The 69,389-nt window shown below is 54.1% G+C and overlaps 2 protein-coding genes and 2 long non-coding RNA genes across 6 annotated transcripts in view; 2 read left to right on the top strand and 2 right to left on the bottom strand.

The window, feature by feature from the left end:
• Nucleotides 1–2,271: 2,271 nt before the first annotated feature.
• FADS2 (fatty acid desaturase 2) lies at nt 2,272–34,778 on the bottom strand. Of its 2 annotated transcripts, XM_040494920.1 has the most exons (12): nt 34,521–34,742; nt 25,908–26,018; nt 23,997–24,194; nt 23,770–23,871; nt 18,364–18,489; nt 10,541–10,601; nt 10,071–10,147; nt 4,477–4,574; nt 4,097–4,193; nt 3,797–3,876; nt 3,286–3,411; nt 2,272–2,957 (listed from the first exon to the last, which is right to left on the bottom strand). In XM_040494920.1, the coding sequence occupies exons 1-12, from the start codon at nt 34,725–34,727 to the stop codon at nt 2,906–2,908; spliced, it is 1,335 nt and encodes a 444-aa protein (XP_040350854.1). In that variant the 5' UTR covers nt 34,728–34,742; the 3' UTR covers nt 2,272–2,905. The 2 variants fall into 2 exon arrangements, with proteins under 2 accessions (XP_040350854.1, XP_040350856.1); XM_040494922.1 differs by lacking the exons at nt 10,071–10,147; nt 10,541–10,601 and having other exon boundaries at nt 34,521–34,778.
• On the top strand, nt 4,574–8,101 carry LOC121043318 (uncharacterized). The gene is made up of 2 exons (XR_005796786.1): nt 4,574–5,608; nt 7,270–8,101. It is a non-coding gene; the product is annotated as an uncharacterized LOC121043318 (long non-coding RNA).
• A 15,361-nt stretch (nt 34,779–50,139) lies between the features above and the next one.
• LOC121043317 (uncharacterized) lies at nt 50,140–59,458 on the bottom strand. 2 transcript variants are annotated; one of them, XR_005796784.1, is made up of 4 exons: nt 56,726–59,458; nt 55,931–56,627; nt 51,636–51,853; nt 50,978–51,273 (listed from the first exon to the last, which is right to left on the bottom strand). It is a non-coding gene; the product is annotated as an uncharacterized LOC121043317 (long non-coding RNA). The 2 variants fall into 2 exon arrangements; XR_005796785.1 differs by lacking the exons at nt 55,931–56,627; nt 56,726–59,458 and adding an exon at nt 50,140–50,659 and having other exon boundaries at nt 50,936–51,273; nt 51,636–52,406.
• A 3,403-nt stretch (nt 59,459–62,861) lies between these two features.
• The window catches only part of FADS1 (fatty acid desaturase 1), a 69,386-nt gene continuing 62,858 nt past the window's right edge, over nt 62,862–69,389 (top strand). The window contains exon 1 of the mRNA XM_040495883.1: nt 62,862–62,891. Coding sequence (XP_040351817.1) covers nt 62,862–62,891 — 30 coding nt within the window. The remainder of the gene's footprint in view (nt 62,892–69,389) is intronic.

Consider the following 69,389-nt stretch of genomic DNA (forward strand, 5'->3'; position numbering starts at 1 on the left):
GGTCTTTCAGCCTCAAGAGCCTCTAAAGGGTCTCCCAGAAGGGCCAGGGCAAGGGCTCGCAGGTCAGATCACTGTAGCCCGGTGCCTTCAATAGACAAATGTGGCCCAGAGAATAGGGGCAAAGGACTCCCCCCAAGGCCACTCGGTGGGTCTCTGCCTCCTGGCTCAGGCCTCCTTCTGCAATCCTGGGTCCTACTGCAGGGTCCCTGCACCCACTGGGGACATACACACACCCCACTCGGGACACCTGGCTGTCACTGCTGGCTATACTGAAGTCATGGGGAAAGCAAGAGGGGGACGAGGGTCTACTCTGGACCCCTCCCCAGCCCTGCTAGGAGATGCAAGGCTAAATGGGGAGCCCCCTGAGGTGCTGGCTGTGCTGAACTTCCTGGCCCTCTCCTGGCACACCTGGCTTGACCTGCCAACTGAGCCTACCCAGAAGCGGGGGAGCAGAGCAGCATGGGAGGCAAACTGAGCAAGGGCCCCTGGCACATCCCTTTGGACTTTTCCCAGGCGTGGGACTCAGTCTCTGCCATTGCCTCTGAGCCGGTGGCCCTGGACTGAGATGGCATGGCTGTCTCCCCAGGTTGTGGGGACCCAATGAGCCACGGCACGGGCCACAAGACGGAAGCGTAGGTCTCCAGGACTTTCCAAAGCCCCTTCTGAGAGTTTCTTTGCCCCCGGGGCTCTGTGCACCGACCAGGAAATGGGGAGAAGGGAGTCTGGCAGAAGCCAGTTGACTGGTGAGGTTGTGGGCAGACAGCTGGTCTGAGGATAAACTGGGGACAGAGATGGGGATGGCAGGAAGGTGGCCTCGGGCAGCTCCTCCTTGCTGCCCTCCAGAGACCTTCCAGAAAGCCTCCTGTGGCTCCCGTGGCCACGTCTGGAGTTGGGTTTGTGTGAATGCACTTAAGGGGAGGGGAGAGAAGTTCTCTCCAGAACAGAGGCGGCAGGGGGCGGAGGTGGGGTGACTGCAGTTGGGGAGGGGACAGGGAAAAGGCCGCCTGTGTCAGCAGGAGCCTCCTCCCTGGTGCCCCGGGCCCTGATTGCAAAGCCCCTTCCTCCAATCCCGACACCCTGCCCAGCATTAACACTCATAAAGTCATCCGCTGATCAAGGAAGTGAGAATAAAATTACTTTTATTTCCAAAAAACGTAGGGGGAGCAGGGGAACAACATGGTAAAAATTAAGATCAGTTCCCTATGGGTCCATTCTGTCTCTGGGGGAGGGACAGCTCCTTGGGCCTCGCGTTCTCAGTGGGGGGGGGGGGGGGGGCCCGCCGCGGGCCGACGCTGCCATGGCAAGCCGGAGGTTTGTCACACTAGAGGCTGGTCCCCCCCTGGCTGGCCAGAGCTGGGGGACTACAGCCTTCCCCCAAAGGCCCCCACTTTGAGCTTGCTTCTGCTCCCCTCCCCTGATGCTAAATATTGGTTAGTGGGTTAGATTTCCGAATGCCCCAGGCCGGAGGCCTCCTCCCTTTCACTTCCCATCCCCTCGGCCACCTGGCCTCCAGCCCCAAACGCCTAGTTGCAGTGTTTACTTGGCCCTCATTAGACCTCCCTCCCAGTCCCCCCCCCCTGCACCACCCCCCCGCCCCCGCCCAGCTGCTCAGGGTCACCTCCTCCGGGACTGCCTCCCTCTGTGCCCCCACTGCCCCCTCGACGACAGCAGCGGCCCCAGCAGCCCCCCGCAGTCAGGGCCACCGTGGGCTGAGTGAGGGAGCCCGGCTCAGCCGACTGCGGGGCCTGGGGAGGCGGTGAGGGGCAGGTGGTAAAAGTTGTCACAAGGCCCAGCCCTGCTGCCACCTGCCTGTCGGAATGTACCGTATAACAAAAGGTTAAAAACACCAGAAGATGGGAGAGTGGAAGACAGTGTGAACATGTCCACACTGGCAGCCCCAACTCGGGGGAGGGGCTGCGTGAGGCCTCCCTCGGGCGCCCTCCTGCAGCTGGAAAGGCCCCAGGCCACTTGGCCAAGCGGAGAGACCGGCTGGAGCTGCCTGGCGGGTGAGGGAGCACTTTGGAGAAGGGGTCCATAGCTCCAGAATCTTAGGTCTCCCAGCCCGAAGAGGGTGGGCGGGGCACAAGGCTGAAGCTCCTGGGACCTGACAGGACCTGCCTGACCTGGCCACGGGCCTCCGCTGAACCCACCTTCAGGACTGCCCCCTCGGACCCGAGGTCACAGGCCGTGCGGCTGGGAAGACGTGGGGTGGAACAGCACAAGCCCTGGGTCAGAGGGCACTGGAGGGGCAAGGACACTTCCTGAGGCCCCGGGGGGTCTGAGCTGGCTGCGCTGCTCAGGCAAAGGCAGTCGGGAGGCGGGCCAGGACCCTGGACATCCGGAGAGAGGTGGCACCGGCAGGGAGGCCCCGAGCACCGGTGGTCCCAGCGTGGGCTGGGCGGGAGACGGGAACGAGGAGGACACAGGCTCCCTGACACCGGCTGACACAGGCGGCGGGGCCTGCAGGGCCGGGGAGAGCATCGCGCCCAGCGAGGACCCCGCCCCACGGACCCCAAGAGCATCTGAGGCAGAAAAGGAGGCGTGAGGCCCAGAGGCCAGGCAGCAAGGCTGGGGAGGCGGGTGTGTCGCGGGCCGCATCTGTGGACCTCTGGCCCGACAGAAGTTTAGGGGCAGGAGGTGGGGGCTGGGACGGAGCACCTCTCTCTGCTCCTGGGGTTGGGGGCGGGGAGGAGAGGGGGAGGGGCCGCCTGACAAGAGGGCAGCCCCATGAGGGCGAGAAGTGAAGGGAAAGAGGAGACGGAAAACGAGAGAAAGACCAAAAATGGGGTCTGTGGGCCAGCGTGTACCCCGGCCTCGCGGACACCCCTCGGAACAAAAGCCCACCCCCCACCCCGTGGCCAGCACTGCCACCTGCTCCCCCTTCCCCGTGGGCGCCCCAAAGGCTTCATTTGTGGAGGTACGCGTCCAGCCACAGCTGCCCGGACTTCTTCAGGGACCTGGGAGGAGGAGGGGACAGTCAGGGCCCAGGAGGGGCGGGGTGGCCCCCCCGGGCCCCCCCCCCCCCCCGCCGGCGCGGGGGGGGGGGGGGGGGGGGCGGCGCCCGGGGGGGGGGGGGCCCCCCCCCCCCCCCCCCCCCCACCTAGGAAGGACAAAGGGAAGGTCCTCAGCCAGCCCAGAGAGAAGCCAGGCCATCCCTAGTAAGGGAGGTGGCCTGGTGGGGACGCCTGCTCTGGCAGGGCGCAGCCCCCTTGCTGTGGTCAGTCCCCAGCTGTCAATAGCTGGTCTTGGCCCTGGGCCCCAGCACCCGTGGCCTCCCCCCCTTACCTGATGATGTCCTGCAGGGCCCTCAGCAGTGGCTTCTCCTGGTACTTGATGCCGTGCTTGGCACACAGAGACTTCACCAGCGGGGCCACCTTGTGGAAGTTGTGCCGGGGCATGGTGGGGAAGAGGCTGGGGGGAGCAGGGCCAGGGTGAGGGCTCTCCCGCTGTGCCCCCAGAGGAGCCGGCACTCGGGCGGTGGGGCCCAGCTGGGCCTCGGCTCCCCTGTCAGCAAAGGGATCGATCCCCCTGCCCTGTGGGCTTACAGGATGGAGGGAGGCTGCCGGTACAAGCTCTCGAATCACAAAGCTTGGGCCACACGTGAGGGGTGGCCGTCCCCGGTGCAGAGCGAGCCCCTCCCTGACCTCAGCTGCGGAGCTCGGTGCTCTGGAGGGAGCCTGGCCAGGGTGAGGGAGAGAGGTCGCCCCGAGGTGCTGCCCGAGCCCGAATGGGGCTGGTGGCCTCCTCCCTGTGCCACCCACCTTCCCCGCCGGCCCGCCTGCCCGCCCGCGCTCACTGGTGCTCGATCTGGAAGTTGAGGTGCCCGCTGAACCAGTCATTGAACAAGGACTGTTCCACGTTGCAGGTGGCAGCCAGCTGCAGAGGGGAGGGGGCGAGAGGCCAGGAGCGGAAGGGAGAGTGAGGCCCACCCCTCCCTCTCGCACGGCCCTGCCTAGAGACCTCAGCCCTCCCAGTGGGAGGCCACAGGCAGCCCCAGGGAGGTCCCACCGGGCGCACGGGGCAGCCAAGTTCTGGAGGCCGGGAAATGGACCCGCACACGCCGTGGGGCCCCGGTGACCAGCTCCGCTGCCCTCACCTGGCTGCTGAACCAGTCACGGTAAGGCTCGCAGTCGATCTCCATGACGATGTGGTTCATCTGCGTGACCCACACAAACCAGTGGCTCTCCAGGAACCTGGAAGACAGTCCGGCTCAGCGCAGGAGCCACGGAGTCTTGCTGCCCATGGGGCCCAGCCATGGCAGGAAGAGAGCCTCTCCCCTAGCCACAGACGGCCCGGGGCAGGGGCGGGGGCGGGGGGGGGGGGGGGGGGGCCCCGGGGGGGGGGGGGGGGGGGGGTGAGCCACGGCCCTTGCCGAGGCGCCACGTCGTGGGGCCCAGGGCAGGAAGTGGGGAGCTCTGAGCCCTTCCGCACGGAGCCCCCCCGTGTCGAAGCCCTGTCAAGGCCAAGCTCAGGTACCTGATGAAGTTGAGGAAAAGGACAGCCCCCAGGATGCCATAGAAAGGGCTGTAGGTGAGCAAGAAGCGAGCATAATAGCTGACGGCCCAGGCCAGGTCCTGCACAGAGAACGAGATGAGATGTGGGACAGCCGTCCTCCCAGGGGCCGCATCCTGATCACACGTGTGCCCACAGCCCCTGACGCGCCGCACTAGGCAAAGGTGGCCTCGGGACGTGGGGCACCAGGCCCGCGGAGGATGCGATGCTTGCTCGCACAGGGCTGGTGGCCGTCTTTGTTTCCGGGGAAATGCTGAATGTGTGTGTAGCAGGAGGGGCCTGGGTGCTTTGCTTCAGGGAAAGAAACAGGGCGGGGAGCAGGAGACGCCAGCCAAGGAACAGCCCCTTTCTGGTCCCGGGGATTCTGAAGGTGCATATACTGGCCCCCACAGCTGCCCTGCAGCCGTGTCCTCCCATTGGGACCCGGGATCTCCTTCCCTGCAGGACAAAGGCCAGCGATACCGTCCGTCCTCCACGTAAAGGCCCTCCCAGCAGCCTCTGACTCTGCTGGTCCTCTCCACACACTTGATTCTCCTCCTGTCCCCTCTCCCGGCCTGCCCCTCGCCAAGGTGACAACAGCATCGCAAGCTTGCTTGTCTTCTCTCACTGGGCAAGTGCCTCCCTCGGCTGTCCCCACTGCTCTACACTCCACGGCAGCCCCACGGGTAGGCGCTCTGTGGAACGGGTCCCTCTCTCTCCACTGCCTCGCTGCAACCCGACCCGAGTCCGCATGCCTCCCATCGGTCTCCTGCTTCTCCTCGTGCACCATGGCAACCAGAGCCACCTTCTCAGCCCCGAGCAGAACCTGTTTCTCCCGCAGAGCTCTGCAGGATCAGGGACCACTCTCTCTCCAGCCACCCTGACCCAGCTTATTCCCACCCCAGGGCCTTTGCACGGTTTGCTCTCCCCCATCACTTTTCCTCTCCAGAGACTCAGCGCGGCCTCTAAGTGGGGCTGCCTGTGTGAGTCCCATCTCCACCATTGGCTCTGTATAGCTGTGGGTGACTCATCCAGTTGTGCCTCTGTGTCCTCATCTGCAGGACAGGGAGAGAACCTCCCACCGAGGTTGGACGTGGGTTGACCACGTATTACAACAGTAAGTGAAGCGTGCAAGTATAAGCTCTGAACGACTCCAATCCAGTCCCTGCACACTGTCACCATGGAGATCTTCCTAACACGCAACTTGGATCATGACACTGCCACCCCCAAAGCCACCACTCGCCCCGTCCCCCACTAGATAAACCCTAGCCTCTGGGTAGGGCGCATGGGCCCTTCACATGCCTGCCCACCGACCTGGCCTCCTCATGCAGCCAGTCTCTTGACCTGGCCCAGGGTCTGCGTCCAGGCTGCACCCACCTGGAGGCTCCTTCTCCCCGTCTGCTTGGCCAACTCATCCTATGTCTGACTATTGTTGTCGTTGTAATGTTTATTTTTGAGAGAGACAGAGTTCAAGCGGGGCAGGGGCAGAGAGAGAGGGAGACACAGAATCTGAAGCAGGCTCCGGGCTCTGAGCTGTCAGCCCAGAGCCCGACGCGGGACTCGAACTCACGAACCGCCAGATCATGACCTGAGCTGAGGCCAAATGCTCAACCGACTGAGCCACCCAGTCCGGCTAGGCTCCTCCTTGAATGCCTCCTCTCTATCAGAGGCTGAGTTGGGTGCTAGGAGCAAAAGGAGGTCCTTCACGAGCCCCGCGTCTGGATGGAAGGTGACAGAAGCAATGGGGAGCACTGGGTGGGGTCCTGACACAATCCTCAGATTTAGGAAAGGTCTTCCTTAGGAGGCAGGGGCCTGAGCTGGGCTGGGACAAACCAGAGGGCAGCCAAGCAAAGAACTGTAGGAGACATTTGCAGAAAGACAATACGAAAAAAAGCCCAGACAGGAGAGATGGTGGGGTGCGCGGGGGTGGGGAGGTGAGCGGGGGGCAGGGGCTGGGTTTATATGCAGATCTTACGTCCCATGTGCTACAGCCCAAGTGCTCGCCGTGGGGGCAGGAGACAACACCAGGTCCCGTCTGCCTTGGGACACTGACTTCTACCTCTCGGGCAACAGAAAACTCCTGAGAGGTTTACACATCGGAAGAACACAGTCCCATTTGAATCTTAAAATAGATCCCTGCCAACTGGAGATGGAGGGGTTAGGTTATTTCGGTAGCTGAGACAGGAAGTGATGGAGACTCGAAGCAGGGCCCCCAGTCCCAAGGAGGAGATACAGATTCCAGAAGGATTTAGGAGGTGGAGGCAGGCACATCTGAGGACTGGTTGGTCGTGAGGAATCCCAGCTGGTCCCTGCACTGGTGCCATCGGCTGAGCAGGAAAGTCAGAGGGGAGCAGCTGGGAGGCCAGGAGGGCACGACCTTGGGATCCAGCGAGGGGTCTTGAAGGCGGTGGGAGAAGCGAGCATTCCGGGTTCTGCTCCAACTTTTCCATCACGTTCATTTTCATCTCTTGTGTGTGTTCGTGGTACAGTAGAAAGTACGTGTATATTGGGGCTGCCTGGGCAGCTCAGTCTGTTAAGCGTCCGACTTCGGCTCAGGTCATGATCTCGCGGTTTGTGGGTCCAAGCCCCGTGTGGGGCTCTGTGCTGACAGCTCGGAGCCTGGGGCCTGCTTCGGAGTCTGCGTCTCCCTCTCCCTCGGCCCCTCCCCGACTAGCGCGTTGTCTGTCTCTCAAAAATGAATAAACACTTTTTAAAAATTAAAAAAAAAAAAAAGTACATGTATATGAATGAGGTGCGTGCTTCTTTCTTTTTGTGCAGAGGGACACATGACCACAGGACCACTGGTGTCAGGGGCAGGGAAGCACGGGGAGGAGAACCAGCAGTGGTAGGACGCGGACGCGGACGGAGAGAATCTCAGGAGTGGCTCGTGGCGTCGGACCCAGAACCTCCAGGATATGGTGATGGGCAACATTGCTGGAGAGTAAACACCTCTCTCCTTGAAGCTCTGACAGTGTCTCAAGCCCTCCCCTCCAAGCCAGGATTTCTCATCCTCTACACGACCGACCGCCTTTGGGGCTAACTCTCTACCGCGGGGGCCTGACCCGTGCGTGACAGGACGTTTAGCAGCGTCCCTGGCTAGGTGCCCACCAGATGCCAGTCGCACTGTCTCCCCCGAGTTGTGACCACCAAAAATGTCTCCAGATATTGCCAGTTGGCCCAGCAGAACCGCTCCTGCGGCGGACCACTGCCCCAAGCCACTGCCCCAAGCCCCTGCAGGACACAAGTCTGTCCCATGCCCTGTGCAGTCATGGACCCCAGGCGTGGCCCTGGATCTTAACTGCCCTGAATCCCCAGCACCGGACCTGACCGCAGTCAGCTCCTGTTTTGTAGAAGGAGCCCGAGGCTGGAGGCCGGTCCCTCTCACCCAGCTTGAACCCGACTCCCCAGCAGGGTCAAGGGCAGGGCCCTGAGGGGTCCTATCATATTCCCCTGGTTCTGCCACCTGATCCCATTGAGGTACGTAGCCTCATTTCCTTTCCTGCTGTCCTTATCAAGTACTTTGTCCCTTGGGGAACAAGGACGGTAAAAAAAAAAAAAAAAAGGAAATATTCAGGCAGGAGTCATCTGCCATGAAAGCTGGTTAAAATACCCCCAGCAGCTGGGGTGCCTGGGTGGCTCAGTTGGTTAAGTGTCCGACTCTTGATTTCAGCTCAGGTCATGATCTCATGGTTGGTGAGTTCAGGCCCCGCATCGGGCTCTGTGCTGACAGCACGGAGCCTGCTTGGGATTCTTTCTCTCTCTCTCTCTCTCTCTCTCTCTCTGCCCCTCCCCTGCCCCTCTCTCAAAATAAACAAATAGACTTAAAAAAAAAAAATACCTCCAGCAGCACCGCGAAACCCCACACGGCAGGGCTCAAGTTCCTTTTCAGCTGTGTGATCCCTTCCAGAGCCCGGGGTCCCCAAGGGAAACAGCAGTTTCCGCAGGCGGGAGGTGTGGGTTCAAATTCCCACGGTTTAACTGACCCAGAAACTCCAATCCTACAGCCTGTGCCATTTAACTCATAAACCAGGGTAAAACAACATAATGTAGGTGGCCACGCTGAACTGTTCCTGGAACACGGTAAGTACTGATGAGACGCTCGCTTCCGGAAAAATCTCATGTCCCAGAAGCGGGCGGTACAGGTTCTGCCAACACAGGGCTGGCAGAGACTTCCAGAATCTACTGCCTCCCGGACCACCCCAACGCCTCCTGGGTCCCAGCCCTGGACCTTAGCAGAATCAACAGGCGTGGCCCCTGTCTCACAATTTCAACGAGAGAGGTTAAGGCAAAGTACTCGGAAGCCGTTCAAATGCCATAGAAACAAGAGGTAGTATTTGAGAGAGACTGGGGGCTGATGTAAGGGGAGAACACAGGGCCTGGGTTCTAGTGCCAGACCCTCCCCCGGGGGGCCCCCCCCGCTTGGTGTCACCCTGGGCAAGTCCCAAACTCTCAAGGGTCTAATATTCTCAATTTTTGAAACTGGGTTAAAAAAAAAAAAAAAAGACCAGCAATACCTACGTGCGCCTCCACTTGGCCTCCAGGGCAGGGGCCCCCTCCCAGTCCCAGGGAGCCATACTCTGCCACAGTCAAGGCTCTGCCAGTGGGGATGGCTCCATCTGGGTCATTCTATCAACCTTGTACATAGAATCACGCCTGCACGTCTACGTAAAGCCAACGGCCGGGGCGTGGGCCGCGCTGGACGGCTCTCTCTGGACGCAGAATCTGGAGATTCTGCCAAGCCCGATGTGACAGGCTGGATTGTGTCCCCCTAAAATGCGTACGTTGAAACCCTGCTCCCAGGGCCTCCCGTGAGCTTGTCTGGAGCTAGGGTCGCTGCAAATGCCATCAGCTAAGCTGGGGTCCACAGGGTGGGCCCTCATTCACTGTGACCGGCATTCTTCGCCAAGGGGAATCTGGACACAGATACAGGTGCATACAGGGAAGACGATGAGAGACACCCACAGGGGACCCGGCTGTCCACAGGCCAAGGAGACTGGCCGGGACCAGGTCCTCCCTAACAGCCCTCGGAAGGATCTACATCCCCAACACGCCACCTCTGGCTGCTAGCCCCCAGAACTGCGAAAGCGACCCCTCTGTGGTGGGACACAGCTGCCACTCAGTCTGTGCTCCTTTCTTGCACGGCCGTAGCAACCGGATGCACCTGTCATCTGAGCCAGCGCCCGGCGGCTCTCTGTTCACCACGCGGAGCATGGTGTGCCCTGGCTCACGGGGTCTCGGGGCTGCACGGGAGGCAGTGGCTGGAGCGGTGGACAGGTGGCCCGAGTCTGGCTCTCATCACATCACCTTTGGGAACTTTCCGAGGGAGCTCTGCAAAAGCGGTGGCCTCCCACTGCCCCCGCTGTGTGTGTGTGTGTGTGTGTGTGTGTGTGTGTGTGTAGGGGGGAAATGTGTGAGGCTGGGGCGCTGTGGTCTCCTCGGTTCCTGGGAGCCTCAAAGGAGGTCCTTTCCTGAGAGTGACAAGACAGCCCCCCCTCCCGAGGGGGGACAGGGCAGGCCCCTGGGCCCACCTGCCCCTGTGTGCCCCCCACACCCTTGGCCAGCTGTACCCCTTGACTCACCACCCAGTCTCTGCGTGCGATCATGGTCATGATGATCTGGTACTGGAAGTACACAGGGATGAGCAGTGGTGGCCCGACTGCGGGGAGAACAGAGGTGCTCAGAGCCTGGACCGTCCGGGGGCGGGAGTCGGGCCGAGCCCTGAATGGGGGGCCCAGCCCTGCAGCTCACAGGCAGAGGTGGCGACTTGTGCCCGAGGAGCAGAGGTGGAGCAGACGCTCCCCACCCCCACCCCGCCCTCCCCTCCGTCTGGGACCCCCCCTTCCCCCCCCCCCCGCCGAGTGCGGGACCCTGGGTCTGTGCCCCATCCGTATCACGGGCCAGGTGCCATCTGCTGGGGATGCCGTTTACTGCCGGGGCCCCTCCTGCTCTAACAGGCTTGGGGGCAATTTCTGGGTCCGAAGGGGTGTCGGGTGAGAGCGGATAGATGGCCCTTGTGGGGTGTGGTTGTGGGGTGCGCCCCGGCACTCACTCAGGAAGAAGTACTCGTGCTGGTGATTGTAAGGTAGGTATTTCAGCTTCTTCTTGCCGTACTGAGGGGAGCGGAGAGAGCATGAGCATCCATCACCCCCAGGCTCCGGCCGCCCGTGCCCCCCCCCCCCCACCGCTCGGCGGCCACCGCCCCTCTCCTGTCAGTCTGCACCCTGGGCCCCCAAAGCTGAGCCCCTCTGGCCCTCGGGGCTCCTGGCTGCCCCGGCGAACAGTGGCCACCGTTTCCTCGGGTTCGCCTGGGCTGAGGGTGCCTACCCCAAGCTTCACCCCCTGCAGGCCTGAGCTCACCCACGCCTCTGCCAGCCCAGGAGGCTGGTGCTTCTGAGCACCTGGGTCAAATCATTGCCGAAGGCCACACGGAAAATGGGCCCAGCTGGGATCTGGCCCAAGAAAGCTGACTCGGAGCCCACATGGCAAGCCCTAAACAAATGTTTGTGGAGTGAGTGTGCCACTGAATGACTCACATGGGGACCCACAGAGGGAGCTCCTTGGACAGCCTCCACCCCTTTGAGGGTGAGAAAAGCTCTCGGGGCATCCCGGGGAGCTCCCCAGAGCCCGCCGCAGCCGGGAGAACCCAGGTAAGGGCCAGGGGAATTGTTAACAGTCACTGGGGTGGGAGCAGCTCCCTCCCTGGAGCCTCCTGCAATTTTCAAAAGCGAATCACTTTCCCCAGGAGGATGCTTTTCTGTTCAGGGTGCCGGCAGGCCAAGGAGGCCACGTCTAGCCACCTGGTCCCAGCCAGGGCACCCTGACGCCCAGACACTCCGAACGAGGAGGGCCACGCTGGGGCCTGGGCACATAGCTGCTTCGGCCGTGCTGAGCACGAGCCGGTAGGCGAGCCACTGCCCCACGGGGTCCCTGGAGCCCTTAAATTCTAGGGTCCAGTCCTCTGGAGACCAGCCCACCTCGCTCCTTGGGGACTGAGACCATAAGGTGATGCTCAGAGAGTGGCCTGGTGCCGATGCTGCAGGGCCACACAGGGAGGCTGGGCTTAGACCTGCACAGATCACTTAGTCCCTCTGAGCCCTGTTCGGCACCCAAATCACTGTTCGTTAAGAGGAGCCAATGAGAACATGGGCGTAAATGCCAGGTGCTGGCCCCTGGGACACTGCCCCTCACCCACCCTTCCCTGGATCCATCCACCTTCAGAGGAAGGCGATCATTCCTATTTACTGCAGTCAGGAGAGGAGAGCACATTACAGATGGTGAGACCCTAGATATTGGCCATCCAATGCCCCCATCTCCAGGTGAGAGAGAGGAAAGTGACCGTCAAACTCACAGGCAGGGCCCATGACTCTTGAAAGAAGGGGCCCTGGTGGGAAGGAAGCCCAGACTGTCCCCAGGACTGGCGTCTTGGCACCAGGGGCCCTGGTCATGACACATCTGGCTGAAGCACCACTAGAAGTGACCCCTTTGTTCTGTGTGGCCTCCTGTGCCTTGGCAAGGGTCTCGCTCATCCCCAGAAAGTGTGGCCATTTACACGAGGACAGTCACTAAGGCCAGGGCTGCGGCTGGCCTCGGAGAGGTCCCAGCCAAGGAAGCTTCAGAGGCAGGCTTCGAAGGTTCCTCAGTGGCCAGTTGACGGGTGGGGGGAGAATGCTGTGGTCCAGGGTTCCGGAGAGCCTACAGAAGGGGCCGCTGGATCCTGCTCTAACCTCCTCCTAGAAGCCAGGAAATGGGCCCACAGGCCCAGCCTGAGTCTGTAGGCTTCTCGGCCCGGGACAGGGGCCCTTCCGATCACATCTCGGCCCCACAGGTCATCCCAGGAGGTGGCCCCAGGCCCGGAGGACCCTCTCGGGTTAGTTAGACTCCACTCGGGAAGTGACCCTTAAGGCAGGCCAGCCAGGTGGGTAGACCAGAAGGTCCCCGTAGAAGGACTTAGGGGTGGCACCAGCGAATTCAGCTGATGTTGCGTTTCTGTAGCAAGCCACTGTTTTCATCGCTTTCTGGTGACCTCTGGGGAGTGACAGAGATCACATGGGCTGCCGCTCCCCCAGCTCCCACTGGCTGCTGGGTCCCTGGCCCCCGGCCCGGCTGTCTGACCCTGTCCGACCCTGGGTCCCCAGGCTTAGGGAGGCAGGGGCTCGGGATTCGGAAACAATTCGGTATTTGAGCAAATTGCTTCACACACACCCTCCCCTGCCCTGTCATGAGCTTTGGGCTCCTCACTCATCGAGGGGGGGGGGTCTGATGGGCACATCCCAGGGCTGTTGAGGGACCGGCACACGAAGCGGATATAATGGGACTTCGGGACCGCGAATGGAACCATGAGCTGTCGTCACAGCTACACGTGTGGCGTGCGGTGGCACAACAAAACGTCACCGCACATCACTGCACGTTCCCATCTCGGTGACCTCAGCTGGAGCAGGGGCAGGACCGTCTGGCAGGGTAAGGCTGGCCCTCTGACGACCAGAGTGCACGCCCGGTCTGGCGATGTGTGCCTGACTTGCGGGCTCCGCTCATTGCCAGCATCTAGCCGTGTAGGGCACCAGGCTCAGGGGAGGCAGGCAGAGGGTGTCAGAACGTACGAAGCTGGGAGGAGGTGCCTGCTCCCTGCATCTCAACTCATCAGAGAGCTGGGGTGGCCCCACAAGCTCATTTCCTAATGTCCAGCAGGTGGTGGTACCTTGGGCAGGTTCTGGTAGGACCCAGGAGCACTGGCCTGGGGGCAGGACAGCCTGGGTTTGGATGCTGCTGCCTTTTCTAGCTACACCCTCGAGCGAGTTATTTCAGGTCTCTTGGCCTTAGCTCTTCCATCCGTGAAATGGGCACGATGAGGGCTCCTGCCTCGTGGTTAAGCAAAGATTAAGCGATATGTCGCATGCCGTGTTCGGCCGATGCTAGGCGCACGACTCAGTCAGAGTCTGCTCTCCGCAACCCCCCCCCCCATAGTGGGTGCGGGGCCTGGGGGACCTCCACACCTCCTCTCCTCCAGGAGAGTCCTTGTCACACGGAGGGAGAAAGCTCAGGTGGCAGGGCTGTCATAAGTGAGACGCAGAGAAGACAGAGGGTGCTTTCACTCAGAGGTCTAGAGGACAAAACGGTGGCACACACAGGGCTCCCTTTGACGCATTCCCGAGCTGAGGCTCCTAGGGGACAAAAGCAGGGGCAGGGGGAGCCCTGCCAGCTCTGGTGGCCTGGCTTCCCGGAGGTCCCTACCGCTTTGCCCAGGCTGGGCTGACCGTCCTGTGCCCAGCCCCTCCGCAGACCACGGGCCAGGCTTGGTTTACAGGCCGAGTGCATGCCAGGGGCGTGTGCGGGGGACTTTTCAGCTTTGGAACAAAATGTCTGAGGAACAACAAGGGCCTTCCTTGTCCGTTCGGGGTTGGGGGAGGGGAGCTGTCGCCAAGCCCAGTCCCCGCCTCTGGGAACCTGCAAACTCACAGAGAGAAATGAGCTACGTGGCCACGCCGGGCATGCACAGCAGGGCAAGACCCCGGTCCGTGGGCCCCGAGACGAGGGCCGTGGTTGTTCCAAGGGAGGGCTGGTCACTCGGCCCGTTCACAAAGGTCTCCCTGGAGGGGCAGGTGCAGACGGGTGGCAGGGCAGGGAGAGCATCCCCGTCCCAGATGGGCGGAAAAGGAGGATGTCGGGTGGGGAGGCACACTCATGGCTTCTGAAAGCCCTCTTACAGCTGGGATAATGGCCTCACCGTTCCCCTCGGGATGCGACAGATAGATAAATGGCTGAGCGAAGGCTGCCCCTGACATCACCGCTATTTAACTCTGTTCTGGAAGTTCCAGTAATGTCAGAAAACCCAAACCAGAGACAAGAGTGTGGAGCTATTAGAAAGAGTAAATCTTCATTATTTTCAAGGATAGAATTGTCTACCCAGGAAACTCAGAACAATCAGCTGAGATAACTCAAATCACAAAGAGGCCTGAGGGGGGGCGCCACGGTGGCTCAGTCAGTGATGCGTCCGACATTTGATTTCGGCTCAGGTCATGATCTCACGGTTTGTGGGATCCAACCCCCCCACCCCCCGACGCCGCGTTGGGGTCTGCGGACGACGGCGCAGAGTCCGCTCGGGATTCTCTCTCCCTCTCTCTCTGCCCTTCCCCTGTTCTCTCTCTCAAAATAAAGAAATAAACATTTTTTTAAAAGCCAAAAAAACAAAAAAACAAAAAACACCAAAAACCCCAAAGATGACTGAGTGGACAACCAGCTGGACTTAAGATGACAATCAAATATCAACAGCTTCCCTGAACCCTGGCAAACCCCCAATAACAAAAATGGAAAATATCCAGCATGAAATTGAACAAGAGCCACCCATGAGACGTATAAAGAAAAGTCTACGAGAAATAAAAAGAGGCTTGAGCAGTTGGAGAAAGACGGCTTACTGCTGGATGGAAAGATCGAGTACGAGGACGTCAATTCTTCCCAGGAACGGAACGTCAGTCCGCTAACGAGCTTACGGTAAGTTATTAAGGGCCTAGGGTGGATGGAAGGCCGCCCAAGTCGTGCAGACGGTGTCCTGCCTGAGGCCAGACAGCCCAGCCCAGGCGCAGGGCTTGGGGGAGCCCCCCTTACCCCGCTCTGTCGTCGCCACATGGGAAGGGCCTTGCGCGCTGACAGGGGTGGTGCTAGAAAAAACTGGCTGACTCCAGACAACTGCGGAGGGGGGACGTCAGCCATACCCACAGCCTCTTCGGCCAAAGTTAAATAATTCAAAGTGAAGCCCTAAGACGCTGAAAATAATATGTACGAAGAACTTTCTTGGGGTGCCTGCCCGGCTCAGTCGGTAAAGTGTGCAACTCTTGATTTTGAGGTTGTGGGTTCAAACCCCACATAGGGTGTAGAGATTATTTAAAATCTTTTTTTTTTTTTTTTTTTTTAAGAACTTTCTAAGCATAAAAGAAATGAAAGGAATCTGCAGAAGGGGAAGAAATGAATACATCTTGGTACATAAAACGAACAAAATCCTCCTGAAAGTCATAAAGAAGAGCAGAAGGCAGATAACTAAGAGGCCCACCCTGCTCACCTTTCTGCGCGCCGGGCAGCCCTTTGGAGCCGGTCTGTTTATCGGGGCCTGGAGATAAGAGCCCCAGCCTCCTTGCTCTGGAGGCCAGAGGCTTTCTCAAGATCCCAAGGCCTGGGGGCGTCGAGTCGAGCTTCTGACTCGATTTTTGGCTCAGGTCATGATCTCACGGTTTGTGAGGTCGTGAGTTCTCAGAGCCTGCTTGGGATTCTCTCTCTGCCCCTCCCCCACTTCCTCTCTCTCAAAATAAAGGAATAAACGTTAAAAAAAAAAGAGAGAGAGAGAGAGACCTTGAGACCTGGCCATCTGGGGCCAGGTGGCTGGCCCTGGGGTGAGTGGGGTGTGTGGTATGTGGGCCCGGCCTGAGACAATGTCATCAGACCCATGGTCACCAGGGTCCCTTCCAGGGCAGCAGGGTCCTGTGGACACCGGGGCACGGCTGGGTCAGGAACCCAGCAGACATCTGGCCTTTTCCTCGACACGTGGGTCAAAGCAGAGGATTTCCACAGAGCCCCCGTGGCCCCGGCTGTGGTCTCTCAAATGCTACCGGCCATCCGATAACCAGATCCCCGAACCTTCCCTCCCCAGCACCTGCCCCAAAGCTGGTGTTCCAGAAGTGTCTACGGAGACGAGATGTTGAAAGAGGTTTCCCTGGCCACCACACGGAGAGGAAAAAAGGCTTCCTGCCAGCAGAGCTGGTGAGACTGGATTTGTGTTGTTAGGGACACAGAGAGCATCTGGCAGGACAGCCGAGGACTCTACAACATGAAGCCTCAGGGAGAAAGGGAAGCCTTTGTCTTCACTCATCGAGGCCCCAAGTTCGTCGGCCCCGCTATCCGGACACCTCACATCAAAGCTAGCAAACTGTTTCCTAGAAGAAACAGGGCAAGCTTGTGCTTCGGCAGAGAATATAGTCCCTGCCTGGCCAGAGAGGCTCCTCGCTTCCAAAGCACTGAACTTGGGCTAATTTCCTCTGCATTGACCATGCCACGGAAAACCCATGTTTCTGCTCAGATGTTCTCTTGGGTGGAACTGAAATGGGAAAGACAGGGTGAGAGCCAGAACTGGAGGAACAGGCTCTCTCCCTTCCTTGCTCCGAGGCTTGGATGCCAATATCGTCGGGAACACCACAGCACCGCTGGGAATCCCAGGCCCCTCTCCTTCCTTGATGCGCGTCTCTTGACAAATGCTTACGGAGTCCCTACTCTGTGCACGGCAGCGTGACGCTTATGAGCTGTACAAGAACAACGAAAAAATCTCCTAAACTCATCTCACCACCATATTTACAAACAGCAAAGCATATGTAGATTTTTTTTTTTTTTTTTTGTAAATTAAACCCTAGAGAAGAGAAGTTGAGAATTAGTAATGTATTTTCCTGTCTTATAAAATAGCATGGGTTGTGTTATGGTATAGAAATACACCAGAGCACTGGCCAGACCCCGGCGAAGGCTGATGCACTTGGGACTCCCAGAAAGGGGTCCATGTTTGGTAAGGTGGCAAGGGGCAGGATAGAATGTCTAAGGTTGTTTACTTTGTCGTTTGTTTTTTTTTTAAGTTTCTTTCTTTCTTTCTTTCTTTCTTTCTTTCTTTCTTATTTTAAACATTTATTTATTTTTGAGAGAGAGAGACAGAGAGAGACAGAGAGACAGAGTGTGAGCAGCAGAGGCGCAGAGAGAGAGGGAGACACAGAATCCAAAGCGGGCTCCAGGCTCCCAGCTGTCAGCACAGAGCCCGACACGGGGCTCAAACCCACGAACTGTGAGATCATGACCTGAGCCGAAGTTGGATGTTTAACAGGCCGAGCCACCCAGGCACCCCTAAAGTTTATTTTTGAGAGTGAAAGAACAAGAGAGAGAGAGAGAGAGAGAGAGAGAGAGAGAGAGAGGGAACGCATGCCAGGGAGTACGAGTGGGGGAGGGGCAGAGGGAAAGAGGGAGAGAGAATCCCAAGCAGGCTCTACACTGTCAGCACGGAGCCCAACTTGGGGCTCGATCCTATGACTATGAGATCAGGATCTGAGCCGATATCAAGAGTCAGACACTTAATCGACGGAGCCACCCAGGGGCCCCAAGAATGTCTAAGTTTTAATCTTGGTTTCTAAAAAAGAAATCTGGAAGAATGTATATGCTATGTTGTCATTAGGGGTCACCCTCAGGGGTAAGATCTTTGGGGCAAAGGAGGACAATGGAGGTAACAGGAGATTCGCTTTGTCATTTGGTGTATTTCTGTACTACTTAAATGCTTGTAATGGGTAAGTTCTAGATTTATAATAAAAAAAAAGGAACGAATATAAAAATAAGGCAGTGTGGTAGTGTGGAAGGGAAAGGACCTGGCTGTCAGATCTGGGGCCTCGTCCCAGACTAGCCACTAACCCATGTGATCCTGAACACACCCCCTCCTTCCGCTGAGCCTCACTTTGTCACCTATGGTGAAGCAGGTTGGCCAAGGTCCCTCCCAGCATCGAGGACTGACTCTCCAAATAAGACTTCCTGAGCTGATCTTGGGGGACCGCGCCTGAGCCCTGGGACTGTGCCTCCCCGCGAAACCGGAATCAGGTTTCCCTTGCCCCCAGGAAGAAACAAGCCAGGAAGCATTCTCCCCCAGCCCACAGGAGGGAGAGAGGCCTCTAACACCGATAAGGAGCTGATCTGTTATTTGTATGTGAGGCCACGCCACAGAAATTCCAGCTTGAGTAATTCAGGAAAGGTTTCCACGTACGCATTAGATGCAGATGCGTTTGGATGACTATTCAACCCGCAGGATTCCTTCCCTGGTTCCCCCTCGGGCCAAACACTTCCCACATCAACACTGACCCTTCATCGTACCTCAACGGGCTGCCATTCGCCCAGGACAAACACATGCAGCATGTTCACATCCGGATCCTTGTGGAAGATGTTGGGCTTGGCGTGATGCTGGAAGTGACGATGGTTCCACCAGTTGGCGGAAGCACCCTGTGGGGGAAGACGGGGTGAGTGGCACAGTTGTCTGGCGGGGGGGTGGGGGGGGACCAGTTCTTAGGACCGCCAGTGCTCAGGGTTGACTTCACCATCATACACGGGGCCTTGGGCACCCCCCGCCCCCCAAACATCAGAATGCAGTCCTGCCGGGACTAAGTCCAGAGCGCTGGGCGGCCCCAGAGGCCAGGACTTCTGGGTGGAGCCAAGCCATGCCACCCCTCCAGGCCCGTCTTCCCATCGCCTTCAGCGATGGCGGGCAAGGACAGCTAGTGCTAGGCGGGCGCCTTGGCAGGTGTGGGGTGGCCTCTGGACTCTACCAGCACCAGGTGTGAGCCTCCCCCCCCCCAACCGCATCCTCTGTATGTCCCCCACATGCCACGTTCCACAAGGAGAAACACTTCTGTTTCAGGAGACGGTAAGAAGTGGTCTCTACTCTTTGGCCCGGGATCCCACTCGGAGGCAGGTACCCAAGAGAAATGAAAACACGGCCACACAAAATTGGACACCGATGTTCCCGTTATTCAAAAGAACCCAAAAGTGGAAACAACCCAATGTCCGTCAGCCTGATGGCTGGATAAATAAAACGTAGTTGATCCGCATGACGGGATACCGTTTGGCCACGCCATAAAAAGGTGTGAGGCACGGATATCTGCTGCAACGCGGGGGAGCCTTGAGAACGTCATGGTAAGTGGGTGAAGGCAGACACAAAGGACCACGTACGTGATTCCATTTATATGAAAGGTCTGGAATAGAGAATCTAGACATAGAAGGAGCCGTGGTCGCCTAGGGCTGGGGTTGGGGATGGGAGGGAGGGATGAGGGGGTTGGAAGGGGGGTGGCCATGAGCTTTGAGGTTTCTTTTGGGAGTGATGAAGATGTTCCCCCAAACGACGGTTGCATAAATCTGAGCACATACCATAAGCCGTCGGCAAGAGGCAACCCGACAGCCGGATAGGCTGCTGTACCGAGGGGTGAGGTCACACCCGGGAGGCCAGAAGGAGGATTTAAGAAATGACCCCTAACAGGAACAGGTAATAGCTTCCCAGTTCTAATATGTAAATATAACACCATGATTCTAAGAGACAAGAAGCATTAGGTAAGCACGTCCTGCAAGGTCAGAAAGTTCTGGCTCACCAACTCCAGCTCTTGCCACACTTTGGAGACATGCCCATCCCCCAAAGTTGCCCTGTGGCCCACAAAAGGAAATTAAGACCTTCCTGATGATTGTCTCTTTACTGGTGAACTACTTCTGGATCAATCAACTCTTTGGCCAAGGGTCCGGCCATCTGCAAAAAGGCCTCATTGCTAAAACAAATATTTTACTTGGAAGATACTTTTGGCACACACACGACCTCTGGACACTAAGAGCCATGGGCTGGCACAGCCACCCGCAGCTGTAGCCTTTGTGGAGACCCGTGAGCAGGTGAGTCTCAAAACCCATCAGAGCCAAAAAAAAAAAAAAAAAAGACAGTGAGTGAGAGTTCAGAGGACTGGGAAATCAGATAATCAGATGACACATTCGCCTTTCCAGCCAGAAGGAAGGAACCCAACTCCTGGGGAAGGTCATATGGAAAAGTCTCTGGCACAAAGAAATTGAGGAGCAAGCCATGCTGTTCAGGATACACCAACCCAGCGATGTTTGTTGAATGAATAAGTGAAAGAAAGAAGGCTGAACTGCGAAACCGCCCCCCCTCCCCCGCCACCGCCACCGGGGATGACTCAGTGACCGACTGCCCGACTGCCCGAGAGCTATCTCACTCTCTGGGCAGATCAGAGACAAAATGTTGTTTGACCTTGCTGTTCCCCTGCTGTGATTCTTTTCCATTCTTCACTAGGCAGAGCGATCCAGAGGCAAGCCCCTGACTAGGGAAGGAGAGGAAGGCACCCTAGCACACTGAGATGGGGCCCAGGAAGAGAAGCAAACCTGCAGGAGGAGGGGACTGGCTCTCTCTGCAGGCTGGGCAGGAGGGGGCCTGGCAGAGTGAGTGACAGGTGCTTTCCAGACAGAGGGAGGAGGCTGGGGGCAGGCCTTGAGGGTCGGGGAAGGGGTGGTGTGGACTGTTCCAGAAGCCAAAAGCCCTTCGGTTGAGTCGGAGACCCAGGATCGCGGCCAGTAATCCCGGGGTCGAGCTATATCAGAGACTGAGGGAAAAGGAAAAACGTGTACCCCTGGCTGTAATGAAGCAAGCAAATGCATCAACAAGAGTTTCTGGATCTACTTTTGGTTCGCCTCACCTTCTTCTTTTTTTTTTTTTTTCATTTTTTATTATTTTTTTAATGTTTATTATTTTTGAGAAGAAGAGAGACCAGAGAGCAAGCAGGGAAGGGCAGAGAGAGAGGGAGACACAGAATCGGAAGCAGGCTCCAGGCTCTGAGCTCTCAGCATAGAGCCTGGTGCAGGGCTCGAACTCACAGACCGCGAGATCATGACACGAGCTGTAGTCGGCCACCCAACCGACTGAGCCACCCAGGCGCCCCTTTATTTTTCATTTTTTTAAATGTTGATTTAGTTTTGAGAGAGAGAGACAGGGAGACAGAGCGCGAGCAGGGGAGGGGCAGAGAGAGAGGGAGACACAGAACTTGAAGCAGGCCCCCGGCTCCAAGCCATCAGCACAGGGCCCGACGCGGGGCTCGAACCCACGGACCGCGAGACCGTGACCTGAGCCAAAATCAAGAGTCAGACGCTTAGCCAACTTGAGCCACCCGGGTGCCGCCCCAGATCTTTCCTCCCTTTTGTCTCAGGTTCCAATATGGCTCAGCACAGCCCTGACCTTTCTTTAAAATGCTGCTATTTTGTTCATGGGCAAGTTTTCTGCATTAATTTCGTTTTTTAAAAAAACATATTCAAATGTCGATTACTGAGTCTTTTGGTGTCCCCCGAAATTGTGTGCATGGGCAAGTTTTGTTCATGGGCAAGTTTTTTGCATTAATTTCGTTTTTTAAAAAAACATATTCAAATGTCGATTACTGAGTCTTTTGGTGTCCCCCGAAATTGTGTGCGCGAGGCAAGTGCCTCCCTCGCCTTAACCCTAGTCCTGGTGGCCCGAGATGATGTACTGAAAAGGCTGCCGGTTTTCTGGTTTCCATCTCCAGATGCAGAGTACCGATTAAAGGGTTTTAAACAGGGGTGCCTGGGTGGCTCAGTCGGTTGAGTGTCTGACTTCAGCTCAGCTCATGATCTCATGGTCCGTGAGTTTGAGTCCCGTGTCGGGCTCTGTGCCAACAGCTCAGAGCCCGGAGCCTGTTTCGGATTCTGTCTCTCCCTCTCTCTCTGCCCGTCCCCGACTCATGCTCTGTCACTCAAAAATAAACATTACAAAAAAAAAAAATTTTTTTTTAAATAACAAATAAAGGGTTTTCAACAGAGGCGTGATGGCTCAGAACTCTTGTCCACTGGAAGTGACAGGGCTGAAGGAGAGGGGGCCCTCGGGATGTGGGGAGCTCACACTGGAATCCTGGAGCACAGCACGGTGCCAGTAAGGATCAGGTCCCAGCTCCTCGAGGCTCCCGGCCCGCCGTTCTCCGTCCTCACCGGCTTGTGCTAAAACATCCAAGTGGCAGGGCACCTGGGGACCTCCCTGCAGCCAGCCCCCTTTTTTCCCAGCAAAGGGACCAGACGAACAGGTGGGCCTACAAGACTTGTCTGCCGCTGTGTGACTACAGGGTGCCCGAACGATTTCAGGCAAGCCGTTACCCTCCTGGCTCCAGAGCACCCTGGGGTGAACTGCATGCCTGTGCCACTAGCCTAGACACAGCCGGAAGGACACGGTTAGCGGAGGGCTGGCGAGGCACGAGCGGAACCCATGTCCCCGACCTCTGCCCATTGTGCCAGGGTTCTGATTTCATGAACTCATGTCCTCTGTCCTGGCCTCGTCTTCCATCTGACGTAAGAGCGAGGCTCCAGGGCCCTTCAAAGACCGAGGGACATCAGGCAGGAAAGGCCTTCCCTCCCGGCTCCCACCCGGCGTCTGGAAACAGGACACGGCGGCCCGGCCCATCTTTGTTAAGCGTGTGGGGCTGACACCGGTTGGGAGTGAAATGTTACTTTCCAATACGGAGGAGGGTTTTCTCCAGCAGGAGAGAGTATAAAACAAAACAAAGCGCTCCACTATACGCACCCTCTCCCTTCCCCCCTGAATGTTTGGAAAGAAACCAGGTTCTCAGGCCCCTTCAGGCTCAGGGCGAGGCAAGCTGCTGTGGAACTCGTTACTAGTTCGTTGCCAGTTCACCCCCAACCAGACCCGCAGCCGACAAGCCAAGGGCTCCGCGCAGCCTGAGTTGCAGGGACACATGCTTAATCCACACATGTAGCTCTTCCCACGCCAGGGTGAGGAGGGATGGAATTGTTTAGGGCACAGCCTTTCTTAGGGAGCAGCTGGGGGCTGCTGGGGAAGGGCTGAGTGGGGGATGATTTGTTTCAGAATGAGCTGGCAAGGACTTATTTCCAAAACCAAGGACATACGGCTATCAAATGAGCACAAGGTCACGGGCAAGGCCAGCCTGTCCTCTTCTCAACTTGCCTCACTGTAAAGCTTTGTGGGGACACCCCCTCATCTGCAAGGAGGTGAGAAAGGAGGACCTATTTACTCATGAGCTTTAAACAGCACTGGCCCGGGGCGCCTGGGTGGCTCAGTGAGCTGGGCCTCCTACTTCGGCTCAGGTCATGATCTCGATGACTGTGGGTTCAAGCCCCACGTCGGGGCTGACAGCTCAGAGCCTGGAGCCTGCTTCGGACTCTGTCTCCCTCTCTCTCTGCCCCTCCCCTGCTCATGCTCTGTCTCTCTCCAAAGTAAATAAACATTAAAAAAAATTTTTTTTAATAAAAAATAAACAGCACTGGCCCTTGGGCTCAGCTGATCATCACGCTATTTGATGTCCTTTATCTAAAGACTTCTATGACAATATCTCCCTTCGAGATTAAAAGGAATTTACTAGATAAGGCTTTAGATAAGGAGTAAACAATATAATCGATTGAGTCAATATACAAAAGCAGGATACACCTGCCCTCTGGGATTTTTTTTTTTTTTTTTTTTTGCTGGTTTTGTGGGTCTAATTTAATATGGAGACAGGGCTCGGAAGGTCAGAGAAATGCAGGATGTGCTCAGTCCCAGAGCCCAGAGCAGCCCGGTGGGAAGAGACTGCTCACAGGTGGCTCTGCCTCGTTACCCTGTGGCCACGGCCACCGATCCAAGGGGAGACCTGGCTTCCACAAAGTGAGATGGTGCCGTGCCAACCGCTGACTGATGGGTGGACGCCCAGGGCTGCTGGTATTTACCTTTAAGTGGCCAATGATGAACTTGTGGACGAAGTGGTTCCATGTGGACTTCTTGTAGACTGACAGGTGGCCATAATCGTGTTGCAGCCACCCAGCTTGGGCCTGGGGAGAGAGATGCTGTCACAGTGCCAGCTTTCACCCGTAACCGGCCTCTGTGAGCTGGAGGCGGGGGAGGGGGGCTGTTGGGGCGGGGGCTTCCGGTGACCGGTGAGGGTGTCACACTTCACCTGAGAGGTAGCAAGGACAAAGGCCGTGATGACGGTTGGAATCCAGCCATTGCCAAAGTAAAAGATGGTGAACCAGGCGATGCTCTCCATGGCAATGATGTGGGCCAGGAGGAGGAGGAAGAACAGGTGGTTGCTCTTAAACAGGTTCATATCCTCAGCGGTCTTCCTCAGGGCCCGGAAGTCCTCCGTGATCTGGGACTGTTGAACAAGAGCACAGGGAAGGTGTCGGCCACCTGGCTGCTCTGGAGGGGACCGACGTCTTCTGGCCCAGAGAAGCGGTGGCCAGAGGGGCCGATCCACAAGCCTGTGACCCCAGGGAGCCCGGCCACCGTGCACCGCATCAGGGGCCTCCACGGCACCCGCCTGGGCCTCCGCAGCCCTGGGGACCGCACCGTGTGGCCACAGCCAGTCGAGTAGAGGAGAAAGGACTCGACTCAAAAGCCTGCCTTGTACACACCGTGTTCACAGTGACATTATTCACAAGGCCAAAGGCAGAAGCAACCCAGACCTCCATCAGTGGAGAACGTGGTGCATCCACACAGTGGAATATCACTCAGCCTCAAAAAGGAAGGAGAATCTGACACCTGCTGCCGCACGGATGAACCCTGAAGACATCGTGCTCTGTGATATTAAGCCAGACGCCAACGGACAAATATTGTATGATTCCACTCAACTGAGTTACCCGGAGCGGGCATATCACAGACAGAATGTAGAATGGTGTTGACCGCGGCTGGCGGGAGGGAGACCGGGGAGTTCATGTCTAACGGGGACAGTAGCAGTTTGGAATGGGGAAAGAGTTCTGGACGTGGGTGGTGGTAAAGTTTGCATGACAAAGTTTGAATGCACTCAAAGCCACTGAACTGTGCATCTAAAAACGGTTAAAATGGTAAAGTTGATGCTATGGATATGTATATATTAACACACACACACACACACACACACACACACACAGAGGCACATGCAAGCTTGCATTTCCCACTCCCCGACACTGCCTTGACTTGTTCTGGGCACTCTGTCGAGTCTTGAGGGGATTGCGGTGGGGGAGACAAAGCAGACAGCTCAGGGAGGCAGGACACCTGATGGGCACTGGGGATGTGGGGCCCCGGAGACCAGGGAGGAGTTGGGGGTGGCTCTGGGGAAACGAACGTGACTGGGAGACAGAAGGGGGCTGGGAGGCAGGGGTAGGGCAGGCAGGGAAGGAGAGAGGGTGCTTTGAAAGGGTAGATGGGGCGGGGCGTGCATGGAGAAAGCCAGGTTTGGGAGCCTGGGTGATAAATGTCGAAGAATCTGCCAACCGTTTAAGCAGCAGGGAAACAAGGTGGGGGCCAGAGAAGCAAGGCCAGGAAGGAGGGAACCCACAGGACACTGTGGAGAGGAGAGAAGCCGCCTGCCTGCGGTGCAGGGGGGAGGGGGGAGGAAGGAGCCCCAGGTCAGCTCCAGGGAGGGGTGAAGACAATCTCCCCGCTCAGACCTCGAGGGAAAGGGGAGAGTAGGGGCAGAGCAGTGGAGATCCAGGGCAGAAGGGAGGTTGACCTTAGAAGGGCACAAGGAATGGCCTGTATTTCCCAGGGAAGGAGAGAGAAAATGGTGTGGGGGGGGGGGAGGGGAAGGGGGGTTCAGGGGCTGGACAAGAAGGAAGGACCCTGTGCCAGCCTAGCTCACCTGAGACCCTGGAGGTGAAGAGGTGGGGAATGAATTACTCGAAGGTAGGGAGCCAGCCCAGGCTGGCAGCGAGAGGAGAGGGCTCACTGCAGAGCCTCTGGGTGTTCTCTGACCCCAGATATTGGGCAGTGGCTCTTCTGGACTGACATAAAGCTCCCTTGGCCCACCCCGGCACTCTCGGTCTTGGGGCGAGCACCTCCCCCTCTCCCCACACACCCTCCCTTCCTTTCTTGGTCTGGGCACACTCACATTCTTGCCATGGTCCTGGCCGGGCTCTTCCGGGGCCAGCTCTCCGATCAGCAGAGGCTTCATGAACTTGTGCACAAAATCAAGGTCACGGTGGAAGGCTCGGAAGGCATCCTGGGGAGCAGGAAAGCAGGTGGTGAGTGGGGGCCTCAACCCAGGGAAGGAAGGGCTCACCAGCACCGGCTCTCTGTGTCCCCACTTAGCCATTGATTGAGGCCTCCCGGGACCTGGCCCTAAATGTTCTCTCCAGCCTCATCTTGGTAGATCCCTCTGTGCCCAGCTGCACCGGCGGCATGCCTGGGTCGCCACCCCGAGCTCACCAAGGGTGCATGCGGACATTCAGGATGCCGCCGAGTGAGTCAGAAAAATGCGCCCCTCCAGGGAGAGGCACTGTGCGGGCACAGAGCTGGGCAGAGCCCAGGAAGGATGAGATTCTCCGTAGAATCCCTCCAAGGGGTGCCTGGACCACCCACCAGGCTGTGCACCTGGCTAGCCGCCAACAGCACCGGGCTGGAGCCTGCTACGACACAGAAAACGTGCTCAGGAGATCACGTCAAACCAAACACAATTACAGAACTAGGTGAAAACCATTTCTGAAAAAATAAAAAAAGTTTTCGTAATTTGAAAAAGTATGAAAATAATTACTGAAATTATGAAAAAAAACCTTGGAGAAGCCTTACACTATTACGTGTTAAGTTTATTTCATTATTTTCCCAACTTTCTCTAACACGGATACATTGCCTTTAAAATAAAAAAATAATATTGTAATATCATACCATCATATTATGGTAATTCTGATTATAAAGTAATAGCATGCCTAGTTTGGGCAAATTTAAGGAATGTACAGAAGAATAAAGAGAAAAATAAATACCACCCAGACGGTGAGCACCATCGTTAATATTTTAGTTCCTTTTCTCCAGGTTTTTTTCTGTTATGTCCATTACTTTTTTATTTTTATTTTTTAATGTTTATTTTTTGAGAGAGAGTCAGAGCACGAGTGGAAAAGAGGCGGAGAGAGGAGACACAGAATCCGAAGCAGATTGTGCGAAGCTGAGCTGTCAGCACAGAGCCCGACGTGGGGGGCTTGAACCCACGAATCATGAGCTCATGACCCAAGCCGAAGTTGGACGCTTAACCGACTGAGCCACCCAGGCGCCCCTCTGTTACGTACATTATTATCTAAGCCACCTCATAACAGATGCAGCAGTTCCATTAGAGGTGAGCTGGCATCAGGTCCCCCTCGTGGGCTACAACGTGCTGTCCCAGTGGTCAACAACATTTACCCTGCAGTGAACCAAACTGAGACATTGCAGGGCAGGGGACTAGAATGACGCCATGAGAAATCATCAGAAATGTCACCGTAGTGGAGAAAAAAGTGTGCGTGTGCGTGTGCGTGTGCGTGTTGGGAGGTGGGTGTTTCGATTTTTAAAAACCGACAAAGATAAGACAAAAAGATATAAAAACAGCAATGCTTGGGGCGCCTGGGTGGCTCAGTCGGTTGAGCGTCCGACTTCAGCTCAGGTCATGATCTCACGGTCCGTGAGTTCGAGCCCCGTGTCGGGCTCTGTGCCGACAGCTCGGGGCCCGGAGCCTGCTTCGGATTCTGTGTCTCCTTCTCTCTCCGCTCCTCCCCTGCTCACACTCTGTCTCTCTCTCAAAAATAAAGATTAAAGAAATTTTTTTAAATGAAGAAACATTTATTTTTAAAAAGCAATCTTTTTAAAATTTTTTTTAAAATTCTTTTTAAAAATCAGCAATGCTTGATTTGAAAGGCTCATATTTGGAGGGGGAAGGGGAGAAAAAAAAAACCGTTTTCCAAGACATTTTGGGAGTTGAATGAGAAAATTTGAATATGAGCCGGACATCTGATCACATTAAGGAGTTATTATTAGTTTTCTTAATAGCAGCAAAAGCATTGTGATTATTCTTAGGGGGAGGTGGTGAAGAATCTAGGGCCGAGGTTGCAAAGAAAATCGCACGCGCATTAAGAGGGGAAATGCAGGGGCGCCTGGGTGGCGCGGTCAGTTAAGCGTCCGACTTCAGCCAGGTCACGATCTCGCGGTCCGTGAGTTCGAGCCCCGCGTCAGGCTCTGGGCTGATGGCTCAGAGCCTGGAGCCTGTTTCTGATTCTGTGTCTCCCTCTCTCTCTGCCCCTCCCCCGTTCATGCTCTGTCTCTCTCTGTCCCCAAAAAATAAATAAACGTTAAAAAAAAAAAAAAAGAGGGGAAATGCAAAAGTGGCAAAATGTTGCGATCTTGGTTGAGAAAATACAGGTATTCACGACAGCAATCGCCAGGCCTCTCCCGCTCCCTCACTGCATCCCTGGCATCAAGTCTTTTTGCCCAGTCTTTATTCCATTTGTATCTAGAACAGACTTACAAAGCCACACTTTGTGCAGTTTTGGAGGAAAAAAAAAAATGTCCATGCCCCACTAGCTGAACAGAAAGGGCTCAGATCAAGTATATTTTCAGAGCAGAGATGTGATGCTGGTCTGGGCCCCGGGCAGGAGGGGAGGGGGCCTGGGGGCCGGCGCTGACCAGCTCCGCCACTCTGGGCCAGCCTCAGCGCCCTCTGAGAAGTGAGGACCTTCCCAGCGCCAAGTTCGAGGCCCCCCGGGGAAAGGCCGGCCGGGAGCTTTGAAGGCAGGGCCCCGGCATCGGCGGTGCCGTGGAGGCAACGCTGCCCTCCAGTGAGGGCCTACAGAAGCCTCTTCATTGGCCGTCCTCACATCAGACCACGGCTTTCGAGAAATGACAGGAAGTCCTTGGTGAGGCAGTTTCCTGAGGGCCGGCTGCTCTCTACTCCTCGCTGGGAGGTGAAGCTCAAGTCTGCAAGTAGTTCTGACAGCTTTCTGAGCAGGCCTGGGGGGACCACCCACGAACCCACCAAGCTCGTGCCCATGCCGGGGTCTCTGCACGGCTCTTCCTTCTGTCTGGAGCCCTGCTCCCATAGTGTCCCCAGGCTGGCTTTTCCCAACCACCCTCCAGTCCCACCCTTTCTCTGGGCCTCGCCCTGTTTTGCGGTCTTCCTCACAGTTGTCGAATTCGCAAGCCATTGTATGTACTCACTTCCTTCTCGCTGGTCTCTCCCACAAGGATACGCGCTCCACAAGGGAAGGACCCCAACTGTCTGGTTCACTACGAGCAACCCCGGTGCCTAGGAGGGGCTCGCAAGTGAGTGCGAGGGCCCAGGACCCCCCAGCTGGGCTCTCTCTGACCCGCGGAAGCCTTTCCACTCTGCAATCACGTTCAGACTCTTCTTGGTCCGTTTGGTGCAACTTTGCTCGTGCTTCTAAGACCTCAGAACACTTCACCTTCTCCAGCACCCGTGCTGGTGACTGTGGAACCACCCCACACTGACACAGCCACTGAGTCACAGGCTTTGTGTACGTAAGGCAGTAATCTTTATCAAACTCTGAGGCAGGCCCTGTTTAATTTTGTTAGGTTTAAAAAAAATTTTTAAGATGTTTATTTCTGAGAGAGAGAGAGAGCAAGCAGGGGAGGGGCAGAGAGAGAGGGAGACACAGAATCGGAAGCAGGCTCCATCCAAGCTCTGAGCTGTCAGCACAGAGCCCGATGCGGGGCTCGAACTCACGAACCGCGAGATCCTGACCTGAGTCGGTTAAGTCGGATGCTTAACTGACTGACCCAGGCACCCCAGGCAGGTCCTATTTTAGAGACAAGAGGCTGAGGGAGGTGAAACTGCTAGCCCACCGTCACATTCCAGGTGTGCCTACTTCTAGAGTTTTCCAATGTTAGTACACAGGCGTCAATCCAAACAAGCTTTCTCCTCCCTGAGAGTTGAGCACTTTTTTGGGCCTCCCCGCTTCGGAGCGTGGAGTGTCGCGGGCAGGCCTCACGCACTTACAGAAAGTTCTCGGGAGCTGTTTGGTTACAGAAGGGTCTGGCTGGTGTAAGGTGGGTCCCCAGGCAAGGCAAGACAGGGCAATGCAAACGTTGACTTGGAACCAGAATCTACCCTAGCCCAACAGGAAGGGAGGCCAAAGGCTTTCCAGGAAGGGCTGGGACAGGGGCAAAGAGAAGGGAGTGGGGACAGGTTGGGAGCAGACTGGAACTTTCCCCAGGAGGGCAGGTGGGCAGGTGTGTGTAGTGGGGGGTGGGGAGGGCAGGCCGCAGGAAGAAGCACCAAAGATTCCCAAATGGAAGACACGCACGCCACATTTCCTGCTTCTGCCACCAACCCAGGGCCAACGCCAGCCAACCTCTGCATGAAGACACCTTCCCTGGCCCGGCCCCAGGGTCTTCCGACCACACCAACGGTTGGGTGCCATGATCTGTTTCCGGCTGTGTCCCCTTCTCAGCAGAGCAAAGCTAGTCTCCGGCCCGGCTTTGGACATCTGGGGCCTTAACCCGGGACCGGGAAAGTACAGGAGCAGCCAAATCAGGGCATTCCAGGTTTTCCAGGTTGCAGGGACTCTGGAGAACAAGAGGGGTTAAAGAGGGAGAAGCAGAGGAGGGACCCTGAGTTCCCGGCCAGAGACGGGGTCGCTGACTTCCTCTGCACAGCAGAGGCCCTGGGCCAAGGGAAAGGGGGCAATGGAGGCTGTGGGCAGCCAGAGGGCCCTCGAGGGGAGTGCGCCAGCTGACGTCTGGCCCATGCAACGCCCCCCCACCCCCCGGTGGGAAGGGTGCAGTCGCACAGGAAGCAGGTGCCTGCAAAAGGCAACAGGTCCTCACGGATGCTAAGACGTGGGAGGATGCTGAGCTGGGGACGGTACCCTCCCTGAGACCGCAGTCAGCGGGAACGGGACTGCTCGGTCCCGATCCAGCTCTAGGAGGTACAGCTGCCCTCCAGTCACAACCAGAAGACGGATTTCACAGGCAGTAAATGCCCCTTCCTTTGGTAAAAATGGGGTCACTGAAGTCTCTCTTCTTCACACTCCGTCTCCTATTTCCTGAACCCCCTTGCCATGTGTGCTGGGGACACGCACGTGCCCACCTGCGGGCGGGAGGCCAAGGGACACACAGTAAGTACAGTACCGATCCCTCACACTCAGAGCGCGTCCTCAAGTTCAAGGGGCGACCTCACGCACAGCCCATTTGAGCCTGGCAATGACCTCCCATTTCACAGACCTAGAACGCAAAGTGCACAGCAAGTGCCTTGCCGCGGGATTCACAAAGCTGGGGTGCGATTCTAGGTCCTCTGCCTCTCAAAACCGTGGCCCCCCCTGCCCTATCTATAGGAGGTCAGAGATTTGTTCCATTTTCAGTGTGGTGCCTTTTCAGAACAGCGTAGGAGCAGGTTCGCACATGGAACCAATCCCGACCTCTTCCCGCCTTCCCTCGGTTCTAAGAGGGGACCTAAGCAGACAGGGCAGGAGAAGTTGGAGACAAGGCAGGCACAGGGGGCAGAAATGAGGGAGCTGGTGTCTAGAAGGAAGGGGCTTGAGGAAGGAGTGAAGCAAACCCAATAGATGCGGTCACTCTCTGAATTCTTCATCTTTTTTTTTTTTTTTAAGTGTATTGATTTTGAGAGAGACAGTGAAGGAGAGAGAGCACATGCGAGCAGGGGAGGGGCAGAGAGAGAGGGAGACACAGAACTTGAAGCAGGCCCCTTGCTATGAGCACAGAGCCCGACCAACGCGGGGCTCGATTCCGTGAACCACGCGCTCATGACCTGAGCCCAAACCAAGGGCCGGACGCGTCACCAACTGAGCCACCCAGGCGTCCCTGAATTATTCATCTTTATGCCCAGGGCCCAGCCCAAAGCCACAGAGACAGTGAATACGTGTGTCAGATGAATCGTAGTTGAAGATGAAAAGCCCCAAGTCAGGAAAGTTCGGAGGGCCAGAGGAAGAAAGACTAGGAAGGGAGGGTGGATGGGAGAAGGGGAGGTGGGAAGATTCAGAAACCCTGGGCTTAGGGCTGAGCCCTGCCACTTGAGCAAAATTTTAAACTTGAGCGAGGTCTTTAAACCCGAGAGCAATGAGAGATACCTGTGGGGCTGAGCTAACACGCGGGCGTGTGCCCTGTGAGTTGCAAAAATCAAGTTCAGGCAACGCCAAGTGCTAACTTCTGCAGAAGTGCCAAATGACAACGGTCCTTGGCTCAGTTGTCCTTTCGAGGAACAAAGAGGTGTTCCTGACTTCTGAGGTCTTTTCTCCAGGAGCAGGAAAATCCCTTCTTGAGGCCCCGAATGGTCTCAAGAATGGCTTCCTTGACTTCTGACCTCTTGGGAGGATGTTCCTGCCTTGTGATGGGCTCAAAACAGTGCACTGCAGTGCTCCGGGGGGGGAGCAGTCCCTGTCTGCTGCCCAGTCCCTCCCTAAGCTTGCATGGCCCAGACACTCTGTCTCTCCCCAAGCTCTGAGGAAGAGGTCCATGCTCTGAGGGGCAAAGCTACCTGCTGAACAGCTTAAAACCAAGGAACTCTTGATTCCTAACCTATTCCTGCCTCTCCGAGCCCTGCTTCCTGTGGCCTTTTCCCATCCTGGTCCCAGACAGCAGACAGAGAGAGAGAGAGAGAGAGAGAGAGAGAGAGAAAGAGTCTTCCCAGTCTTTCACTCCACTGTTAATGCAACCACACCACCAGTTAGGGAATGCCACTCCATAAAAGCCTTGTCGTAGAAGGCAGTAAGCTTTGGGGGAAAGGGTTGTATATAGGCATTGCTACTCTGATAAAAGCTGGCATAGATTCAAACTTCTTTCCTCCCAATTCCTTGTTGCTTACTTTTTAAAAATTTTATTTTAGAGAGAGAGGGAGAGAGAAAGAGCACAAGCAGGGGAGAGGGGCAGAGAGAGAGAGAGGAGAGAGAGAATCTCAAGCAGGCTCCACACTCGGCGTGGAGCCCAACTCGGGGCTCGATCCCACGACCCTGGGATTATGACCTGAGCCAAACTCAAGAGTCAGATGCTCAACCAACTGAGCCACCCAGGCGCTGCCACTGCCCCCCCCCCCCACCCCTGCCGCCTTGTTGCTCATTTTACACAATCTTCATTTTTCTCCAACTTGTCTGATAATGCTTTGTCCGTGGCATTTTCCTAGCGTTTACAGCTTACGAAGTGCTTTGCCACACAATACATTATTTTTCCACATAAGAAAATATGTTTGATAGTGGAAAGACCCCAACCCGGAGTCAGGTCTTTTACTTGAGTCGCCCTTACCCAACTTCCCCCAACAGTTTGTGGGAAGGTCCCCAAGCCGTAACGCAGATGGTCTGAAAACCTCATGTCCACTAAGTTATGATTCGCATTACAGCCCCCCGGGGCACTGTTCTCCAGCAGGTGAGACCGGATGGGCCCCAAAGCTGTAGGCATCTTCTCCTGTGGGCCCTCCTGGGGATCTCGCATATGCCTGGACCCTGCTCATCAAAGCAGCAAGCCATTAACAGCCGGAGATTATAGCTGCCTGGTCTGGCCTCCTTGGCTAGGCCTGTCCCAAGGAGCCTTGAAAGAGGCAGGGAGATCAAAAGTTGCACCGCCAGGGGCCCATACTGCTAGCACAGCAAAAGCCCCGAACAGCGAACGTCCAGCTGCAATGATCTACGTATCCCTCCCATGGCTTCTCCCCTCTTCACCCTGCCCAAGTAGCTTTCAGCTCATTGCCACCAAGAGAGGCTTTCTTCCCTCCTTGACTCTTCGCTTCCCTCTCTCCCATCTGAGTCCACTGGGCTCCAGCTGCACCTTAAAGAAATGCAAGCATTTCGGACTGGGGGCGGGGGGGGGGGGGGGGGGGGGGGGGGGGGCCGGGAGGTGCCCCAGAGGCAGAGCCACACCTTTGGTGTGGGTAAGATGGGCAGCTGTGGCTCCTGCCGAGGCCCCATCGCCCCAATACCTTTCGGTGTGCAGATGAGGAAAGGGCATTCCTGGCAGGATTTAGAAACAGAGGACCATTGAGTAGTTGAGGAGCCCGCGAGTAACCTTGGTGCAGCTGGGACCTGTAGCCAAGCCAGCCTAGTGCTGCTGAATCCACGCAGCTCAAGGCCCCTCTCGACCTGGGCTTTGCAAACGCTCCTTCCGGTTCCCCACCCCGGGGCCCAAGAACCGACCCCCTGGTGGTCCTTGAGGGCTTGGGAACAGGAGGTCCCGGGCGGTCCCTTCGTGGCAGCCACTGTGGACCTTCTTAGACAAGGATTCCAGCAGGAGCAAGCCAGGCCTGGACGAGCCTTTTCCTCCCCCGCCCCCTTGTCTGGCTGGAGAGTGAGGGACGCGCGCTGAGTCCCACAACTGGCCCCTCTCCCGCTCGGTTCCGCGGTGCCCCTGAGCCGCCATCTTCCACGCTGGGGGTGCCACCCCCCCTAAAGCCCGATTGCCCCCTTTGGAGAGTCCCTAGCTCCGTGTGAACCCGGGGGGAGGAGCGGACGCGTGGGTCCCAGGGCGCGCAGTAGACCCCGCACTCTTCTCCACCGCCCGGATCTCCACGGCGGCGCTGCCTCCCGCGCCGCAAAATCCGACCCCCATAGCCGGGTGGCCCGGGCCGTCCTAAAGGATGAGGACTGGGGGGCGGAGGGTGAGCGCAGGAGGCACACTTTTCCTTTCCTCCCCGACGCCCCAGGCTCCATTCAGCGCTGGAGGTCTCGTCTGCAGCCCTGGGACTCCGGGCTCCCGACTCCCGCCTGCAGCAGAGAAAGGTGGCGGGGAGCCCCCGGGGCCTTACCGTCGCATCTTCCCCGGCGTAGTGCCCGATGACCCGCTGGCCCCCCGGGTGCCGGCTGGACCATTTGGTGATGTTGTAGACCTTGCGGTCGATGACGAGCCACTTGTCCGTGCGCAGGTTGTGCTTCTGAATCTCCTCCCAGCTGAAGGTGGGCATCGGCGCCTCGCGCTCGGTGGCCCCCCCGCCCTGGTTCCCCCCTTTCCCCATGCTGCCTGCCGCCCGGGACGCCCCGTGCACTGCGGCCTCCTACGCCGGCGGCCCGAGTGTGCGGCCCGGGCCCTGCTCGGTTTCGGCTTTTGTCTTCTCCTACTCCTCCTCCCGCCGCGCCCCCTCCCCCCCCGCCCCACGGCCTCCTCGCCCGCGCTCGGGAGTATCCCTGCCTTCCCTCCCGAGTCTCTCCGGCTTCCCAGGGCCCTCAGTCGGTCCCTTCCCTCCGCCCCTCCCTCCGCCCGCCAGCCCGCGGTGGACTTTCGCCTCCAGTAAAAACTCCCGGGGAGCTCAGGACCCCGATGCCTCCTCCGCCCGCCCCGCCGGCTCCCCCCGCCCGCGGCTCCGCATCCTTCCGCGTTCTCCGCCGCCCGGGTTTCCACAGTGATCAGCAGAGCGCTTGCACCAATCCGGGCGCGTCGCCCCGCCTGCCATTGGCCCAGGAGGATCTTTCGAAGGCCAGCGCGCTGGAGCGGCGGTCCCCGGCTCCCCCCGCCCGCCCGCTCGCGCGGAGTGGAGCCCTGCGGCGAGGCAGCTACGTGTCCTCCCTCCCTCCACCACCTCCTCTCCCCCGCCGCCCCCCCCCCCCCCCACTCCAGCCCCGGGGCGCCGGAGGAGATCCCAGCCCAGACGAGCCGCGCGGCGGCGCGGGGGTGGCTGCAGGGTCCCGCGCGCCCCCGGGCGCGCGCCCCGCTCCGGGGCTTTGCACCTGATGCCGGCCCACTCCCGCAGCGGCCGGGCCAGGTGACGCCCCTCCCCCCGCGCGCTGGAATCGGGACTCTGGTGTCTCCCGCCTTCCACGCTGACGCCGTCCCGCAGCCTCCCTGGAGCCGGCCTCGGCGTCGCCCAGGGCTCGGAACCCTGGTGCTGCGGAGATCTCAGAAAAGAATTGCGGGACCTCCTCCCTGCCTCTTTGTGCGAGGCGCCCGTGGTGGTGGCGGGGGAGCGAGGGGCGCGACGGTGATCCGGACGGTCCTGGCCCTGGACTCTGGAAGCGCACGGTCTTTGGGAGACGGAACCGGCGTGCGGTACAGGACCACACACGACTCACACTGGACAGTAGTGTCGCATACAGACTCCAGGAAATAAAGATGGAGGCATCTAAAGGCTAGGAGGGGAGGCAGGCCCCCAGACTCCAGCTGGATCGGTGTCCAGAGCGAAAGGTCTCGCCTGGAGCCCTGGATCCTGAAGGTGGACTGAGGATAAGTGGGATGTCAGGAAAACCGAGGGTGGGGTTGAGGACAGCCTTGGGAATCAGGAGTAAATGAGGGGCCCTCATATTTCAATGGGATGGTTTCTAGGTCCCCGAGCGCTGGCATGCTCTCCTGATTAGGGTGTCTCACCCCCAACCCTGCGAGGTGAACATGTAGCAAAACTGACTCCATCTGGAATTCACTTTGCCCTGGACACTTCTCCCTCGCTTGTTAATCCACACTAGACCTGTCTGGCACTGTAAGCCCTCGGGACATCTGTTGACCTGAGGTTTTAATAGGAGTACTGAATTAAGACAGAACACGTTGCACAAAATACGGAACATTCTTGCCTGTCACTCCATAAGCACACGATAAGCTTATAGTTATCAATTGTTTAAAGTTTCTGAGGGAGGGGCGCCTGGGTGGTTCAGTCGGTTAAGCAGGTTAAGCATTGGACTTCAGCTCAGGTCAGATCTCAGAGTTCATGGCTTCGAGCCCTGCATCGAACTCCGTGCTGATAGCTCAGAGCCTGGGGCCTGCTTCGGATTTTGTGTCTCCCTCTCCCTCTGCCTCTCCCCGGCTCATGCTCTGTCTTTCTCTCTCTCTCTCAAAAAGAAATTAAAGTTTCTTAAGGGAAATTGAAGAACCTGGGCTATGTTTTTTTTTTTTTTTTTAATGTTTATTTATTTTGAGAGAGAGAGAGAGAGAGCATGAGCAGGGGAGGGGCAGAGAAAGAGGGAGACACAGAATCCAAAGCAGACTCCAGGCTCTGTGCTAACAGCACATGCAGGGCTCAAACCCACAAACCTGAGAGATCACGATCCAAGCCAAAGTGGGATGTTTGACTGAGCCACCCAGGTGCCCCCAACCTGGCCTATGTTAAAGACTTCTGATTGACTGCTTAAGCGTGGTGGCAACTGTAGCTCGTTTCTTCTTTTCCGCTTCCCCCCCTCCCTCGAAAAACTCCTGATGGCACTGGGGTAGAAAGATGGCCTTTCAGAACATTCGTTCATCATTTTCTCGGTTAGCTGGTATTCTCCAATAAAGTTGCTTTTCTTGCCCCAACACCTTGTCTCTCGACTTACTGGCCCGTTGCGAGACAAACAGATGGGGCACAGGTTCCATGACAAACAGGACCCATCTTGTTACAGCTAATACGGTGTGGAGAGACTGAGGTTTAAGAAAGATGAAATGCTTACAGCTAGCAAGTGACACAGCCGGGCGCCTTCCAGACATCACCCTGCCTCTCTCTAATGAGGTCAGTGGAAAGGAGCCATTGTAGAAACTTTGCTGGAGAGCAAGCCGATGCAGGGTGGGGGTCGCGGGGTAGGAAGATCACTCTAGCCAGCAGGTGGGGGGCGGGGTAGTGGAGGCCACATAGGGTCCCCTCCGGGCCATGGCCACAGTGGTCAGCCTCCTCTGTGTCCTGCTGGTATCAGTCCTGAGAGTCCTTCATGCATGTCATAAGCCCCGACAGGAAGAGAATGAAGCCTTTCCGGCTTTAAAGAGTGGCAACAGACATCCACAACCAAAAAGCCTGGCTCACAGGATAAGAGAGGATGACGCAGGCACTCAGGGAGAGTGCACAGGCTTTCATGTCCGTTAAAGGTGCACTGAAACAGCAAGCAAGGCTGTGATTTTTTTTTTTTTCCAAAGGGGGATTAACACAATACATCGATAACCGTAATGAAAAATTTTTTAAAGGTCATGGGGCTCAGAAGAAGGAGTGATCGATCATCTGAAAGGGAGAGCCGGGAATTATCTCGGGGAGGAGCCTCGAAGGCTGAGAACAGGGCCGCAAGAGAAGCCACCAAGGTCTAAAAGGCAGTGAGCACAGCTGAGGATGGGCGCGAAGCGGGGAGGCCAGCCAGGGGGTGGGGCGGAGGGGAGCACTCCAGGAGAGAGTGGAGGAGGGGCTGAAGTGAGAGGGAACTTTAGAAGGCTGGAGCCCATGGCCAATGCTGCCTTGCCCCCCATCTGTCCTTCTCCTGCTCTGTTATTTATTGCTGTCGCTACTCGAAGGAGCTGGTGAGTCTGCTCCTTTAGAGAAAACCTCACAGTACCCAGCTGACCCCAGAGTCACTCAGGAAAAGGGGTGATCTCAGAGCCGGTCTCGCGGTTCCCATGGTTTCCCCCTGCCCCACAGAATCCCTCCTCCCGAGCACTGCAGCTTCCCCGGGGATCTTGGCAGGACCTCATCGTGATCATTGCACTTTATCAGAAACAAAAGAGAAGAGCCTGGGTGGCTTGGAGCCCAGGTCCTCCCCACCAGCCAACTGGGTGAAAGGCTGGGCAGAGCGGGGTGGGGGTGGGGGCTAGGAGACAGGGCCTGGGGGCTGGAGCCTGTACAGTTAGACCCCACTGAACAGCTGAGGGGGCCTTTCGGTCTGTGCTCACAGGGGTTCTCTGATGTCTGCTGGTGGACGGACGGGGTCACCCAACGCCCTGCAGGGAACAGACCTGGGGGTGAGGAGAGGGAATAGGGTTCTGACACAGAGTCCCCCTCCCCACCCCCAGACCGTGGGCAGAGGACCAGTGGCCGAAGCTTCATGCTCCTTCTGGCCCCTTCTGGCCCCTCCTTTCCTTGGTTGACAAAGATGGCCAAAGCAAAGATGGCCAAAGCACCACTAATCCTCAAGAGATCTTTGCCGACGAGGACATGGGCACTCAGGGTGATGACAGGTCTGGCCCCTCGACCAGCAGATAGTAGACTGGGCCCTAGAATGCAAACCCTGGATCCTGCTCCCATGAAACCTTCTAGAACGCTCTCTGAAAGGTCACCAGCCATTCCAATCACCCTTCTCAGACCTTTCAGAAGCTTCTGGCAGGCTGGCCTCCTTTCCTCTTGCCATGCCCTGCTCCCTTGGTTCTATGACAATACACTATCCAATTCTACTGTTGGACCACCCTCCCCCCGCCTTTTTTTTAATGTTTATTTTTGAGAGAGAGCACACAAGCAGGGGAGGAGCAGAGGGAGACGGAGAGGGAGAGGGAGAGGGAGAGGGAGACAATCCGAAGCAGGCTTCGTACTGTCAGCACAGAGTCTGACACGGGGCTCGAACCCACGAACTGTGAGATCATGACTTGAGCCGAAGTCAGATGCTTAACCGACTGAGCCACCCAGGCGCCCCAAGGACCACCCCTTTTTTGGTCTCAATTTCTGTCTCTTCCTCCTCCTGCCCCCTAAATGTTGTTGGCCCTTGGCTCACTCAATATTTTCTCCTTCAGGGGCCAAATTTGGCATGTGACCACACGAGGGATGATTCTGGGTCTCAAATTGACACCCACTTAACTTCCTACACAGGCAAAGCCGAATGTCCCACTAGCCCGACAGACTCACCATAACCTCCTGAGTCAAGAAATCGGTCTTAGCAGATGTGTTGCTTGGATCCAGCCAGGTCTCATCTTCACTGCTTTTTTTTTTTTTTTAATTATTTTTTAACGTTTATTCATTTTTTGAGAGACAGAGAGTGAGCAGTGGGGGAGGAGAGAGAGAGAGATATATACAGAATCCGAAGCAGGCTCCGGGCTCTGAGCTGTCAGCACACAGCCCAACGCGGGGCTCGAACCCACGAACTGCGAGATCATGACCTGAGCTGAAGTCAGACACTCAACTGACTGAGCCCCCCCAAGGTGCCCTCAAAATAAATAAACTTAAAAAAAAAAAAAAAGCTCTTGAAGACATGGGCTTTGTCTGTAGCTCCAACCCCAATGGCTAAAAAAAAAGTCTAGGAGAGGATCCTGGGAGGATATTCCCTTCTTTTTGTGCAAATCACGGTAGCAATGTCCCCTGTGGTTCTGATCACAAAGCCAACTAATGACTAAGGAGACGAGTGTTGTTAGTACAGAAGGGTGCCCCTCATTAGCCAGCGGCGTGGAAGGAGAAATGGTGGGGGTAAGCTGGGGGAGGTCAGACTTGTTCCCGAAGTCCTCGAATGCCAAAATGAGCAGTGTCACAAGGATATCTATAAAAAGATGGCTTATTTTACGCAGTGGGAAACCAGGGTAAGAATGAATGGGTGATGCCCGCTCTAGAACCCAGGCTGGGAGGCCGGTGTCTACCTCATCTCCGAATCTCACATCAATTAAGATCATCGGGCACTTTTACACTGTGTCCCTCGGTGTCTCTATCAGGGAAAGACAGTGGCCTGATGGGCCGCAAGCCAGACCCCGGAGACTTACTGATATGACAGGGCCCGGATTCCAGTCCCGGCTCCGGCCCCTACAATAGCTGTCAGGATTATAAGGATACGAATCAGACAACTACAACAAAACCTGAAAACCACTGGGCCGTTTATTCAAGTAATATACCGAACCCAAGGGATTTATTCTCACGATTGTTGTTATCCTCTCAGAAGGACCAGGTTTTGGGTGCCACTGTTTGTGTCTCTGGCTACCAGTGCTGATAATTAACATTGCTCGAGCATTTACTATGCACTCAACACTGTGTTAACTCCTTTACGTCCCTTATCTCTTTTAATTTTCATAACAACTCTATGAGCACCGCTGGAGACACTAAGGCTCAGAGAGGCTAAGTAGCTTGTTCAGGGTCCCCCAGCTCATAAACAGAGATGGAATTGTCTGGCTCTGTGGCCCTTGCCCTCTCCACCCAATCACACGGCCTCGATGAGAGTAGGTGTCCAGATGGCATAGGGTAAAACCTAAAACCATCGACTCATTCATGCAACAGCTCAAGAAATTCTTGAGCGCCCACTCATGCCCAGGCTCAGAGCGAACAAGGCAAGCAACGTCAGGGGGTCAAGAAGTCCTCCACCGGAAGGAGAAACGGCGCTGGAGACCTTAGGATCTGCTTCCGAGTTAGTAAGTTCAAGTGCATTTGCTCAATTCATAATGTCATACGATTTAAGCGCGGAAAGGACCTCATTTTACCCACGAGACGGCTAAGGCCCAGAAAGGACAAAAGGCTCGACCACGGCCAGGGAGCAAATCAGTGGCCCAACAAGGACTAGAAGTTCTGGCTTTCTGACTCAAAGGTCAGTGCCTTTTGGGTATGACCTCATTATTGGTAACGGCCAAGACATACACATGTGGCAAGTCCCGATTCCCCCCACCCCCAAATCAGACACATGCCTTTGAGCATGATGCTTATGGAATGTAAGAGCTCTGAACCTGGACCCCAAAGGCTCTTGCTGTCCTCACCTGTTGCTGCCTCTCGGTTCTGTCTCCTCACCTGGCAGAGACCTAGGGTCAAAGGCACCAATCAGTTTGGGGTGGGGAATTTGTGGGGCCTCAACAGACTGGTCTCCAGTCCCCATCCCCGGCCTCTGACTCACTGTGCCAGCCTCTGACTCACTATGCCTCTTATTCCAGCACACAAACGTCAGGTGATTTTAAGGAGGGAGCATGCAGAGAAGGGGGGTGTGACCTTACTGTCTCCATTTTACAGTTGAAGAAATTGAAGCTCAGTGAGGTTAAGTGACTAGAATATTTGGGATTCGACTTCCAGGGCTAATTCCAAAGTACAAATGCTTTCCAAATCCGCATTACTTCAGGCAGCACGTTTAACCCTTTTGATCCTCGGTTTTCCCCAAAAAAGATACACACATACCCCGCTGCCCTCAAAAGGCTGTTGTGACAATCACTTGATGTGATGGATAGAAAAGCACGTTGGGGGCGCCTGGGGGGGTTCAGTCGGTTCAGCAGCCAACTGTGGATTTCGGCTCGGGTCCCGATCCCACGGTTCTCGAGTTTGAGCCCCGAGTGGAGCTCCACACGGATAGCGGCAGAGCCTGCTTGGGATGCTCTGTCTCCCCTCTCTCTTTGCCCCTCCCCCATGCGCGTGCGCTCTCTCTCTCTCTCTCTCTCTCAAAATAAATAAATAAACTTAAAAAAAAGCGCTTTGAAACTGTTATAGATATGGGTGAACCAATGCAGGTGCACATCTATATAGATAGAGATAAAGCCTCCTCATACCAGGGGGCCTTCAGGAGGCAGCAGAGTTGGGCAGAAATGCTGCCACCATGCTTCAGTGGCTCCCCACCCACGTTCACTGTCAGGCAGGACGGACGTCCTGGGACCTCAGCCTGTGCATGACCCACCTGGATAGGCTCAGGACGGGCGAGGGAGCACACTGCCAAGAAAGGCAGCTGAGGGGGGTGCCTACGAGCAGAGCTGAAACACGGGAAGAGTGCAGCCACGAGGGCTCAGGCAGAGCCCCGTTTGGGGTCCGTGGCCCCAGGTGGAGGCCAAGGTGGGACAAGGTCACGGGGATGCCTTCACGTGGCGAGGAGGGGAGCCTCGCCACAATCTGTTCTCATCTTCGAGACCGAGAAGCTGAGGCCCAGAGATCGGCTTGTCCAAAATCAACCAGCGGTTAGGAAATCTGCGGGGTTCCTGTTTCTAATAAGGGCCGCCGGAGCACCAGGTTCCACGCTCAGTGAAATTCACTGAAAATCATGGACAAAATGTGTGAGGCGTCACTAAAATGCAGCAGCCACTGATTGGCTCCGCTGGCCAAAGACAGGTCAATCCGTGGATGACCCATCCCTGGGCTGACGGTGCAGCGTCTCTCACGCTGAGTCACGACCACGGGGAGGTAACACCCTACCCTGGCGTCACCTTTTGATGTCCCCAGCCTCTCTATCTGGAGGCCAAGTAAGGCAGGGGACAACCAGACGGCCGGCGTGCTGTAGTAAGAACACCAAATGGGGGCAGAATAGACCCAGGTTCGTTGCCCCCACTTTGCCCCTCTCGGCTCTCTCTTCTCCTTTGTTATCAAGAAGACGGTTTTGAGTAGATAATCTCTGAATTCTCTCTAAATCATAGAACCTGGGATTCCGCTTTCTCCGCGAGCAGTGAGTTGCTTCAAGTTCAAGGGCCCACACCCCCTTGTCGCAAGGTAGCTGAGCAGTGGGGACAGTATGAGCAGGGGCCGGCCCGTCGCTGGAGCTGGCTGCTGGGTGGGACCTCTGCCAGGTTTCTGAGTCAGCTGGGAGCCCTGTCTGGACAGGTTCCGGCCGGCTGGCCCACACTCTGGGCCTATGTGCCCCTAGCAGAGGTCGACCCTGGAGCAAAAGAGGTGGCTGGTCCCACCTCTCCTCACCTCCTGCCCTGGGCCACGACACTGCTTGTGGCTCGGGAAAAGGCTTCCTCATCCTTCTTCCTGCTGCTCGAAGCTGCCAATTTCAGGCCTACATCCTCTCATGCCCTGGAAGAGATCCCACGTCAGCCGGCTCAGCTCTCCCTCTAATTGCCCCTAGAGAGAACTTTCTCTTCCCCCTCCCAGGCACTGCCCGAGTTTAGCCATTGTTGTCTTTCTGCTGGGGTTCTGCAGCTCCTACCGGACCTTAGGATTCGGGTTTTGAGTCGCCTCCACCGTGGCCGGTGGGGTGTCCTGCCTTGTGGCCCCGTCACCGAGCTGAGAAGCCAGGTCCTCCCCAGAATGAAAAGCGTGGAGGCAGTGGAAAGCCACGCCTTTGGGCTAGAAGGGCCACCGTCCACTTTCCTGCTCAGCCTCTCAGTTGCTTGCTGCGTGCCCTTGGACATGTCATTTCTTTTCTGTTTTTTTTTTCCATTCATAGGCATGGTGATGGCTTTTATAATGTGTCACCTTAGCTAAGCCGAACTCCATTTCTCAACGCTCCCTTCTCTCTAGGGTCCTGGGTTCGCACTGGCCACAGGGGAAATGTGTGCAAGATTTGGAAGGTCCAAGTAAAAATGCAGCTGTTCTGTTCCACTCCGAAGGCGATGGAGGGCAGTCCCGCCAGCACGGGAGCTCTGGTCCCTCATTCCCTACGGTTCACAGAGTGTCTCCTGCTCTGATCAAACCCTGCCAGATACTCTGGGACAGACACCCTCCCCGGCACTGGAGACAGGGAAATAAACAAACCATCCTCCTTCTGCCTCTTAGATTTCCCGTCTGTACAAGGGGGAGGAAGGGTAATGAAATTAAGAGAGAGTCCCAACTTCTCTGTCAAACGTCTGACCAGACAGGCCCCCAGTGGAAGGCACACGGAACCACCTGTTTGTTGCAAACCCTACGGGTTTAGGGACCCCTGCCCCTGGGATGAGCTTAGTGAGTCGGGGCACCCCACCAGAAGCCAGGCTTTGGTGACCTTGAGGTATGTCTGCTCAGGGCTGAAAACAGAGACCTTTGGGCTCTGTTGGCCCAGCCAAACAGCCACGTTATTTTTCTTTAATCCTTAGGTCAAAGACCTTCCACGCCGTGTGTGGGAGGCAGGAGGAACGCAGCCTCTGTACCTTCCTTGTCAAACTACTGGTGGCGAAGGACCAGCTTTAAAAACAAAACGAAACAAAACAAAAAACTCCCATTCATCACAGATCGACACTTTCATAAAACACAATAAAAGGAATCATTAGAAAAATTAAAGCACAGGGGCGCCTGGGTGGCGCGGTCGGTTAAGCGTCCGACTTCAGCCAGGTCACGATCTCGCGGTCCGTGAGTTCGAGCCCCGCGTCGGGCTCTGGGCTGATGGCTCAGAGCCTGGAGCCTGTTTCCGATTCTGTGTCTCCCTCTCTCTCTGCCCCTCCCCCGTTCATGCTCTGTCTCTCTCTGTCCCAAAAATAAATAAACGTTGAAAAAAAATTTTTTTAATAAAAAAAAAAAAAGAAAAATTAAAGCACAAAAAACTAACATAATAACCAAGGCCAGATTTTTTATTAGTAGAGTTAGTAGATATAAAACTTCTCCATGGGGGCGCCCAGGCGGCTCAGCCAGTTGAACGTCTGACTTCGGCTCATGTCATGATCTCATAGTTCGTGAGTTCGAGCCCCGCCTGTGGTTCTCTGCTGTCAGCCCAGAGCCCCATTCCGATTCTCTGTCCCGCCCCCTCCTCTGCCCCTCCCCCGATCATGTTGTTTCTCTCTCTCTCTCAAGAATAAACATGAAAAAAAAAAAAGTTAAAAAAAGAAACAAATTTCTCCACGAAGCCACTATAAATATTTCTAAATGCTTACTCTCAATTCCTACATTTAACTTCTGTGCCCCACGGGTAGCAAATAGGTTCCGACATGGGGCTGTCACTTCGAGGAGGTCTGTCACGCCTGAAAGACCAGGGGCGTCCCGCACCACTGCTCAGACTCCTTGCTCTTTTGGTCCAGAACAAAACAAACCGCCCTGGGAACCACTCACGCTGTGACCTTGCTTCCAGCCCCGCCCTCTCCGGGTCCTGGTGTCTCATCTGTAAAACGGGGTGCCGTTGGAACCGTAAGGTGCTGCCCGTCAGCGAGGGCGTGCCGTGACCTCTCTGGTGTGTGGGCAAGGCCGGCTGGGCCTAAGCTGGATTCAGCTGCGGCCGCTGCTCTTGCATGTGGGGAAAGGGCTCTCACGGGAGCACATCTGGGGAGTCCTGAGGCAGACACAGAGCTGGGGAGACGCTGGCGTCGTGCTTCGCGTGGCTTCCGGCTTGTCTTCCTGAGATCTCTCCGAAACTAAGGGCACATGTGCCATTGGGCCCGAGACACAGCAGGACACGGAGAGAGGATGGGCACATACAGCCTTTCGGAGACACAGCAGGGTTGCGGTGGGGAGGCGTGCAGGGAACCCCGTGGGTTCAGCTCCTCGAGGCTTCTGCTGTCTGGGGAGTATGGGAAGACGGGAAGGTGACCTTGGGAAGCACACGGCGTCCTGTGGCATTGGCAGGGCAGGGGCGGGGAGCAAGGCCGGTTCTTCCAGGAAACAAAAGTGGACATGTTGGTCAGACACGTAAGATGCCCCCCCTGAGGACCGCGTAGGAACTGGGGAAGATTTCTGATTTCTGGCATGCATGCTCAGTGGGGCAGGATCACCCCCAACGGGGCCAAAATTGCTTCTTGGGAGGTGAAAAGAATATTGCTCTTTCTATACATAAACACAGATATGCATCCACTAGGTAAACAGCTATCTGTGGCATTCAACTTTTTTTTTTTAATTTTTTTTTTTAACGTTTATTTATTTTTGAGACAGAGAGAGACAGAGCATGAACGGGGGCGGGGCAGAGAGAGAGGGAGACACAGAATCGGAAGCAGGCTCCAGGTTCTGAGCCATCAGCCCAGAGCCCGATGCGGGGCTCGAACTCACGGACCGTGAGATCGTGACCTGAGCTGAAGTCGGAGGCTTAACCGACTGAGCCACCCAGGCGCCCCCGCGGCATTCAACTTTTAAGAGGGGTCATGATGGTGGGGGGTAGGTGTCTAAACTGGTTCGCAAGGGGGACAATAACGAAGAAAGGGTTTGGGCACATTCACTCACGGGGTCTGATGTCCTATGTACAAAGCTGCAGGGGCGCCCGGGTGGCTCAGTGGGTTGGACGTCCGACTTCGGCTCAGGTCATGATGTCACGGTCTGTGGGTTTGAGCCCTGTGTCGGGCTCTGTGCTGACAGCTCAGAGCCCGGAGCCTGCTTCAGATTCTGTGTCTCCCTCTCTCTCTGCCCTTTCCCTGATTCTGCTCTCTCTCTTTCTCTTAAAAACAAGTAAACATTAAAAAAAAATGCCCTAATGCCTCTCAAGCCAGACTACTGTGTCAGCCACCTCTGGTATTTTCCAGCCCCCGGGCTGCCCACTACTATTCTGTCCAAATGCCTCGGGAGTCACTCAAGGTCTAGCTGGTGGAGGGAGGGGGAGGGGGGAGGGTCACGATCCATACCAGCTCTGTGACCCTGGGCTTGCTATTGGCCCTCCCTGAGACTGTTATGTTAAAAACGGGAAAAGCATTCGTTTTCTGCCACCTGTAGAGCTTTTCCGAGAAGATCAAATAAAGAAATGATCCCGTAAGCAACCCTTCTTTCCTCCCTCCCTAAAATAACAATCCTACATGCCAGGAACTTTCCTAGACATTGGGTACATTCCGGTAAACCGGGCAGGGTTAGTCCTTCCCTCGGGGGGGATCTCACAGTGTAGACCAGCACTGTCCATTAGCACGTCCCAGGATGATGGAACTTCGGTGGCTGCTAATCGCAGACAGCTACTGAGCCCTTAAAACATAACTGGTGTGACCGAAGATCTAAATCTTTCGTTTTGTTTCATTTTCACCAATTTATTTATTTATTTATTTATTTTAACATTTATTTATTTTTGCGACAGAGAGAGACAGAGCATGAACGGGGGAGGGGCAGAGAGAGAGGGAGACACAGAATCGGAAACAGGCTCCAGGCTCTGAGCCATCAGCCCAGAGCCCGACGCGGGGCTCGAACTCATGGACCGTGAGATGGTGACCTGAGCTGAAGTTGGACGCTCAACCGACTGAGCCACCCAGGCGTCCCCATTTTCACCAATTTAAATGGAAACAACCACACAGGGCTGGTGGCTATGGTGTGGGACAGCACAGGTACAGACACCTAGGGGTAAGGAAGACGTCAAAAACAAAGGGACGATTCCTCAGAAAATTAAGCGCAGAATGACCGCATGACCCAGCAATTCACTCCTAGGTATATGCCCAAAAGAACTGAAAATGGGTATTCGGACACGTACTCGTACGTGAACTTTCATAGCAGCGAAATGCCCCAAGAGGGGCAGAGGGGGTGAGAAAGAGAGTTTTCACCCGAGATGGGGCTTGAGCTCACCCGATGTGGGACTCGAACTCACGAACTGTGAGATCATGACCTGAGCCGAAGTCAGATGAGCCACTCAGGCGCCCAACGTTGTATATGTTCTAAATGACATTCAATTGTACGCTTTACAGCGGTTAGCAGCATGTCGTGTGAATGAGACCTGACGGTGAGGACGGCGGGCAGGGGGCAGAGCGCTCTGGACAAAGGCACCAGCCAGACGAAGCCAGGCTGGGGGGGGGGGGGGGGGGGGCACAGCCCACTCTGGATGGCTCTGGCGAGGTAGGCAGGGGCGAGGCAAGGTGCACCCTGCGGGGATCTGCGATCTGCGGGAGAGTACGGCTAACGCCTAGGGGTGATGGGTACAATGGAACGGTACGTTGGCCATTTCTCTACCAGTTCCAGATACTGGCTCCTTGCCCTCTCCAAACCAAACCCTGAAGGTTTAAGCAGTTCTTTGCTGTAGGGTTCAGGTTGGGGGGGTGGGGACTGTCCCTCCCTTCAGCTCTTACTCCTTTATTCCTGACTGCCTGGACCTTAGAGGTCATGTCGCGTGGGGCCTACTCTCTCCCTCCTTCCTCTTCTTCCTCCCTTTTCCCCCAACAAGCCCCTCTCTGACTCTCTGCTCAGCACACTTCCTGCCGGCCCAGTGGAGGGAAAAGTAAGCCATGGCCCTGGAATCTACTAGAATGGATGTCCAGCTTGCTGGTGCAGTGTGGCTCCCTCGATGGGAGATTCTGTTCCTCGGGTGGAGAAGACTCGAGAGGCAGCAGCATTGGCAGGAAAGCACGAGCTCAATTTTGACATCTTCAAGAGCCCTGTACGCCTCACTTATTTTCACAGTGTTCTTCAGTGCTCCACGTGGAGGATCCACAGAAGCCAAAGCCCAGGAGGACTGGCACAGGTGCCAGGCAAGGGTGAGTAGGACGTGGCTGGCAACAAGCCAGAGGCGAGGACAGTGGTGTCCCCTGCCGTTTGGAGAGCGTTTCACACCTCTCAGGTGGGTTCCACCTTCTAACACATTTCCACTGACTTCACAACCACCTGTGGTTTTGCCAGGCCGGCTGGCGTCCTCCTCACTTTCCAAGACGAGCCCTTTGTTTCAAGGTCATCTGGCAAGGGTTAGGGCCCAGGTCTCCCGAGTCCCCGGTTCCAAGATCTTTCTCTGGTTGCCTGTGTTCCGATGTCTCTTGGCGACCTCCTAAGGGGAAAAACCCTTCTCTTCCAAAGAGTGTTTTCCACTAATGCTAGGGTGGTGGTGGGTGGGCAGGAGGAATGACCACCTTCAGTCCCGAGAGCTTCCTAGATGAACAAGGCTGTCCTCGGCGTTGGAATGAAAAGACGTCAAAGTCCTCTGGGCACAGAGGGTTCCTGAGCTGCTCCTTCTGAGCCATCAGCCAGGCGGTGGCCGGGCTTGCCTCTGGCCCCCAGTTGACATACTCCTGCCACCAAGGTGCCCACCAAGGGTCTCGACAAGGCCAGTGATGCTTGACTCTACTGAAAGGCCCTGGGGCTGCTGCAGAGACCCCGAACGATTTCCTGCAGCTCCTACTGCGAAGCTGCGGACAGAGCAACAAGGGATTCTCCCAAGGTCACTGGAGTCCGAGAAGGCCACGCAGAGGGCAACAGGTGCCAGTCAAACAGGCAATCTTCGATCTGAGACACCCCAGTCTTAGCGTGGGTCCCCACCATGGTAGGGGAGTAGACATGCTCCCAATGGCATGGGGGACCCAAACCAGGTGGACTTTGCCAGTGTCATCTGAGAGGGTGTGGGCATCTGGGATCAAGGCCTGGGCCATCAACCCACTCCTACCTCACGACGCCCCTTACGAATCATAAACACACACCGATCTCCTGAGGATTGATGATTAACACAGGCAATGGGTCTCTAGCCCCGTGTGTCCACATGCCAGGGTTAGTGGGCCAACAAACACCAACATCTACATGATCTCATGTAATCCCTCCATCAAAGCTGTAGGAAAGGTGTTATGGTCTCTCACTTTGATCACATGAAGAAATGGAGACGAAGAGGAGTACAGAATAAGTAGCTGGAGATCACCCGGGACTCCTTGGGAGATCTGGGTCCATGGCTTAGCGCTTTATCTCCTGACAGCGCTCTCCTCATCCATCTCGGTGGCTGACGACACCTATCCTCGGACCGGTGCCAGGCTGGCTCCGCTGGGAACCAAGGGCCTTGCCCCTGGAGATGCTGGTTCAAGAGCACAGGAGTCGACGGTTCCAACTAACAAACAAAAGCCTTCTCTCCTCCACTCCTCTTGGACGGCGACTTGGAACCTGGCTCCCCATATCCTCCTCAGCCCCCATCTTTGGACCTTAGAGGTCCACCCATGGGGGACTTCGTGTCTGTGCTGACTTCCATCCCATGTGGTAGAGTCTCACATCTGTCGCTGCCGGCCCCTGTGGACCACACACGCCTGTGGTCTCCTGAGTTGCCAAAGACCGGGTCCTCCTCCCTGAACACACTTTCAAATTTTTTTTTTTCAACGTTTTTTTATTTATTTTTGGGACAGAGAGAGACAGAGCATGAACAGGGGAGGGGCAGAGAGAGAGAGGGAGACACAGAATCGGAAACAGGCTCCAGGCTCCGAGCCATCCGCCCAGAGCCCGACGCGGGGCTCGAACTCACGGACTGCGAGATGGTGACCTGGCTGAAGTCGGACGCTTAACTGACTGCGCCACCCGGGCGCCCCTGAACACACTTTCAACCGATGCTCCTGGCCTCTGCCTGTACCACACATGCTCATTCTGCCTTGAGGACCTCCAGGTAACCTCACGTGCACCTCCGGTAACACGGATAGACCCTGGCAGCTGGGCTGGGGTTGTTTTTTGTTTTTTGCTTTTGTTTTGTTTTTTTTAATGTTACTACCCATCTTTTTTTAGGTATGGCTCTGCAGAAAGAAAATAAACTCTTTCGTAACAAGACAGGTAAAAGCCTCCAGGTGATTCTAATGCCCAGGCAGTTTTGGGAAACTGCTCAAGTCTGTGGTTCTCCCCCAGGCTCTCTCGCGTGTGGCACAGCGCTGATTTCCATTTACCTGCTCCTTCCCAAGTGTCTCCCTGCCCCAGCCCCCTCTGCGCCCGCATTCCTGAGGCCTGGGACCCTTCTGGGGCAGATTGCTTCATTGTGTCTGTTTTCCCATATGTCGGGTTGCACAGCACAGCATCAGCCTGCGATCCTGGCCTCCCTTGACCCCAGCTGGGTCACAAAGCCTCTAGTGGCGGGGGTGGGAGGGCTGGGGGGGGGGGGGGATTCATCATTAGCTCACTCAGGAGATCCGCTGGCACGTTGGCCACCCCTCCCCTCCCCGATCTGCTTAGTGGCCCTTTCCAAGTGCCAGCAGGAGCCGCTGGGTACAGCCACCACACGGGAACCCCCAGGGTTTGGGAGGGCCATGGCCGAGAGAGATACGAGTTAAGGGAGATGCTTAACTCTCTCCGCTCCGCTGCTATGGGCCCTAGGTCTGGGCTCTGTGAGGTTACATCCTCACATGTTGCACCGCTGAAACGGAAGAACATCTTGACTGTCCCATCGCACAATGCTCTCCTTGTGTTTAATCCCACTGACTTCACCTTCTCTTGTCTGCAAACAGCTGGCAGTGCACTGGGGTGTGAGCGATGAGGAGGAGGAGGAGGAGGAGGAGGAGGAGGCGATGTGCTCCCCGGGACCCACAGTCTGGCGGAGGAGACAAAATGCTGTTGCTTCTGGGATCATTGAGATAGCACCCCGGAGTCGCTGGGGTTCGGGGGAAGGCCGGCTCGCAGAGGAGAGCGAGAGGCGTCAGAGGAGACAGCATTTGGGTTGGCTCTTCGGGGAGGAATTTGTCAGCTAGAAAGGTGGAAGGAAAGCGGGCGGTTTAGACAGTGGGCATGTCACGAGCGTGGCACAGAAAACGCGGGCCCCAAAGCCGCCCGTGCGCAGGAACCGGACGGAGGGCAAACATTTGAAATCCGTCCGAAACCATCTCACTCATCCAAGAACCATGATCCCGAGCCTCACTACATGGAAAGCTCTAAGGTGGGTGCTGCGGGCAACAGGGAACAAATTAGTCTCCGCCCCAAAGGGCATCCAGTCTGGCAGGGAAAGAAGGACAATAAAAATAGTGGACCATTATGGAGTTTTAGCTATAGATGGAAACCTCCAGATTTCCTTGTTCTAAACTTGCCGAGACGAGGGGAGGGATGACTCACCCACGACGAAAAGCCAGCTGGAGAGACAGCCAGGATCAGACTCAGATCTTCAGATTTCTGTCCCATGCTCTTCTTCCTGTGCCACAGCAGAAAGCTTGGACGGGCCCGTGGGAGCTGGAGGGACAGTGTGAGGGCTTCCGGCTGGGGAAAGGGTGCTGGTGAGGTGCCTGAGCTGGGCCTTGAAAGCCAGGATGGCACAGAGCGTGTGCTCAGGAGAGCTGGGTGTTCAGAGACCCTGAGACAGGGGGGCAGGAGGGGGTTCCCCGGAACCCAGGCTGGGGCAGTGGGGTGGGTCAGACCTTGTGCCGACCTTCTAAGAAGTCTATTTATCTCCGAGAGCGGTGAAGAAATGTGGAGACCAGAAGGAGGGAGCCTAGTGTGGCCACTCCCTGTCGGTGGCCCTAAGGTAGTCCCAGCCACGCCCAACTTGGTCTTTCCAGAATATGTAAATTTTTTACTTCCCCCTGCCGAGTGTAATCTTCCGGAAACCAGGGATCATTCAACATGACAAGTGGGCTGGTCACCGAAGGGGATACAGAAATGATTGTCTGTGCCCAGAGGATGTGACCCTCTCGGCCAGAGGACACAAGTGACTTGAGGCAGAGTGTCAGGGCTAGTTGGGGGGTGGGTAGTAGGTACAAACACCTAGGAGATTAGGAATTACGGCTATCCAAACAAACAAACAAACAAACAAAACAAAAACAACCAGAAAATAACCAGTGTCGGGGGCACCTGGGTGGCTCAGTCAGTTAAGCATCTGACTTTGGCTCAGGTCACAATCTCGTGGTTTGTGGGTTTCGAGCCTCACGTGGGGCTCTGTGCTGACAACTTGGAGCCTGGAGCCTGCTTCGGATTCTGTGTCTCACCCTCGCTCTCCGCCCCTCCCCTCTTGCACTCTGTCTCTCTTTTTCTCAAAAATAAGCATTAAAAAAAGAAGAAGAAGAAGAAGAAAAGAAAATAACAAGTGTTGGCAAGGATGCGGAGAAATTGAAGCACTTGGTGGCGGAAATGTAAAATGGTGCCATTACTGTGACAAATAATATAGCAATTTCTCAAAACGCTAAAAATAGAATACCACGTGACCCAGCAATTCCACTTCCGGGCGAATATCCGCAGGAACGGAAAGCAGGGTCTTAAAGATCTATTTATTTTATAGCCATGTTCATAGCAGCATTATTCACGATGGCTAAAACGTGGAAGCATACAAGCGTCCACCGAATAAACAAAAATGTGGTCTCTACCCGCCGCGGCATATTATTCAGCCTTAAAAAGGGAGGAAAAAGCTCACGCAGGCTACGTCGTGGATGGACCCTGAGGACTCCCATGCTAAGTGAAATCAGCTGGTTACAGAAAGATAAATACCGTGGGATTCCTCTTGCGTGAGGTTACTGGAACAGTCAAGCTCGAGGAGACGGAAAGGAGAAAGGTGGTTGCCAGGGGCTGGGGAGGAGGGGACAGGGAGGGCGGTGGTATCGTTTAATGGGTACAGAGTTTCAGTTCGGGAATATGAAACAGTTCCGGTGACGGACACAGTGATGGGGGAACAGCAGTATGTATCTAAGGCCGTGCCAGTGGACAATTAAAAATTATAATAATGAAAGGTAATAGCCAAAATTAAGATAAAAATTAAGATAATAGCCAAATTATGGGAAGAGCCTAAATGTCCACCAACGGAAGAATGGACAAAGAGGATGTGGTTTATATATATAATGGAATACTACTTGGCAATGAGAAAGAATGAAATCCTGCCATTTGCAGCAACATGGATGGAACTGGAGGGTATTATGCTGAGTGAAATAAGTCAGTCAGAGAAGGACAGATACATGTTTTCCCTCATATGTGGCTCTTGAGAAACTGAACAGAAGACCATGGGGGAAGGGAAGGGGAAAAAAACAGTTACAAACAGAGAGGGAGGGAGGCAAACCACAGGAGAATCTTAAATGCAGAGAACAAGCTGAGGGGGGCAGAGGGGGGGAGAGGGAAAAATGGGTGATGGGCATTGAGGAGGGCACTTGTTGGGATGAGCACTGGGGGTTGTATGTAAGCCAATATGACAATAAACTATATTCGTTAAAAAAATGGTTAAGATGACGGGGGCGCCTCTGGGTCTCTCAGTCGGTTAAGCGTCCAACTTAGGCTCAGGTCATGATCTCGCGGTCCGCGAGTTCGAGCCCCGCGTCGGGCTCTGGGCTGATGGCTCGGAGCCTGGAGCCTGCTTCCGATTCTGTGTCTCCCTCTCACCCTGCTCCTCCCCCACTCGTGCTCTGTCTCTGTCTCTCTCTCAAAAAATAAACATTTAAAAATGTATATCGGGGCGCCTGGGTGGCGCAGTCGGTTAAGCGTCCGACTTCAGCCAGGTCACGATCTCGCGGTCCATGAGTTCGAGCCCCGCGTCAGGCTCTGGGCTGACGGCTCGGAGCCTGGAGCCTGCTTCCGATTCTGTGTCTCCCTCTCTCTCTGCCCCTCCCCTGTTCATGCTCTGCCTCTCTCTGTCCCAAAAATAAATTTTAAAAAAAAATGTATAAAAAGTGGTGAAGACGATAAATTTTATGTCGTATGTATTTTACCACAATAAAAAATTTGAAAAAGGAAAAAACCAACAGGAGATGAGGGGTCAGCAAACGCTTCCTCTAAAGGGCCAGACGGTAAATGCTTTCAGCTTTGCAAGTCATACGATCTCTGTCACAACTATGCAAATACTCAGTCCTATCAGTTTGGCACAGAAGCCACCGCAGATAAGGAATACACAAATAAGTGTGGCCAGGTTCCATTAAGTCTATTTACAAAAATAAGTCGCGAGCCAGACCTGTCCGTGGGCTGTGGTCTGCTGATCTAGGTGTCCACACCCGTATCTTGACTTTCCATTGAGCACTGATCACAGGCTCTAGGTTTGTGAGGTTCTGTGTCTTTTAGAAAAAAATTTTTAGGGGCGCCTGGGTGGCGCAGTCGGTTAAGTGTCCGACTTCAGCCAGGTCACCATCTCGCGGTCCGTGAGTTCGAGCCCCGCGTCGGGCTCTGGGCTGATGGCTCGGAGCCTGGAGCCTGTTTCCGATTCTGTGTCTCCCTCTCTCTCTGCCCCTCCCCCGTTCATGCTCTGTCTCTCTCTGTCCCAAAAATAAATAAATAAACGTTGAAAAAAAAGTTAAAAAAAAAAAAAAGTTTTGAGAGAGAGAGGGAGAGACAGAACGCGAGCAGCGGAGGGGCACAGACAGACACAGAATCCGAAGCAGGCTCCAGGCTCCAAGCTGTCAGTGCGGAGCTTGGCCTGGGGATCCAACTCCCAAACCATGGGCCACCCAGGCTCAGGCTCATGTGAAGTTTCCATGTTAACTTGTAGCCTCTTGTCAGGCAGAGTGCAAACAATTTCCCTCAGGTAGAAAAGATCTTTCCAAAACTTAAGGATGTTTGCCCTGGAGGGCAATACCAGTTCTGTATCAGACCTATCGGTTCTATCTAGCTATTCCTATAAATACCTTGTTCTTCAATTTCTCCCAGGAGTCATCTTGCCTGTCCTGCCTGTTCCCTCATGAAGGAGTTAAAGAAATCTCTGATGCACAGTCTTTCCTTAAAAACAGAACAAAAACTATAAGAAATCCAAAAAGGGGGTGATTAGTGCTCGCTTCGGCAGCACATATACAAAAAGGGGGTGATTCAAATTGCTGGGGAGATCAGGAAAGGCTTCTTGGAGGCGGCAGCATTTGAGAAGGGCCTGGAAGGTTGAGAAGGCTGGCTGGCTTGGGGGCCTGGTACAGGTCAGTGGAAGGCTGGGGAAATGGCATGGAGCTGGAATGGGGGGAAAGGAGCAGCACCCCAGCACACAGGCTGAGAATCTCTTCCGGGGGGCAATGAATGGCTCGGGGATCTCCGACCCGGTTCCCAAGGCCTCACGTGGCCCCCTGCCTGAGTCAGCCTGCTTCGGGTTTGATGCTAAGGACAGGCCATGGAAAGAGGCAGACCTTGAAGTGGGGGCCGGGCCCCAGCACTGCTGATGTCTGTGCGATCCTGATTTCCTTTTTTTTTTTTTTTTTTTTTAAAGTTTATTTATTTATTTTGAGAGAGTCAGAGAGAGAGGGAGACAGAGAATCCCAAGCAGGTTCTGCTGCCCTTTCCGCGCGGAGCCTGATGTGGGGCTCGAACTCACAAACCATGAGATCATGACCTGAGCCAAAATCAAGAGTCAGATGCTTAACCGACTGAGCCACCCGGACGCCACCTGATTTCATTTCTTCACCCCTGCATATCAGCTTTTTCACCTGCAAACAAAGACAATAATAATTGTGGATCGGGTGACTCACTGACTCAATGGCCCTGAAGGAGACGCCTTCGTGTTTGGTTCCCCACAACTCTCATCACACCTGTGCTCAGGGCCATGCCCCCACCCTCACAGGCAGAGGCCGTGCCCCAGGCACCTGTTCTCTGGCTGGGAAGGGGGTAGAGGACAATGAGGCCCATGGGTGGGGCTTGTCCTGGCTGGGCAGCCAGCCGAAGCCGCTTCACGGATCATTCTACTCACTCCGACCGTAAACAATTGCTGAGGCCTGATATCCCATTTTATATTTACAGAGCCATATTTTCTCTTTCTGGCGAGCAACAGCAATTAGGTGGTTCTCAAAGTCGCTCTGGGTGTACACAGGGACGCACCCAGTGTGAGCCCACTGTACCCACGAACAAACTCTGGTTCCAGAGGGAAAGTGACGCAGAGTCATCGGGAAGTCACTGGTAGGGCTGGGGCTTCGGCTCCATGGCCTGGTTGATGGTGACTGTTGTCGGCCACTTCCTCCAGCTGCCTTTCCATCAACACCAGGGCCTGCACTGGGGGCTGCTGGAAGCCGAGCTATCCCAGCCTGAGTGGCAGGGCCCGGGCTGTGGACGGATTGGTGACTGCAGGGCGGCCCGACGACAGGGAAGCTTCTTGTCCTCCCGCTTTTAGGTAATTCGGCCTTAAAAGTACCTGGGGTATCGTCTGTTGGGGAATTGTCCTCGGCAGGCCCCCTGGGAAAAGAACCATTAGGGAAGAAAATAAGGTCTCGCAAGAAATTGTGCGGCCTTACGTTTAGCCCTTGCTGGGGTCTGGAGACTTCTCTACTTACAGGAAGGATAGCCTCATGCATTTGCCAGCAAAGGCGGCCAACGAAGGAGAGACATATGGATCCGAAAGCCCCACTCCGGTAACTAAGGAGTGTATCTTTGGACACAGGTCCCTCTGACCCCTGGGTCCACTTGGCCCCCAGGAGGCATTCCAGATGATGACTGAACCTAGTCGGTTAAAGTACAGAATGGTTCATTGGTTCCTAGGTGCATTGTCTGTCTGAGAATGTATAAGGCGTGGGTTTCTAAGGCCCTCTTGGCCCCCTTCCTGGCACCTCGGACCCAGGCGAACACTTTTCTTCAAAACCACGAATGGTTCAGGGAAACAACTAAGAGGTCGTGTCCCTGTAACTGTTCCACTTGAGGTGTTGAGAGATAAATGGCCTTTCGTGAAAACAGCAAAGCAAATACTTTATAAATTATAGATGAACATAGATACATAATAAAAACAAGAAAAGAAATTAATCAATAAGCAAAGGGCAGGAGGGAACGTTATGACAAAACAATCATGTTATTCCTCATTGGGTGACTATGCAAAGGAACAATTTTAGAATCGGGTAATGTTAGAAAAACATAGATGACGTACGTTACAAGGAAAACACTAGCATATATTATGCCACGTTTACTGCACTAAAGGGGCCAGTTCAACACACTGCTGTCGTCTGTGTCCGTTTTTATTTTAGTTTTTTATTTTTATTTCTGTTTTAGTTTTGTTTTATTTTCACTTTTTCGCCGACGCCGTTCATCCTTCGGGAGCCCCCGTACCTGCTGGAGCTGGACTGCGGCAGGGGGCTGTCAGACTGATGACTGTAAGTAACATGGTCTCTGAAATCGCTTCCGGGCCGCCTCCAGCGACACTGAGGTGTGTCTGGTTGAGGGAAGTACTCTCTAGGCTCTAGGTGCTGTTCAAAGCCTCCAGCGTCCCAGACTGAGCCCAGAGAGCTGGGAGGCGCTGGGCGTGGAAGGCAATCTCCATCCGCTTTCTGGGGAGATTACTGCCTCCTTCACTCTCAGACTCTGATTTGCTGGCCCCGGTGGTACCACAAGCTGAGCGCCTCAGGAGCTCTGGTCCCTCTGTGACTGTGGCCGCTGATTTGTTCCCTGGCTTCCTGCTGATCGGGGCTAATTCCTGAAAACTCAAAGTCCGTCTCTAGGCAGGAACAGACTGTGGCCTGAGCTGAACAAGCCTGTCTGCAGCTCTGAGGGTGTGAACTCACTCCCCCAGATCAGTCGCTGAGCTGTGGGGCCGAGTCACAAGGTGGAGATAAACAGCCAGGAAAGTCAGTGAAATGCTGGCCTTGGAGTGGGCCGCTCAACCTCGTTCCCCAGCAGCGGGGACTGGGAAGAGACCCCCTCTGCAGTCTTGGGGCGGGGGGCTCTTTAGCTCAGCCTCTGGTTGCTCGCCCCTTCCAGAGAGGGGGATGACCTTGTCGGGCACTCCTTCTCACTCTTCCACGGTCTTCCTACAGCATCGTTTGTGGCCTCGGCATTCATGGCCAGGGGCAAATCCCTGCAAATCTTTCTGGACATTTCCTTAAGGAACAAATCATGAGCCAGCGAGCAATCCCACTGCTAGATAGATCCACCAGAGAAACGAGCACGAAGGCCCACCAAAAATAATAATAACAAGCACAGAACAATCCGGACAGCTTTATTCGTAACCGCCCCAAACTGGAAATGCGACAAATGTCCATCAGCAGTAGGAAGCATAAATAAATCGTGATATGGTCCCACGGTGGGACAGCACTCAGCAATAAAAATTGTTATTGTTCACGTGCAACAACCTGGAGGAATTTCACAGATGCAGTGATGATCAAAAGACGGCAGACCTACGATACAACGTGCTGCGAGATGCCATTTAGATGAGATCCAAGAACAGCCCAAGTGAATAGATGGCGACACCGGTTAGAAGAGTGGCTTCCTCGGGATGGGGAGACCGCCCTGGGTATTGGAAATGTTCCTTGTCTGGTTGGTAGCAGCGTAAGTGTGTGTGTGTGTGTGTGTGTGTGTGTGTGTGTGTGTGTGTGTGAAAATCTTCAAGTTGTATACTCAAGATTTGTGTATGTTACCATATGTACATTATGCCTCGATTAAAGCAATTAAAGGACCAATGATCTCCCGGTTCGTGAGTTCGAGCCCCGCATCAGGCTCTGCGCTGGCTCGGGCGTGCTTTCTCTCTCCAAATGAATGAATGAATGAATGAATAAACAATCAAATGACCAAATACATTTAAAATTTGTTCTATAAGGTATACATTCTGGCTCTTTTCCCATGAACATCCCGGCCACACTGGTTCTCTTTGTCAGTTGGGTGCTGGGGTGGGCAGTTCCATAAGTGGCTCTTCAGAGGTTTCCTGCTCCAAAGCATGAGAGGCTCTGAATTGCTGCCCTGCACCCATGACCGGCCCACAGAGGCACCTGCTTCCCTTTGCCGTCAGCCCCCTTGACCTGTTGTCTTCCCATATAAAGTGCCAAGGGAGAAAAGAGCAGGAAGATACGGGACCTGAGACATGGGAAGGCCACATGAAAGGGTGAACATTTGAGCAGGGCCATGGCGGAAAAAAGTCTAGGAGGATCTGTGCTACGCGGGTAACTGTGGTTAACTCCGCAGAGAGAAAGGCAAGGGAATGTTCACGTTTTACTCCACATGTTTCTGTAATGGTTGAAGTTTTTATTTTATTTTAATTTTATTCTTTAAATGTTTATTTATTTTTGAGAGAGAGAGAGAGTGTGTGAGTGGCGAAGGGGCAGAGAGAGAGGGAGACACAGGATCTGAAGCAGGATCCAGGCCCCGAGCTGTCAGCACAGAGCCCGACGTGGGGCTCAAACTCACAGACCACGAGATCATGACCTGAGCCGAAGCTGGACGCTCAACCGACTGAGCCACCCAGGCGCCCCTGACTGAAGTTTTTAAATGAACACGAATTATCTCTATATTTAAAAATAATAATAACATATATTCACAAAACTCATATAGTCCGACCATCTCAGTGGCGAAGGTACAGGCAGAGGCGGGAGCGTTTTGCCCAAGATTACATGACTACCCTGTGGCAGACCAAGGCTGTCATCGGGCCCTCTGGTTACCCGCGTCCTGCTGTTTGGAACTTGTTCTGTACAAGACCTGGCCTGTAATTACAGTTGAATGTTCTTGGTTGCTGATCATTTCACTTGTTTTTCCGACTGAGATTTTTCTCTCAGGATACGTAATATATCAGCTCAGGCCGTCATATCAAAACACCACAGGCCCAGTGGCTTAAACAGCAGAAATGCATTTTCTCACAGTTCCGGAGACTGAATGTCTAAGATCAGGGTGTCACCACGGTGGGATTTCTTCCTGGCTTGCAGATGGGACTACCTTCTTGCTGTGTCTTACATGGTATTTCCTGGGTGTAGAGGGAGAGAGGGAGTTCAAGCTCTCTGGCATCTCTTCTTACAAGGGCACTAATCCCATCAGACCAGGGCCCCACCCTCATAACCTAATGACCTCCCAAAGACCTCATTACAAAAACCATAACATTGGGTGTCCGGGCTTCAACATATGACTTGGGGTGGGGGACACACACATTAAGTCTATCACACAGACATAGCCCTCCCAGATACGGGACATAATTATGACTCCTTTCTCCATCTTGGAGGACATTTTTTTCCCCCTGAACTTTATTTAGTTTAACTAACAACTCTTTACTGAGCACTTACCGTGTTCTAAGATCTTAGGATACATCGGTGAACAAAAGGACAAAGACCCCTATCCTCATGATTCCTTTTTAATGTTCGCGGGCCCCGGGGCTTAGTCCTTGGTTCCCTTTCTCTTGGGTTAATCCACTTTCATTCTCTTGGTGATCTCATCCAGCTTCACAGCTGGCTGTAGACAACATGTGTAAGACAAAGACTCCTACCTTTCGATTTGCAACCCCATCTGTCCCAACTCCACTGCCCACCCAGCACTCCCGCTTGGTTGACTAATATCTGTAGTGGGCGGTATGGGATGCAGGCTGGATTTTTCCCCTTCAGGTCCAAGGTACTCATTCCCAAAGCCGTAGGGGGTGTTGCCTGCTCACAGCCGACCTCCCCCAGGGACTGCCTTCGGCTGAAGGGAGCTGCGTCACCCAATCGAGTGACTGAGGTAGCCGACCAAGGCTCAGTCCTCTCGCTTCAATTCAAGACAACTTTAAGAAGTCATTCCAGGGACCCCGGGGGGCTCAGTCGGTTAAGTGTCCAGCTCTGGATTTCGGCTCGGGTCAAGATCTCACGGTTTGTAAGATCAAGCCCCGCGTTGGCCTCGCTGAGCATGGAGCCTGCTTAAGATTCTCTTTCTCTCTCTCTTCCTCTGCGCCTTCTCCCCTGCCCACACACACATTTTCTCGCTCTCAAAATCATTCCAGTTCAGGTACGTGGTATGTGGCCATTGAGATGGCAGATAAGTTCTCCTCTATCCTATCTGGAAGGATGACAGGAAGTTGTCCACATTCACAAGGGATGAACAACAGCATCCATTATGGTCTAGCCCCAGGGCTACGTTAACTCTCTTTCGTCTGTCACAAAACCGACTGAAGGGACTTGGACCCCCTGGACATTCTGCAGAATATCTTGTTGATCCACTATGTCAATGAACGAAAGTGGAAAGTGGATTGGAGTCTTGACGAGACATGTTTGTTTCAAAAGAGGGAAAATAAATCCTATGAAGAGTCAAAGGCCCTGTTAAAAACGCATGACCATGCCTCACAGAGATGTTTATAGCAATGTATTTCATAATTGCCCAAATTTGGAAGCAACCAGGATGTCTTTCAGTAGGGTGAATGGATGCATAAACATCCAGATGATGGACTATTCCTCAGTGCTAAAAAGAAATGAGGTATTAAGCCGTGAAAAGACACAGAGGAAGCTTAAATGCACTAAGTGAAGGAAGCCAACCTGAAAAGGCTCCGTACTGTACGATCCCAGCTACCTGACATCTGGAAAAGGCAAAAGTATGGAGATGGTGAAAAGATCAGTGGTTTCCAGGGCTTGGTGGGAAGGGAGGGATGAACAGGTGGAGCACAGAGGATTTTTTAGGGCAGAGAAACTACTCTGTATGATACTATAATGGTAGAGACATGTCATTATACATTTGTCCAAACCCATAGAACATTCCACGCCAAAAGTGGACCCTAATGCAAACCATGGACTTTGGGTGATTATCATATGTCAACACAGGATCCTCGATTGTAATAAATGTACCACTCTGGTGGGGGCTGTTGATAATGGGAGAGGCTGTACATGTGTAGGTCAGGGGGTACGTGGGAAATTGCTGTACTTTCTGCTCAGTGTTGCTGTGAACTTAAAACTTCTCTGAAAAGTAAAGTCTATTTTTAAAAAAAAGTCAAAGGCCCACCACATCAGTGAAATTTTTAGGGGTCTTGGAGCATTTAGGACATCCTTTTTTTAAAAAATAGTTTTTAAATGTTTATTTTTGAGCGAGAGGGAATAAGCAGGGGAGGAGCAGAGAGAGGGGGACAGAAGATCTGAAGTGGGCTCCGCGCTGACAGCAGAGAGCCCGATGCAGGGCTCGAACCCACGAACTGTGAGATCATGACCTTGGCCAAAGACGACTGAGCCACCCAGGCGCCCCAGGACATCCTTTTCAAAGTAAAAGACAAAGTAAAAGATAAATTGCATCTCTCACCACGAAACAGGAAGCATAATGCCTGGCAGGACTCTTCCGGTTCCAGAAGCTGCATATCCTATACTTGGGAATACTACTCTGACCCGTTTGCTGTGCGGCATAGAAGGATGGCTAGATTTAAGTGGGGTTCAGTAGAGGGAAAGTTTTCTGCAACAGGTCCAGGCTGAAATGCAGGAAGCCCTACCACTTGGGTCATAAAAACAGGCAGATCTCTACCATAATATCTGTGCTCTCAAAAGATATGTGGAGCTTATATCAAATCCCAAAAGGAGAGCCACATCATAAACTCCAGAGCTCTGAAACAAGGCCAAGCCATCTGCAGCAAAGAATTTGAAAACCGGCTCCTGGCATGCTTTGATTTTTGGTAGAGATGGAGTAACTGACCATGGGATATCAAATAATCATGTGGCCAGACTGCCCATCATGAGCTGGCTCCTGTCAGGGCTACTGGGTCAAGGTCATGTGGGTCCAGGAGCAATGCACTATAAGATAGACCAGAAGGTGCAAGTAAGCTGAAGGAGTCAATTGCCCAGATTTCCATGTCATCTGGGACTATGGTACCAGTATCTCTCCTCAGTCCTTTATGACGAGCTGATGGAGAAGGAAAATGGCCAACTTGGTTCACATATAGGTCAGCTTGGTATGTGCGTGCAAAGCAAAAATGGACTTGTGATGTACAACTGCTCCAGACAGTGGTTAGGGGGAAATCCTCCCAATGGGCAGAACCTCGTGTTGTGTGGAAAGAGAAGTGGCCTTGGTTAAGAATGTACATAAATTCATGGACAGTGGCCAATGGCTTGGCTAGTTGGTCACGGGGTCTGGAGGGGTAGAAATATTGGAAGATCAGGGACAAAGAGGCATGTGGGAAATCCCGTGGTAGTCAGTAAAAAGTGTGAGTATCTTGGTATCGCATGTGATCCCCTACCAGAGAGCATCTGCTATGGAAGAGGCACCAAGCACTCATGTGGTCAGAGCCACCCAGTCAGTTCATGTCGGCCAGCCCCTGTCATCAGCCATTCCGGTACTGAGATGTTGCCCTTGAACGGAGTAGCCATGGTGGCCAAGATTACATGGGAGTTCAACAGTGTGGGCTCCCCTCTTACCCTCTAATGTCACTGTTGACTATCCAACCTGGCAGCAGAGACACCAGTGTGTTAGAGCCAGCCTACGAAGCTTTGGGACAGTCGACTGTCCACCTTTCAGGAGTTTTGTGCGACAGTTGACATCATGTTGGTAGCGTGGAATTGGCCATGGGAATACTTACAACAAGGAAATCAGCAGATGCTGCAAGTCAGGTTCCCACGCCCCCCCCCCCCCCACGGCCCTTACTCAGATTTTTAAATATTCACCCGGCATACTAGTCAACAGAGACCAAGGCTGAGCCCCTGATACAGTACCATCCCTTGAGGACACCAACCAGCCCCTTGATAGCAAGTTGATTACATTGAACTTCTTTCACCTTGAAATGGGCAGCAATTTATCTTGACTGAAATTGACACATATATCAGGGCCTTTTCTGCCAACAGGGCCTCACCCAACAATACTATCTGAGGGCTTACAGGTTCAACTCACTACCCCAAGACCCCACACTATCTAGCATGGGACTAAGGAACATACACTAGAGCAAAGGGGGTGTAGCAGTGGGGACATGACCAGAGAATCCACTGGCCCGATCACATAGGGCAACACCTAGAAGCTGGTAGAGTGATGGAACAGCTTTCTGAAGGTACAGCTGAGTTATCACCTTGTAGGCAATACCCTACAAAGATGGGGTGCCATTCTCCAAGATGCGACATACACCCTAAATCAATACCCTTTATAAGGTACTGTGTTCCCAACAGGCAGAATACACGGGTCCAGGAATCATGAAGTAGAAGTAGGAGAGGCCTTGTTTACCATCAATCCCGGTGACCCAACTTGGGGAATTCGTGGGTCCAAATCCTGGAACTCTGAGCAATACGGGTTTAGAAGTTCTGGTTCCTGGAAGGAGAACACTTACTAGAAGACTCAGCAAGAGTCCCATTAAATTGCAAGCTATGGTTTGTTCCTGACCACTTTGGGATCCAATAGAGAAGCAAAAAAATAAGTCACCATCCCAACAGGGCTAATTGCCCCCATTCATCACAAGGAGATAGAACGTATACTATACACGAAGGGCAAGGAAAAATTCGGCACCACGTAATCCACTAAGTGCATTTGAGAACACTTTGCCCAACTTCCTGTGTCAGCTTCACTGAGCTAAAATTTACAAACGATAAAGTTCACTACTTTTTAGTGAACAGTTGTATGGTTTGAGGAATATAGATAATAATGTAACCACCACCATGATCAGAGTACAAAACATTTCCACATCTTGCCAAAAAGCTTCCCCGTGCCCCTTTGGGGCCAAATCTCTCCTCCTTCCCCTTGGCCCCTGGCAACCACTATGTACTTTCTAGCACTATTGTTGTGCCTTTCCTAGGATTTCCTGTACAAGGAATCGTACAGTATGTAGTATTTTGTGTCTGACTTCTTTCATTTAGCGTAAAGCTTTCAAGATTCATCCATACTGTTGCTTCTGGCTGCTGAGCAGTATTCCATTGTTATCGACTGGCTACACCTCACTTAGTTTCTCCATTCACCAGGCACCAGACATTTGGGCTGTTTTCAGTTTGGGGTTATTATCAATAACACCACGGGGTGCCTGGGTGACTCGGTTAAGCGTCAGACTTTTTTTTTTGAAAAAAATTTTTTTTCCTTTTTAATCTTTATTTGTTTTTGAGAGAGAGAGAGAGAGAGAGAGAGAGAGAGAGAGAGAGAATCCAAAGCAGGCTCCAGGCTCTGAGCTGTCAGCAGAGCCCAACGCGAGGCTCGAACTCACGAACCTTGAGGTCATGACCTAAGCCAAAGACAGCCACTTAACCGACTGAGCCACCCAGGTGCCCCAAAACATTTTTATTTTTAATGAAGTCTAATTTGTTCACTGTTTTCTTTTAAATAGAAAGAAAGTAGTCATCTTGAGCAGTCAAGAAATCTTTTCCTAACTTATCACTAGGATTTTCTCCTGTGTTGGTTCTTGATTTTTATTGTTTTAGCTCTTACATTTAGGTTTATGATTCTTTTCATTTTTGTTTTTGATTTTGTTTTAAGATGGGAAGCATTTCCTCATCTCCTATTTTCTGGAAGATTTTGTGTAGAATTGACAATATTTTCTCCTTAGATATTAGGTAGAATTTACTAGTGAAGCCATTTGGGCTTAGAGTTTGTTTTATTTTGTTTTTTTTTTGGGGGGGGGTTGTGGGAAAGCTTTAAAACAAACAAACAAAACAAAAAACTAAACAGAAATCCATACTTTATTCAGAGTTCCTTAGTGCTTTTTTAAAAAAAATTTTTAATGTTTATATATTCTTGAGAGAGACAGAGCATGAGCAGGGGAGGGGCAGAGAGAGAGAGCCACACACAGAATCCGAAGCAGGCTCCAGGCTCCGAGCTGTCAGCACAGAGCCCGACACAGGGCTCGAACCCACAAACTGAGAGATTATGACCCCAGCCGAAGTAGACACTTAACCGACTGAGCCACCCAGGTGCCCCAGAATTCCTTGGTTTTAACCTACTTCCCCTTTTCTGTGCGAGATTCTTATCCAGGACACCACACTATATTTGCTCGTCATGGCTCCCAAAGCTCTTCTGTGATAGTTTCGCAGACTTTTCTTGTTTTTGATGACTTTGACAGTTTTGAGAGGAACTGGTCAGATAGTTTGTAGACTGTCCCTCAACTGGGATTTATCGGATGTTCTTGTCATGATTAGACTGGGGTTATGGATTTTTAGGGAGGTAGACCACATATAAACCAGCTCTGGCAATAATTATCCATGATTTACATTCCCCTAATAAAAAGATAAAGGCTCAGAACGGGGTAAAAATGAGAGTCAAACTATCGGTTGCTTACAGGAGACTCACCTAAAACAAAATGATCCCAAAAGGTTAAATTAAAAATTAATGGGATGGTTGGGGCGCCTGGGTGGCTCAGTTGGTTAAGCCTCCAATTTCATCTTAGGTCACGATCTCGCGGTTCCTGAGTTCGAGCCCTGCATTGGGCTCACTGAAGTCAGTGTGGAGCCTGCTTCAGATCCCGTCTCCTTCTCTCTCTGCCCCTCCCCGTTTGTACTCCCTCTCTCAAAAATAAATAAACATTTAAAAAAAATTAGCGAGATGGCAAATGCAAAATGAAAACAGTAATTTTAATACCAGACAAGGCAGAAACTCTCATTCAATGTCAGAGACTCTGTCTTTTTAGGATGTACTGAAAACTCACCTCTCTGCCCCTCAGAGCTTTTGGGGAGGGAAGGATCTGGGGGGAGCCTGATGGAAAGACTCCAGGCCAGACTGCCGGGGACCCAGCTCACCAAAGTGGCTAGGACAGATGGTGTCCTTCCCATGCCCCTGGGCCACAGATGATTGTGTTGGCATCTTACCACTTCGGGAAGATCCCCTCCCATCCTTCTCTGTGGCTTCAAATCACTTCTGTCGATCCAGAGAGAATCAGCTGAGGAAGGAAGAGACTCAGTGAGGAGGCCTTGCCAGGCCTGGCTCACCATGTCCCTTCTTCCCTCTAGGACTCCGTTTCCTTAACTGCAAAAGGAGTTTGGATTTTCTGACCTCCAAGCTTCACGTTGGCACCAACTGTCAAGGTTGCTCCTGTTCGATTTCTTTCCCCTCTTTTATTGTTGTGGTTGTTGAAATATCTGTCCCATCAGTGTTACTGGTCATGTGCCAAACCTACCAGCCATGGGAGGTGTGGGCAGCCCGAGTCTCTGCCTCAGGAACACTGTGAGCCCATGCTGCCCATCTGGTCAGCAGAGGGCACTGTAGGTGATGCCCCAGAGGGCTGCCCCTACCCGTCCTGTTCTCCCCGGGGGAGGAAGGTGCACCCAGAGCAGAGGGCTGGGGTGTCCTCTCTTGATGCTGTCCCTCACACAAGAGCCCCTTCGAACTCTGGCCTTCCCCTGACTTCCTAGACCAAGGGGCTCAACCATTTTAGCCCTCAGTTTTCTCTGAAAAATAACCCCTTCTTGTCCCTACCTTAGTTATACAGATAAAGAAAATGCCAGGTAAAGTTACTTGGGCTCCCTCTCTCTCTCTTCCTCCCCCACTCATGCTCTGTCTCTCTCTCTCAACAAATAAATGAACATTAACACAAAAGTTAAAAAAATATACGTTAGCAAAGAAAACCCTTCTGTAACTACGACCAATATTATGAATTTGAAGCAAATACTTCCTCTTTCTACTTGTAAGTAGCTACTGAGGGATGGGAAAGTTAACCGTCTTGCCTGAGGTCTTGCACGGCAAGTTAGGATTAAAAAATTAAAAAAACAACAACAACTACAGCTCTTCCTACTCCTTAGTATATGTTCCAGCCACTTAAACACTGTCACCTCTCACTGTTCATGTTTATTTACATGTGCAATAACAATCTTGGGTTTTTTTTTATCGGTAAGAGATACGTACCAAAATATTTACATTGGATGACATTTCATGATGTTTGGGATTTGTTTCAAAATACTGTGGAGAAATATGTAGGATGAAACAAAGCTGGCTGTAGGGTGAAATTGTTGATGGTGGGGAGAAGTCCCCTAGGGTTCATTCATTATCTTATTGTCTCTACTATTGTATAGGCTTAAAATTTTTTGTCATCAACAATAAGGTGAATTATTCTTTCCCTCTTCTTCCACACACTAATCTCTGACGCCTTTCCCTCCCTCCTACACATTTGATCACATTTTCTGATAACATCTAATCTCAGTCTGTAATCTAAGCACTGGGGGGGGGGGGCGGGTCATGAAAGGGCAAAGGGAAGGACAGCAGGACAGGGAGGAAGGACAGGTAACACCCATCACCTCTTGAGTCTTGGGAGAATGAAAACAAGCCCGCCTAAGTGAGGGTTCATTATGCTATTTCCCCCAGGCAAGGTAAAAGGCAGGGGAGGGGCTCCTCAGGGCTTTTGAGCACAGGTTGGGGTTTAATTGTACTTGGGAACTTTGCTACTGGGACCTCGCCCTGGTGACTGATCTTGCCCTGATGACTGCCAATCTACTGAAGAGAACTTGTCTAGCCAAGTCCAAGGAAAGCAAACTCACCGTCTGTGTACTCACCCCTAAAAACGTTCAAAGACTCCGAAGGAAATAGCACAAAAGGCATTGGCGTTTGTCCCATCTGCAAAAACTGTGAACTCCAGTGAGACTTAGAAAGAAGACAAATGTGTGTCAAGAGAAGAAAAGGAAAAAATGAAATATGGTGAAACTCTTGCCAGACAGAAGGAGAGGTTGCCAAGACGCTGCTAGGTAGGGCTGAGCAAGAACAGCACAGGTTCTAGACCAAGGGTAAGAGAACCAAAGAGCTGCCCACAAAAAGATTTCCAACTTTGGTAAGGAAAAGTGTAAGTAAGGTTAACTGACTTACATCCAACAAGTTTACAGGTAAAAGTATGTTACAATTAATATCCTTAGTACAGAGTTCTTATAAATGAATGGAAAAAAAAAGAGACTATTGTCCCAATAGAAAAATGGGCAATGGATATGAACAGGTAATTCGAGAAGTAAAAATCAGCAATGACACAGGAAAAGATGCTCAACCTCATTAGTAATCAAAGAAAGGCAATATAAAATAGCAACGAGAAATATTTTTGGTCAATCGTACTGACAAAGATCTCAAAAACTGATAATATTTGAAGTTTGTGAATGTCATTACCAATAAATTGCCCAAGTTGGTTCTGTTTATGGAGGGCAATTTGATAATATATAACTAAATTTAAAATGTACATGACAGGGGGCGCCTGGGTGGCTCAGTTGGTTAAGTGTCCAACCTTAGCTCAGGTCATGATCTCGCAGTTCATGAGTTCGAGCCCTGTGTCAGACTCTGTGCTGACAGCTCGGAGTCTGGAGCCTGCTTCGAATTCTGTGTCTCCCTCTCTCTCTGACCCTCCCCTGCTTGTGCTCTCTCTTTCTCAAAAATAAATAAACATTAAAT

Source organism: Herpailurus yagouaroundi, unplaced genomic scaffold (assembly GCF_014898765.1).
Source record: "Herpailurus yagouaroundi ecotype Mexico unplaced genomic scaffold, PumYag 187, whole genome shotgun sequence".
In the NCBI taxonomy this organism is placed as follows: Eukaryota; Metazoa; Chordata; class Mammalia; order Carnivora; family Felidae; genus Herpailurus; species Herpailurus yagouaroundi.

Excerpts from the sequence above, each read along its gene's own strand:
- FADS2 (XM_040494920.1), bottom strand. The coding sequence starts at position 34,727 with ATGGGGAAAGGGGGGAACCAGGGCGGGGGGGCCACCGAGCGCGAGGCG. Across the intron at positions 26,019-34,520 it reads ACGCCGGGGAAGATGCGACG|GATGCCTTCCGAGCCTTCCA; the intron begins GTAAGGCCCCGG and ends CCTGCTCCCCAG. Across the intron at positions 2,958-3,285 it reads GCCCTGCAGGACATCATCAG|GTCCCTGAAGAAGTCCGGGC; the intron begins GTAAGGGGGGGA and ends TCCTCCTCCCAG.